Source organism: Bubalus bubalis, chromosome 22 (genome assembly GCF_019923935.1).
Source record: "Bubalus bubalis isolate 160015118507 breed Murrah chromosome 22, NDDB_SH_1, whole genome shotgun sequence".
NCBI lineage: Eukaryota > Metazoa > Chordata > Mammalia > Artiodactyla > Bovidae > Bubalus > Bubalus bubalis.
The window spans coordinates 35,293,844-35,365,932 of record NC_059178.1 but is presented as its reverse complement, the minus strand read 5'-3'; positions in this window follow the sequence as shown (position 1 = coordinate 35,365,932).

Here is a 72,089-nt window from a genome sequence, read left to right as displayed (position 1 = left end):
TATTTTTTCAAATGCTATATTGACATTTTAATTTACTGAAGCTAAAATTCTGGCTAACTTACAGCCACAATAGTAAATTTTGCTATTATCAGAAACTCAACCGTTTCATTATATTATGTAATTACTTTTCTGACATTTCTTATATTCTCACAATAAAAAAAATATGCCTTTTAAAAAAAGAACATCTTACATTATTATGAACATGCCAAAGATTTAGATTCACCAAGATGTAGACAAATAACAAGATGTTTGACAAATAACAAAAGAAGATTTGTATTAAAGTGTTTATTAGAGGAATCTTAGAAAAATCAGAATCCTTCAATTAATATTAAATAGTTGAATATTATATAGTTGAGGTATTTTGTTACCTATATATTCTACTTATATAAAGGAGTTTAAAAGATTCATGTTGGTATTACCTGGGATGAAACCATTTAAAATATCTGATTATTTGGTTTAACCTAAATCTATCATACTTTAAGAGAGTTGTTCGTACATTTACAATTGAGCTATTGATACATTTTAGGGCAAATTTGTAAGTCTTCTTAAGCCTGTATGTGTAATTTATGTGACTAATTTCAATTTTATTGCCCTATTATTAATTGTAACTACACCTTCTATTTTAGTAAACATGAAGCATATCTACACAGTTCATGCTAGGTTTGATTAGATCATTTATATAAGTCTTCTTAGCGACATTAGGCCAGAAACAAATTATTGACATCAACATCACATCCAGAATATGTTGGGTTTGGTTTCTGGTAGAAGAATGTGTGTCATACTCCTAATTTTTATCATCTGGTTAAGAGAATCTTATAATGGCTTGAAAGAGTAAGGTAGGCCAAATTTCTGGGTTGGTAGAAGGAAATTATTTGCATCCTATTTGGAAATAACTAGCACATTCTGACATTATGAATATGACCAGGAGACAGAGAGCAGAGTTATGTCAGTGTGTGTGCCTAAATTCAAATTCAGTAGTCGGTGTTGGGGGGGATGGTCTCCCTACCATCCTTGGACTGATGCTCTCCATGGAACCACCATGCAGATCAATAAAGTGTAAAAGAGGAGAGGCAGAAAAATAGCCAGTAGCTTTTTACATATACTCACTATTGGTTTTGTATAATGAGATAAAGAAAGTAGTTGATATAAAGCAGGGATAGAAGAAGCATGTCTGGGTCTGTGATTTTTTACATCACAGATAAGATTTTCAGTGTTATGTCCAAGTCCCTTAAATGGCCCACTCTAAATGGCCCACTGACAGAAAATGGAACTTTTCATCCATTTAAAACATATTATACCTTGTTTAAAAGAAAGATGTCAATTTTTGTCACCAGAAAGACCAGTTTAGTGTCAATGAGAATCCCCTTGGACATTCTGCATTCAAGAACAGAGAATCCCCTTTCAAACCGTTTACCTTAGACTGAAGCTGGGAAGAGTATAAAGCAAGAGTGGAATAAAGAGTCAACCATTCAGAAGACATGAATTCTGAAAAACATTAATTATTCAGAAAAGGGAACTGACATGGAATAGAAATGGTTTAAGCCTCTCAGTGTGTACTCTCTCCTTGAAAGGGAAACAGAATTTTAAGTTTCTTATTGAAACATTAATGGAATGGGGGGTCCAAGAAATTTTATACAAGGAGTTTTATTTATTTAAAAGACATATTTAAAATCTTCCAACAACCCCCATTTTACTCAGAGCAAAAGCCAAAGTATTTAAACACAAAGGCCTTCAGAGCACTGAAAGTTCCTATCATTTGGTTCCTACCACCTTTAAAATGTCATCTCCTAGTATTTGCTCTTTTGACTCCTTTGATTTCAAACACATATGACCCTCTTGTTATTTGCTGAATACACTCAGCATGCTATTATATAGGTCCTTCATTTTTTTTTTAATTCTTTTTGTTCCCTCTCCCAGAAATGCTCTTTATAGAGCTATTCCCTTGGGTCATTCCCTGTATCTTTCAAGTCTTTGTTCTAATCACTGTGGCTTATTGTGATCAAACTTAACCTTGACCATAGTCTATATTTTTCAACATGTGCTCTTTTAACATACAGTATGCTTTTCTTATCATTGTGTTTTTGCTTTCTAATTTTCTTTTTATATATATTTTTATTGTCTGACTTTTTCAACTAAAGTGAAAGTTCTATGAAGGTAGGGCTTTTTTCCCTTTTAATTTTTCAACTGATGCATCTCCAGCATTTATAACAGTGTCCAGCAGATACTAGGCACTCCATAAATAAATATTGAATGAAATAATTGTAACACAAATTATATTTTTAAAAGAAAGCCCTGCAAAGATTGCAAATGAAGGTTTAACAATCGTATGATTAAAATGGAGCTGGTTTCTCTTTTCATTGGAGAACTGAGTGTTCTGTCCTCCTTCATGCTTTGGCACAATCTAGGAGAAAGCAGTGGGCAGTCCTTTCCACAAACTTTCATGACTATCCTTACTCCTAACTCTGTCAGTTGCTCATCAACCCCAGGAAAGTTCATTGAAAAACCTGTCTTAATTCTCACAATTGAGATCCCTTTGGTCTTTTCTTACTGGCCTCATTCATGTATGGGCTCCTTGTATCAACACTTTAGACCAAGCTGACATTTTCAACACTTTTCCCTTAGAATGATGGCCTATCTCTTATGGAGAAAGTAGCTCCCCTCTTACCTTCTCTGTTTGATAAAATACCTAAGCAAAAAAAAAAAAAAGGTAAGTACACACATAAATAAAATTTGATGTCAGGATACACTGTCATGTCCTATCTGTTCTTTCCCCTCCTTTACTCTTTGAAAAGCCATAAAAACCACACATTTCTGGGGGACAGTTTTTTCACTGCACAGTAAATGTGAGTTTCAAGAGTCTCTAGGAAGAAAAATTCTATCTTCTCCATAAAAACACACCGTAATTGACCTAAGTAGATTTAAGGTGCCTACTATACAGATACCTGCTTAATACTTCTGTGTGTGAATGTTTTCTTATGTACAGACATTCAGTGGAAAAACAAGTTTGAAGAAGCCTGCAAGCACTATTAAAGACCAACAAAGCTGTTTCACTTTGCACTTGTATTTTACAACACAACATTTCCAGGTGAATTTGTGATTTTGGATCAAACAGGTGGGAACTTACCTTTTTCTCCAGAGGTAGAAAGATGAAGGAAGGAATGATCCTCCCTGGCACCAGTTACTTCCAGTCTGTGATATTTCCCCTTCACCACGTAGTTCCCATACAGAGGCTCTAATCTTCTTTTACGATTCCCATTCTGTCTTATTACATTAGAAGAATGCATGGAAATAAGATGAAAATTCCCCGCTCCTGTGAAGCTTCAGAGGGTAGATAGCAGTTAGGACGGTGTATCGCTATTCATTCAGGACTACGCCAATTGTCTCACTGTATCTTACTGTTCGCTGAACCCAGGGTAGACAAGCAGGGAAGCTGGAAGAAGATGCGAGGAACCCTAGGAACCGCAAACATTCTTCATTCATTGTGGCAAGGCAGACTAGCTTTACTCTGTAATGACTGACACAGCAGCAGCGACGACTACGCAACTCAACACAAAGCAATTGGACTGGAATTGAGTGGACTGCAAGCGCGGGTCAGGTGGCACTTATATAGGGCATTGTGCGAGAACAGTGCTATAAAGATCTCAGCTGTTACATAACCATTATTTACAAAACGTGGGGCAAGAGCGAGAAGCGGTGGGGTGAGAGAGCCTGACCATCGCGGCCTGGCCAGTTCCTCTTTTCCCTACAGATGGTGATATGAGTTGATATTGCAGAGTATTCCTGATGTGTCCTATTTTAGGCAGAAGAAATCTTTTAGAAATTTAATCACATTTAAAATAAATGCTTTGATCCTGCAACTCCATATGTAGGTGGTAGTCTATCCTAAGTATAGGAACACACACACACACACACTATATCAGAAACTTTTTCTATATTAGTTTTTCTATTTAGGTGCCCAGTTGCTGATATAAATGTCATTATAAAGAAGAGAGATGGCTTTCCTATGCAGCCCATACAAATGTAAGCATGCTCCAGTGGGTAGGAATATTTAAAATGTCCCTGGCTTTATGAGAATTAAAAGTCTTCTGTGTTAGTCACTCAGTCCTGTCTGACTCTTTGCAACCTTATGGACTGCTGCCCTGGAGAAGGCAATGGCACCCCACTCCAGTACTTTTGCCTGGAAAATCCCATGGATGGAGGAGCCTGGTAGGCTGCAGTCCATGGGGTGGCTAAGAGTTGGACACGACTGAGCGACTTCACTTTCACTTTTCACTTTTATGCATTGGAGAAGGAAATGGCAACCCACTCCAGTGTTCTTGCCTGGGGAATCCCAGGGACGGGGAAGCCTGGTGGGCTGCCATCTATGGGGTTACACAGAGTCGGACACAACTGAAGCGACTTAGCAGCAGCAGGACTGCTGCCCACCAGGCTCCTCTGTCCATGGAATTCTCCAGGTAATACTGGAGTGGGTTGCCATTACCTTCTGTAAGGGATCTTCCTGACCCAGGGATTGAACCCTGGTCTCCCCATTGGAGGCAGATTCTTTACCATCTGAGCCATCAGAGACACCTCTAGAAGTTTTCTGAGATGCATATTATACATGAAGAAATGCTTATATTCTATATGGCTTATCTTTTGGTGAGGAAGAAAGAGATATAATTGTTAAAACTTAAGTATAATTTACTAGAATAATTGAAATAGAAAGTTCCTGGGTAAAAGAAAGTAATAAAATAGAGAAAAATTAATCAGTCAAAAACAAGTCAGAAAAGAAAAATAAGTAAAATACTGTAAATTAAATTTCAGCATAAAATGGCAATGTGTGCATACTCAGTGATTTCAGTCATGTCCAGCTCTTTGTGACCCCATGGAAAGTAGCCCATCAGGCTGCTCTGTCCATGGGATTCTCCAGGCAAGAATCCTGGAGTGTGTAGCCATGCCCACCTCCAGGGGATCTTCCTGACTCAGGGATCGAAACAGTCTCTCCTTTCTTCTGCATTGCAGGCAGATTCTTTACCCACTGAACCACCTCAGAAGTCCCAAAATATCTCAGCAATTATATTCAATTTTTTAAGCAGGATATTCTTTTCCTTTAATTCATATATTAATTCTTGGAGTGTTTTTGGTATATTCTTTGTGGTTGTTTACATATACACTTGATTACTGTAGATAAAAACATTATGTCTCAAGTCAGTATGTTTACTTACTTTTCTTGCTCTATTATACTGCCGAGACTTCCACCCAGCAGGGTAAATCTGAAGTCCTTGACCTAATTTAAAAGGCCCAGCCTAAGGTTTTCCATTTCATTGAACTCTCTCTCTCTTATACCAAATGAATCTTTCAGTCCCTCAAATTCCTAGGCTCTTCTCTCCTTCAAACTGTCTTCAATCATTTTGTTTTTCTTGAAACTTCCCTTTCACCCCCTAACTTTGTCAATTAGTTAACTGCAACTCATTCTTGGGCTTTAGCTCCTTTGGGATGTCATTTCCTGAGTTTCTCACTGCTGGACAGACCTCCTTGTTATTGCCATTCAATTACCATGTTCATAGCACTTTTTAAATTGTAGTTACTTGTATAATACCATTTGCTCAGTAGACTATTTTCATTTAGGTAGAGACTAAAGTGAAAGAGGAGAGTGAAAAAGTTGGCTTAAAGCTCAATATTCAGAAAACAAAGATCATGGCATCTGGTTCCCATCACTTCATGGGAAATAGATGGGGAAACAGTGGAAACAGTGTCAGACTTTATTTTTGGGGGCTCCAAAATCACTGCAGATGGTGATTGCAGCCATGAAATTAAAAGATGCTGACTCCTTGGAAGGAAAGTTATGACCAACCTAGATAGCATATTCAAAAGCAGAGACATTACTTTGCCAACAAAGGTCCGTCTAGTCAAGGCTATGGTTTTACCTGTGGTCATGTATGGATGTGAGAGTTGGACTGTGAAGAAGGCTGAGCACTGAAGAATTGATGCTTTTGAACTGTGGTGTTGGAGAAGACCCTTGAGAGTCCCTTGGACTGCAAGGAGATCCAACCAGTCCATTCTAAAGGAGATCAGCCCTGGGATTTCTTTGGAAGGAATGATGCTGAAGCTGAAACTCCAGTACTTTGGCCACTTCATGCGAAGAGTTGACTCATTGGAAAAAACTCTGATGCTGGGAGGGATTGGGGTCAGGAGGAGAAGGGGACGACAGAGGATGAGATGGCTGGATGGCATCACTGACTCAATGGATGTGAGTCTGAGTGAACTCCAGAGGTTGGTGATGGACAGGGAGGCCTGGCATGCTGCAATTCACGGGGTCGCAAAGAGTTGGACATGACTGAGCGACTGAACTGAACTGAACATCTATTTGCTTTACTCCTGCATTCCTAGAGCATTCCTAACAGAGTGATAAAATACAAAGTAGATGCTCTTTAAATATTTTTTTAATATATCTGTTATATTTAATATGTAAGTTAATAATATATAAAGAAATTGATTACTGCAATAGTTAATTAAATCCTGAGATATAAAAAATACATATTTCTTCTCTCTAAATTGATATAAGTGAGAAGTCAGATTAATGAAATTCAAATATAACAGCCTGACTATGCCTTGTCATTACCAGTTGTACAGCAAGCACAACTTTTCCAACTACTATCTCATATAATTGGCATAATAATAGGTGCTTTACAAACACTTTATTTTTTGTAAATTATAACAATCAATGTTTAGCTATTATAATCTCCTGTTGCCATTAAACATAGCAAAGATATCCACATAGCAGGAATTCTGAAGTGATTCTCTGAATTTCACAAGTGAGATAAAATCTACCTCACTAGTGAGATAGTTGCTTCATTCTGAACACACAAATCATACATCTATAGCCATTCAGAATTTAAGACAATTCTACTCTATTCAAGAATTATTTATGTTGACCTGCTGGTCACTAACAGTTGTAGATGTTATAATAGTTACAAATGAATAAAACACAACACCTCCTTTCCCAGTTGAAGAACTGTGCCAATAAATATATTGATGAAATTGTGCTAAATCAAACAATTATCTATAAAGAACAATGTCTGTACACTGTGTGGTCTTGAAGAGGGAAAAGTTAGTTCTGAAGACTTTTAGGATGGGACCAGATTCAGGTATTTCCTTAACTAATTGTGAAAGGATAATATTTGCTAAGCATAACGTAAAATGAAGAAATAAAATAATGATATTAGCAAGTTTCGCAGGCTCTCCTCTCCTCTTTAATAATTAAATAATATGAACTAAGATTCTCCTTTGTGCTTAAAAAAAAAAAAAAAACCTAGCCTTAGCAAATTTTCCTTATTTTAAATTAGTACTCATTACATATGGACTTCCCTTGTGGCTCAGCTGGTAAAGAATTCACCTGCAATTTAGGAGACCTGGGTTCAATCCCTGGGTTGGGAAGATCCCCTGAAGAAGGGAAAGCCTACCTACTCCAGTATTCTGCCCTGGAGAATTCCATGGACTGTAGAGTCAGACATAGAGTTGGACACGACTGAGTAACTTTCACTTTCACTCACTATATTAATAACATCCAAACATTGCCTTTATATTTCCCAGAAAATGCAGGCAGTCAGAAGGATGTTCCTACTAATTTTGAAATATTTCCCTATATACTCATCTTTTTTAAAAATATAGTTTAAATGTTACCATTTCACCATTGGATGGCAATATTGCTTATTATTTTCCTTTTAGTATTCTGATAAACTAGTGAGGAAATAAATGTGCTTAAGAATTAGGACTCATTATTCAATTTTATTTATTTATTTATTTGAGTTATTTTATTTCATACTGACATATCATAATGAAAATATATGCGAAACGCTGTTCACCTCCAGGCTGTTGATGTAATCTTAATTAAGAAGTCAATAGGTCCAACATTTCTTTCTTTTGGCTGGAAAAGAGGTTATCTGTCTTTTACTAAGACTGACTCTAGTCTTAATTTGCTGTTACGGCTAAATATTCTGTGCTCTAGACCTTTCAGAGTTCAAAATCGTAATAATTAAGAATCCTATGAAAAGATGGTCAATGATTATTTGCTTTGAATCATTAGAATCTTAACTTCCTGAAAACTGCCATTGCCCCATAAGTTTTATTAAAATGGTTTGAGGGATTCCCCTGGTGGTCCACTGGCTGACTTCATGCTCTCAATTCAGGGGACCTGGGTTTGATCCCTGGTCTCGGAATTAGAACCCACATGTCACAACCAAAGATCCTGCATGTTGTATTGAAGATCAAAGATCCCCCGTACTGCCACTAAGACCCAGTACAGCCAAATAAATAAATACTTAAAAGAAATAAAATGGTGTTAATCAGTAGACATAAATTTCAAAGAAAAAAAAACATAATGTGTTACTTCAATAACTGTAATTTATGTTCTATTTGCTGAATCAGCTAGGACAGTTCAAAGTGGTCCAGGTCTAGTTGATAATGCCAATGTTCAAGTATTTCTCAAAGGAAAAGGTGTTTTTTGTTTCTTTGTTTTTTTTTATAAAATATTATGGTAGCCTAGCATGTATAAGAAAGGGGAGAATAGAATTTTTACAAAGTATTATCCCAGAAATAGAATGCTAATAGGACAATTTTCAATCAATTAAACAATCATTTATACTACAAGCAAGTTAGAAACTGATTATCTTGTCCACAGTCAATGACAAAAATATAGTCCTACTATGCATTTCCATTTATGGGCTATAGTTATTTGTATTCATATGTATAAATAAATAAAATATTTATATTTATAATTGAGACTTCCCTGGTGGCTCAGATGGTAAAGCGTCTGCCTACAATGAAGGAGAACTGAGTTCTGTCCCTGGGTCAGGAAGATCCTCTGGAGAAGGAAATGGCAACCCACTCCAGTACTCTTGCCTGGAAAATCCCATGGATGGAGTAGCCTAGTAGGCTACAGGAGTTGCAAAGATTACTGAATTATAAATAATATTCACTGTGCCTTCCAGCCACTCCAGTACTCTTGCCTGGAAAATCCCATGGATGGAGTAGCCTAGTAGGCTACAGGAGTTGCAAAGATTACTGAATTATAAATAATATTCACTGTGCCTTCCAGTTTATGGCTACTTATAATCTGCATAGAGGTATTTGTCTGGGTAAGGATTATTTTAATCAAAATAATATCTACTAGTCATATTAATGTAGTAATGTAGTCCTGCAGGTTCAATATATCTAATAATAATATTTAGATATTTATTATTTCTAAATATTATATTATATATAATATATTATATATATTTATTTTCTGTTTAGAATATTTATGTTCTATTTAGAATATATATTCTAAATATATAAGTATATATAAAATATATATTATATATAATCTATTTTATAAATAGATATGTATCTATTTATACATATAAATAGATATTTAATATATATTTAATATCTGTAACTAGATATAAATAAATATATATAGAGAGATATTTAATCCTTCTAAATAAATTGGGTACATTTGGCCAAATTGCATCTTTTAAAATTAAACATTGATACTTCTCAATGTTTACCAAGATCACTTCCTAAATTGATAAATCACCTGACCTCCTGATATGTTCATAATTTAGTTTTATTTATAGTAGTTTCATAGAGTCATCATATATTATAATATTTTAATAACTATAAGATTAGCTCAGTATTATCCTCACTGTGTTTACTAAAATTTGTTTCACTATGTTAGGAGTATGTGTCAGTGTTTATAGAGAAATACCACTGGATTGGTTCAGATCAGATAAGTCCCAATCTAGAACTTGGACTGTCTTTGATTGTTACATGCCAAAAAAGTCCACATACTATAACCACCATAGTAACATTAATGGACTATCTGATGTCCTGATGCTATGTTATATAAAAATTCACCATCTTATTATATCTAAGAATATACTGTTCACTATCATCAAGGCTATGGTTTTTCCTGTGGTCATGTATGGATGTGAGAGTTGGACTGTGAGGAAGGCTGAGCGCTGAAGAATTAATGCTTTTGAACTGTGGTGTTGAAGAAGACTCTTGAGAGTCCCTTGGACTGCAAGGAGATCCAACCAGTCCATTCTGAAGGAGATCAGCCCTGGGATTTCTTTGGAAGGAATGATGCTAAAGCTGAAACTCCAGTACTTTGGCCACCTCATGCGAAGAGTTGACTCGTTGGAAAAGACTCTGATGCTGGGAGTGATTAGGGGCAGGAGGAGAAGGGGACGACAGAGGATGAGATGGCTGGATGGCATCACTGACTCGATGGACGTGAGTCTGGGTGAACTCCGGGAGTTGGTGATGGAAAGGGAGGCCTGGCATGCTGCGATTCATGGGGTCGCAAAGAGTCGGACACGACTGAGCGACTGATTTGATCTGATCTGATCTGATTCATAAATCATATTTTAAGTATCTTCATACATGGTAGCACTATTTATATTTCTGCAAAATATTTACATGAAATAAAGTTACTAACTATTTATGCTTTGGAACATTAACACTTCTAGAACTTTGTCAGTACTCTAAATATATATTGAGGACAAATGAGAATCCATACTGTTTCAAAGGTCCCAGAGTCATACATTATGTAATAATCATTGTTTAGGGTTTGTCCTTAGATGGTAAAACAGCTTATAAGTTGAGTACATTTTCCAGGATACAGCTTTCATAAAATTAGAAGTAATCATATTCTATAATATTGCTGCACTTGTTGTATTTTAGAAACACAGGCTTCAGCTTTCAATAAACACATAAAGTTTTTTAAAGCTTTTCAATTTTTTATACTAGAAATTCAAGAGAAGACAGTCTTAACTTTACCACTGCCTGTATATTATCACCAGATTCTTCCAACTGAAATATATTTTTAAATTCTTTTTCTTTTCAAATTATGAGGTTGAAAAATGAGACCTTGCTATAATCATCTGATAATGTATTACCTCCACATAACTTTCATATAATCATTTCTATTTTTATTTTGATGAGCAATACACTCATCTCAGTAAAAGTGTTAGGAGTTTAAATATGAAAACACAATCATTTTCAAATATATAGGTTGGTCATTCTGCTGAAATTATAGGCAGATTTCTATGAAGACTGTGACTTATGCTATAATGATTAAAATGAAAATGTTATATATTTTATAAACCACATCTCATTCAATAAATGGCAAATAACTTTCTTGAATAAATAAAATGAGTACAGTGGACTTGTAAATAAAAAGAAAACCATTATTCTAGGATATATTTGACAAGTGCCATTGAAGTTACTTAAGTCCTATTTTTATGTCCATGACCTGAAAATGACAATAGAAACAGCAAGAGCAGCCCACTCTTACAAGTAGGAAGAATAATTAGATTTGTATGCTAGAGATCAGTGTAGTCTTTTGAATTGAAGTTAGAGATCAGTGTAGTCTTTTGAATTGAAACAGATTCTAAGGAAAATAATTATTGGATACATTGGCATGGTAAGGCTATATGCAAAGTTTCTGTTTGCCCTTGTGACTTGTGGTGATCTGAAATATCCTCATGTTCTTTTGGATCTGCAATGGTTTTGCTGGCACCATGTTCCCTGTATCTCATTTCATAGAAAATGCACAAGTTGATTACCTAGTGTCAATGATAATGAAAGAGGATTTTGAGAGTTAGCTATTAATAGCTCGGGAAACTATCTGCAAACACAATTAAACACTTCATTTAAAACTTTATATCAATTATTAAAAACCAACAGAATAATATGGTAGCAATATACCACTCAATCAAGTGACTTTATTAGGATTAATTTCTTAAATCATAAATAAGTGAATAGAAAAAAAATGACAGGGCTATTTGAAATGCCTAAATTTTCTAAAACTAAATAAAATCTTTTTTACCTGCTTAATGATTAGATATAAATAAACCAACTTACAGCACTGATCAAATGTCTTCGTTTAGAAGCCATTCACATTCAGTTGCTGAACTTTACCATAGAAACTTCAGAGGAAAGTAATTACAGAGGCAATTTCAATTTAAAGCCACATAGGGAAGTAATTAAGGGTAATAATACCCATAGCCTCTAAACAAAGATATAGAAAATAGACTTTGTATCTTATTTAAATGAAAGAGGTTAAAAAGAAAATTGCAGCGAATGTGGCTTTGGGTTAAGAAAAACCACAGTGTTAACAAAACATCTATTTCCAGATATACATCACTCAAACAATTATGTGTGGCAAGACTGTGCTCGGGTATTTCCTAGCAATATTTTAAAAATATGATATAGATACACATAAACAGATTTCATTTGCTGTTTTCTGTAGGGTTATAAATATTAGTTTTGGCCTTGATAGCTCCAGTCTTCTGGTAATCACATTTCAAGGATTTCCCTTTAGCTCTCAAGGGAAGCTCTCTTAAGTTGGCAGTCCTTAGTCTAGTGTTCAGAGAAGAGAAAGCATGGGAGTAGAAAGAAAATAAGGAAGAAGAAATAGTAAAAATGATAGTAAAAGATAATAGTAAGATGCATGTTTATATGGATCAAGAGATACAGCATATTAGAATGCTCAGAAGTCATCATAGCAACCAGAGAGTTGTTTCAGATCACAGCTTCACAATTGTAGGAAGAATGACTTTGATGAAGTATTTAAATCCCTTTTTCATTTTTAATTTGGAATAATAATATCAATTGGCTATTTTCACTCCTAATTTGAAATAATAAAACCAAATTTCATGTTTAATTGATTATCATCATACTAGAGATACTATATTTAGAATACTTTGGGCTGGGCTTGATACGTACTTCATATGCTTAATTATTATTATTATTATTATTCAAAGTTCTTTAACAACCTTTTGTTAACAAATCTTCCTTTCCATTCTCACATTCTATTTTCCCCATTTCAATTCATTATGATCCAATTATTCTGCGCAAGTGAGAGGTTCAGGAGTCTACATGCCCTACTTTGCTTCTGTCTACCTATCTATCATTTCTCTCTCTCTCTAGCTGTCATCTATCTTTATTTCTATCTTTATCTCTCTAGCTATCCAGCTTTATTTCTATCTCTATCTCTGCTGCTTCTTACTCGTAAAATCCCTTTTATTTCATTTTTACACATTGAAATCTATGGATATTTCAAGATGTTGTGTTTTCATGTTTGCATATGTCTTCATGCACCAGGAATTATGACACAGACTTGCCCAGGAGTGTCCAGGAGTCTCCAGCAGAGGCATGGGTTGGTGATGGCCTGCTGCAGGGTTTGGGGCACTGAGAACATCAGTGTGTGCATGGGACCTTTTGAAAGAGGTCACCATCATCTTCATTACCTCCACTATAGCTTCAGTTAGTTCAGTCAGTTCAGTTGCTCAGTCGTGTCCGACTCTGTGAGACCCCATAGACGGCAGCCCACCAGGCTCCCCCGTCCCTAGGATTCTCCAGGCAAGAACTATGGAGTGTGTTGCCATTTCCTTCTCCAATGCATGAAAGTGAAAAGTGAAAGTGAAGTCGCTCAGTCATGTCCGACTCTTAGCGACCCCAAGGACTGCAGCCTACCAGGCTGCTCCATCCATGGGATTTTCCAGGCAAGAGTGCTGGAGTGGAGTGCCAGCCCCAGGTAAATAGGAGGGAGGGAACACAGCTCCACCCATCAACAGAAAATGGGATTAAAAGTTTACTGAGCATGGTCCAGTAAGAAGAGGTGGCAAAAATACACAGAAGAACTGTACAAAAAAGATCTTCACAACCCAGATAATCACAATGGTGTGATCACTCAGCTAGAGCCAGACATCCTGGAATGTGAATTCAAGTGGGCCTTAGAAAGCATCACTACAAGCAAAACTAGTGGAGGTGATGGAATTCCAGTTGAGCTATTCCAAATCCTAAAAGATGATGCTGTTAAAGTGCTGCACTCAGTATGCCAACAAATTTGGAAAACTCAGCAGTGGCCACAGGACTGGAAAATGTCAGTTTTCATTCCAATCCCAAAGAAAGGCAATGACAAATAATGTTCAAACTACCGCACAATTGCACTCATCTCACATGCTACTAAAGTAATGCTCAAAATTCTCCAAGCCAGGCTTCAACAATACATGAACCATGAACTTCCAAATGTTCAACCTGGTTTTACAACAGGAAGAGGAACCAGAGATCAAATTGCCAACATCTCCTGGATCATCAAAAAGCAAGAGAGTTCCAGGAAAACATCTATTTCTTCTTTATTGACTATGTCAAAGCCTTTGACTGTGTGGATCACAATAAACTGTGGAAAATTCTGAAAGAAATGGGAATATCAGACCACCTGACCTGCCTCTTGAGAAACCTGTATGCAGGTCAGGAAGCAACAGTTAGAACTGGACATGGAACAACAGACTGGTTCCAAATAGGAAAAGGAGTATGTCAAGGCTGTATATTGTCACCCTGCTTATTTAACTTATATGCAGAGTACACCATGAGAAACGCTGGGCTGGAGGAAGCACAAGCTGGAATCAAGATTGCCAGGAGAAATATCAATAACTTCAAATATGCAGATAACACCACCCTTATGGCAGAAAGTGAAGAAGAATCAAAGAACCTCTTGATGAAAGTGAAAGTGGAGAGTGAAAAAGTTGACTTAAAGCTCAACCTTCAGAAAACTAAGGTCATGGCATCCAGTCCCATCACTTCATGGCCAATAGATGGAGAAACAGTGGAAACAGTGGCAGACTTTATTTTTTGGGCTTCAAAATCACTGCAGATAGTACTGCAGTTATGAAATTAAAAGACACTTTCTCCTTGGAAGAAAAGTTATGGCCAACCTGGACAGCATATTAAAAAGCAGAGACATTACTTTGCCAACAAAGGTCCGTCTAGTCAAGGCTATGGTTTTTCTACTAGTCATGTGTGGATGTGAGAGCTGAACTATAAAGAAAGCTGAGCACCAAAGAATTGATGCCTTTGAACTGTGGGGTTGGAGAAGACTCTTGAGTCCCTTGGACTGCGAGGAGATCCAAACAGTCCATCCTAAAGGAGATCAGTCCTGGTTGTTCCTTGAAAGGGCTGATGTTGAATCTGAAACTCCAATACTTTGGCCACCTCATGCAAATAACTGACTCATTGGAAAAGACCCTGCTGCTGGGAAAGATTGATTGAAGGCGGGAGGAGCAGGAGATGACAGAGGATGAGATGGATGGATGGCATCACTGACTCAATGGACATGAGTTTGAGTAAGTTCTGGGAGTTGGTGATGGACAGGGAGGCCTGGCATGCTGCAGTCCTGTGGTCGCAAAGAGTCAGATACGACTGAATGACTGAACTGAACTGAGCATGGCCCTGCCCATCATAACAAAACCCAGTTTCCCCCTCAGTCAGTCTCTCCCTTCAGGAAGCTTCCACAAGCCTCTTATCCTTCTTCATCAGAGGGCAGATAGACTGAAAACCACAATCACAGAAAACTAACCAATCGGATCACATGGACCACAGCCCGTCTGACTCAATGGAACTGTGAGCCATGTCATGTAGGGCCACCCAAGATGGATGAGTCATGGTGGAGAGTTCTGACAAAATGTGTCCCACTGGAAAAGGGAATGGCAAACTACTTCTGTATTTTTGCCTTAAGATCCCCATGAACATTAGTCATTAAGGAAATGTAAATCAAAACTGCAATGAGATGTACTTCACACTCAGAAAGATGGCTACTATTAGAAAAAAAGAAAAAACAAATAACAACAAGTGTTGGCAAAGATGTGGAGAAATTGGAACCCTCGTCCAATGCTGATAAGAATGTAAATTGGTGAGACCACTGTGGAAAACAGTTTGGCAGTTCCTCAGAAAGTTAAGCATAAAATTACCATAGGATATAGTATCCTAGATCTGATAACAGGTACTCCAACAAATATGTGTACATGAGCATTCATGACTGCATTGTTCACAATAGCCAAATGATGGAAACCCCCACCATATCCCTCAGAGATGAATGGACAAACAAAATGTGGTATATCCATACAGGGTATAGTGAAATGAAGTTGCTCAGTTGTGTCCTACTCTTTGCGACCCCATGGACTGTAACCTACAAGGCTCCTCCATTCATGGGATTCTCCAGGCAAGAGTACTGGAGTGGGTTGCCATTTCCTTCTCCAGGGGATCTTCCCAACCCAGGGATTGAACCCGGGTCTCCCGCCTTGCAGGCAGACGCTTTAACCTCTGAGCCACCAGGGAGATCTACAGGGTATAATTCACCAAAATACTACAGTGGTATCTGCTGCATAGTTCAGTTGGTAAAGAATCCGCCTGCAATGCAGGAGACCCTGACTCAATTCCTAGGTCGGGAAGATCCACCGGAGAAGGGATAGGCTACCCACTCCAATATTCTTGGCTTCTGTTGTGGTTCAGCTGGTAAAGAATCCGCCTTTAATGCAGGAGACCTGGGTTCGATCCCTGGGTTGGGAAGATCTTTTGGAAAAGGGAAAGACTACTTACTCCAGTATTCTGGCCTGGACAATTCCATGGACTATATGGTCCATGGGGTCACAAATAATTAGACATGACTGAGTGACTTTCACTTTCACAATCATGCACCAGGAGTCCTATGGAAATATATGATCACAATCAAGTATCCTTCACTCTCACTGGGGAAAGTACAGAAAAGACAATTTAGAGAAGTTCATGGGACTCCTTTTAGCTAGGTTATGGGAAATATGAAGCATTACAGGCTATATAAGGAAGATTTCATGTATGTGTGCTCAACTGTGTCCAACTCTTTGCAACCCCATGGACAGTAGCCCTCCAGGCTCCTTTTGTCCATGGAATTTCCCAGCAAGAATACTGGAGTAGGTTGCCATTTCCTTCTCTAGAGGATCTTCTCGACCCAGGGATCTAACCTGCATCTCCTGTCTCCTGTACTAGCAGGCAGACTCATTACCTTTGAACCACTTGGAAAGCCCACAAAGATTAGCTGAAGGTTAACACTATCTTCAGATATTCAAAGGGATTTCATATTAGAAGAGACATGGTCTATGTTATACCCGAGAACAATGAGTCATCTGTTAAATTCGTTGAGGCTGGGCTGAGGGACCATCAGAAGAAACATTTTAGCTTGGTGTAGAGAAGAATATGCTAATAAGTACAGCGAGGTAGTACTAGAAAACCCTCTTTAGTTATCTAGAGATCCATTCATACCTGAACAGGTCAAGGGAATACTGGGCATCCATTTGTCAAGTAAACCTCTACCCTGAAGAGATGTGACATTGAAATAGATGGTGTGTGAGACTCATGTAGCTGGTGTAACATATTCCCATGAACTTGATTCTCATAGTTTTGAAGGACAGAAATATGATATCAAGGAGACAGCTGGGTTACACTCTTTCCATAGGCTCTTCGAGAGGATTCATGCCTCTCTTTCAGCTTCTGGAGGCTACTGGCATCCCTTGGTGTACTATGACTCAGTCACATCATTCTAATCCTGGCCTCCATTTTCACATGGCATTCTCTATGTATCGTTCTCAAAACTTCTTTTGTTTTTCTCTTATAAGGATACATATGATTATATTTAGGGCCCATCCTATGGACCTAACAGAAGCAGAAGATATTAAGAAGAGGTGTCAAGAATACACAGAAGAACTGTACAAAACAGATTTTCACAACCCAGATATCACGATGGTGTGATCACTCACCTAGAGCCAGACATCTTGGAATGTGAAGTCAAGTGGGCCTTAGAAAGCATCACTATGAACAAAGCTAGTGGAGGTGATGGAATTTCAGTGGAGCTATTTCAAATCCTGAAAGATGATGCTGTGAAAGTGCTGCACTCAATATGCCAGCAAATTTGAAAAACTCAGTAGTGGCCACAGGAGTGGAAAGGTGTTTTCATTCCAATCCCAAAGAAAGGCAATGCCAAACAATGCTCAAACTACCACACAATTGCATTTATTTCACATGCTAGTAAAGTAATGCTCAAAATTCCCCAAGCTAGGTTTCAGCAATACATGAACTGTGAACTTCCAGATGTTCATGCTGGTTTTAGAAAAGGCAAAACTAATACAATTATGTAAAGTTTAAAAATAAAATAAAATTAAAAAAAAAATAGAAAAGGCAGAGGAACCAGAGATCAAATTGCCAACATCTGCTGGATCATGGAAAAAGCAAGAGAGTTCCAGGAAAACATCTATTTCTGCTTTATGGACTATGCCAAAGCCTTTGACTGTGTGGATCACAATAAACTGTGGAAAATTCTGAAAGAGATGGGAATACCAGACCATCTGACCTGCCTCTTGAGAAACCTGTATGCAGGTCAGGAAGCAACAGTTAGAACTGGACATGGAACAACAGACTGGTTCCAAATAGGAAAAGGAGTACGTCAAGGCTGTATATTGTCACCCTGCTTATTTAACTTCTGTGCAGAGTACATCATAAGAAATGCTGGGCTGGAAGAAGCACAAGCTGGAATCAAGATTGTCGGGAGAAATATCAATAACCTCAGATATGCAGATGACACCACCCTTATGGCAGAAAGTGAAGAGGAACTAAAAGTCTCTTGATGAAAGTGAAAGAGGAGAGTGAAAAAGTTGGCTTAAAGCTCAACATTCAGAAAATGAAGATCATGGCATCCGGTCCCATCACTTAATGGCAAATAGATGGGGAAACAGTGGAAACAGTGTCAGACTTTATTTTTTTTTTTGGCTCCAAAATCACTGCAGATGGTGATTGCAGCCATGAAATTAAAAGACGCTTACTCCTTGGAAGGAAAGTTATGACCAACCTAGATAGCATATTCAAAATCAGAGACATTACTTTGCCAACAAAGATTTGTCTAGTCAAGTCTATGGTTTTTCCTGTGGTCATGTATGGATGTGAGAGTTGGACTGTGAAGAGAGCTGAGCGCCAAAGAATTGATGCTTTTGAACTGTGGTGTTGGAGAAGACCCTTGAGAGTCCCTTGGACTGCAAGGAGATCCAACCAGTCCATCATCAAGGAGATCAGTCCTGGGTGTTCACTGGAAGGACTGATGCTGAAGCTGAAACTCCAATACTTTGGCCACCTCGTGCGAAGAGTTGACTCATTGGAAAAGACTCTGATGCTGGGAGGGTTTAGGGGCAAGAGGAGAAGGGGACGACTGTCGAGGTCCAGCCCAGGCTGATCCAGGGTATTCAAAGGGGAGACGGCGTAGACGACCTATTTATTTATTTATTTATTTATTCAGAGATATAAAGAGTAATAGAATGAGGATAGCTCAGTAGGAAAATTCAGTGGAGAAAAGAAGCTGAGTAGCTTGGTTTACACGGAAAATCAATATAACCTGTGACACCAGGTTAGCTCCGACCACGGAGGCCGCAGGCGCCCTCTCGAATAATGGAAGGTGCCCCACATTAGACACCTTCTCTAGTGGGTCTTAGAAGCCCAGGCAAATAAATGGTCGTAGAGGATATCCGCGCTCCAGATGGACACTCAGCTGGAGGTTGAGGGGAAGAATGACATGGGGAGACCAAGCGTTGTTGAGCAAGGCCCGTAGCTTTATTTTCAACAGGGGCTTATATACCCTAAGTTACACATAGAGGATAATAGGGGATGCAAAGTCAGCAGTCTTTGATGCTTATCAAAAACCAGGGTTTCTTTCTTGCAAATTTATCATATACAAATGGTTTAGGTGATTTACATCATCTTCTGGCCAGAAGGCCTATTAACATTTTATGACTCTTGACAAGGACTTATCAACAAAGACTTATTTTCTCTAAGTGTAATTATTTTAAGGTTTGGCACCATCTTTCGAAGATAAAATTGCATTTCTATAGGGCGGATGTGTAATGGGTTTACAACAAAGGAAAGAATTTATTACCTTAAGGGTCTAAAGTTACTAACACCAAGGCCACTACTTATTTTTTCTACATACCAACTATATTAATTAATACACATTCAAGGATACAATTCAGGGGATGTGAAAACTTGGCAACAAGCATTGGCTCATCAATGAAATCTTTTACTAGTTTTATTCTGACAGTTTCTAACTCTCTGAGAGGCTCTAAGCTATTTGAATATCTTAAGCTTCCAGTGCCTCTCGAGGCTGGCAGACTGTAAACAATCGTATGCCTAGCTAGCTGTAGGTGTCCGGGTAAACTTGTCAGGCGAGTTAGGGAGCCATCTGAGGGGTTTGGATTTAAACACTCCTAATTGCCCAGGAACTTTATTAATCGGAGCTGTAAGTTAGCTCTTTGACAGAGAGAGAGAGATGGTGGTGGGGGACAGCCCCAGTAAAGTCAGAGGTGAGAGCACAAAGCAATAAAGTAGGCAGACTCTGGTTTTTTGGGGGTAGATGCTCGAGAATATCCGGGGGGACTCCCGAGGCTCGATCCCGCCTTTGCGTATGCCGAGCCTCCTTCCTCATGACCTTTGTCACGAGTGGAATGTCTCTCGCGGGCTCCCGGCAGACGACAGAGGATGAGATGGCTGGATGGCATCACCGACTCGATGGACATGAGTTTGGGTGAACTCCAGGAGTTGGTGATGGACAGGGAGGCCTGGCATGCAGCGATTCATGGGGTCGCAAAGAGTCGGACATGATTGAGCGACTGAACTGAGCTGAGGGCCCATCCTTATCTCTCTGATATTTAATTCAGTTCAGTTCAGTCACTCAGTCCTGACTCTCTTAGGGTCCCCATGGACTGCAGCATGCCAGGCCTCCCTGTCCATCATCAACTCCCGGAGTTTGCTCAAACTCATGTCCATTCAGTCGGTGACACCATCCAACCACCTGATCCACTGTCGTCCCCTTTTCCTCTTGCCTTCAATCTTTCCCAGCATCAGGGTCTTTTCCCATGAGTCAGTGTTGTCAATATAGGCCTTTCAGTATATGAACAAGGGCTTCATGTGGCTCAGATGGTAAAGAATCCACCCGCAATTCAGGAGACCTGGATCAGGAAGATCCTCTGGAGAAGAAAATAGCTACCCACTCCAGAATTCTTGCCTGGGAAATTCCTTGGACAGAGGAGCTTGGGAGCCTTTAGTCCATGAGGTCACGAGGAGTTGGACTGAGTGACTAACACTTTTTCAGTATATGAATAAAGATATATTACTAAGTCTACAAATACGTGTCAATAAGATGGAGCCAGAGAAAAATGGTCCTGCTCTGAGAGATAATGTGCAAATATATAAGCATTTAAAAAAATATATAAAAGTATTAAACTATTTCAAGCCTTGAGTATATTCATAAAAATTAACTTGTGAGAAAATATATGTGCTTATTTCATAAAGACTGTTATATAGATAAAGAGTAAGGAAAAGTGATTTCACTAGTTCTCCTTTCAATATTTGTTATACATAAAACATCTTTTTTCCATATTCACTTAGGTTTATAAGAAATACTGAACCAAATATATTGGATCTTGCATTTCACTTCTTTAGAATGTTAAAGGTCCTAATAGCTATTTTAAAATGATTTATACCCTTATGTAATTTAGTATCATTGTATTCAATAATTCACTTGCATTTTTACAGAAAATTTAAGCAAGATAGATAAAAGCACTTTTATATGACTGTTCATTTTTCAAAACTGAGTTTGATAGTTCATCTCATGATTTTATCTTTTATTTTTATTCCCTAGTAAAACAAACACACAGTAAGTTCTTGGGTAATGGAGCAAATTTAATATGGAAAATTTCAAACAAGTAACTATTATTTTTATTTCACACCAAATAAATATTACTTTTGTATGCATGTAAATGTATGCATATAAACTATTTTGCATGTAATAATTGTTTCAATGTCTTTTAAAGAAAAAGATGACTTTTTTTTTCCCATTTCTATGACAGAAACTGCCAAGTACAAGTTGGATATGAGAATATTTAATTTAAAATTATATTAAAATATTTGAATGCTTAGAAAAGACATGGACTTATAAAATAGATTATTACATACAGACTATAACAGCATGTTTATTATATTATTAATTTCATAGACTATTTTCATTCACTGATTATTTACCACATAAGGGAGCATTTTGTGATTCATAGAGTTCTTTTGATCCACCTCAAGATCCTAAATAGAGTTAAGATATTAAGTAGTTTCCTGAAAGTATTCATTTTGCAAACAGATTGTGGTATCATCCATAAACATGTGTTCTTTTAGGTCAAATTCATAAATTTTTTGGATCATTTTAATTCAATTTCAGTCACGCCTTAGCTAATTAATATGGTGGTTTATATAGGGTAAATAAAAGAAAATACCAGACTTTAGAATACGTTCTGCCTTACAAAAATTTTCTAACAAAAAAATGCAAAAGGATTTTTAGATATGCTAAATGCAATTGACACATATTCATGCATAACTCTAATAAGCTTTACCTTTTTTTTCCCAAAGATGATGCTAATCTACTATCTGTAAAATTGATACCTTACTTTATTTTTCCTTTCAGAGATAAAAACTTGCTTTGATATAGTTTCAGACTCCTCCTGGCTCCTTTTTACCATTTACACTTTTATCTTGAGTAGAATCTATATAAAATAAAGAAAGGCAACTGTTTCACAAAACTATATCATTTTCTTCTCACTTACCAGTCTTTTCATAGCACCAGCTATGATACAGCTATGACACCATCTCATTGATACTTGTTTTACATTTTACTGATTTCTAATATTTAATTTATTGTTCTTCTTTATATGGGTTGTAAAATAACAATAGAGAGAGAATAACTTGTTCACTCTTTTATTGCTAGTTCTTAGAATTGTGCCTGACACATAGAGAAAGTGAAAGTGAAGTCGCTCAGTCGTGTCCGACTCTTCGCGACTCCATGGACTGCAGCCTACCAGGCTCCTCCATCCGTGGGATTTTCCAGGCAAGAGTACTGGAGCGGGGTGCCATTGCCTGCTCCATAGTAGGCTCCCAAATAATATTTGTGTAACCAATGCATGGGCTTCCCTGGTAGCTCAACTGATAAAGAATCCGGCAGCAATGCAGAAGACCCCAGTTGCATTCCTGGGCTGGGAAGATCCCCTGGAAAAGGGATAGGCTACCCACTCCAGTATTCTTGGACTTCCCTGGTGGCTCAGACAGTACGGAATCTGCATACAATACAGAAAAGCCCAGTTTGATTCCTGGGTTGGGAAGATCCTCCTGGGTTGGTAGGAGGGCATGGCAACCCACTCCAGGATTCTTGCCTGGAGAATCCCCATGGACAGAGGAGCCTGGTGGGCTACAGTCCATGGGGTTGCAAAGAATTGGACATGACTGAGCAACTGAGCACAGCAAGTACAGGGTTAACCTTAGATATCACTTCTTCATGATATTTTTATTATTATCGTCACACATCCAAGGTTGGATTCTGTGCCCATTTTACATTTCCTGAGTGCCAACTGTGTTACTGAAAACACATTATGAGTTGTTTACCCAGTAGATACTAAGAAACTAAAGAAAAATATTGTGTTTTCTTCAGTATATTTGTGCCAGCACTTATCACAGTATCTAGCATTTAATCAGAAATCTAATAGATGGTGGTTGGATAAATAAATAAATTTTCATGAATTCTCAATGCAAAGTGGATCTCTTTAAACTATAATTTTAGGGTCATCAAATTTCTTTATTACGATGATAATGTTTGGCAATCCTTCACACGCATATGACGTTCTATCTCTGAAAGATAATAAAATCTGTCTTCGAAGAATAAAATGTATTGTATTTTTATGTCATCCTTAAAAAGTCAGGAGACAAGCCCTGTAAATAACTGGTTCCCAATATTTTGTTTAATCATGTCTCTAATATAGTTACATAGCATATCAGGAGTCATAGTTCACCCAAAATTATCTAATATTAAATATATATATTTTGTATTTAAAAAATGTGCCTCTATCAGGAACCAATGACTTGGTGATTTTATGTTTATATTATCCACGACTTTGAAGATTTATAACATTGTGTTGCCACTTCAAGATTTAATTTTAATTTTTATTTATTTATTTATTTTGGAGTTTGGAACAGGGAAAAGTTTATTACAGGGCCATGCAAGGAGATGGGTGGCTTACACTCTAAGAGCCCCAAAGTTACTGAAAGCTTTCAGCAAGCTCCTTTAAGGCGAAATATGAAGGAGGGACATGGTTAGTTGTTGCAGACTTCTTGGCGTCAGATCCTTTGTTTTTAAAGTCAGGTCATGGTCAGGTAATGATGTTCCTATAAATTTCTGCCAAATGAGTGTTATTATTCTCTGTCCTGACAAGAAAGGCTAAGGTGCCAAAACATAACTTTTACCCTCTAGGTCCCCATCCTGGTTAAGAGGGGGCAGATTCCAGTTGGCAGCTTCCTCAGGGCCAGGTTCCCAGACCCTGCCCAGCTGTCATCACCGAAGGAGCCAGGTGCCCAACTCAACTGGTCCTCAGGCTCCTCAGGCCTCCCAAAGTAGGGGAGACCAAGTGCCGCAGACTGCGACGCAGGCAGATTGCCCCTGCTGTTAGGTCGCAGAGATAAGGATGGGGGAGAGGCTCACCGCTGCCTCAAGGCCTGGGCCAAGGCCAGTGGGTGACCTTGGTGAGGGCTCTGGAGTCCTACAGGCCACAGCCCCACTCTGTTCTCTGGGGCCCCCAGATCACACACTGTCCCAGTGGGTCCTACTCAGCCACTGGCCAGTGCCTCAGTGGGTCTCTCCCACAAGCAGCCAATTGTCAATGTGCAGACTTAGCAGTTCTGTCAGTCCTGTAGTGGGGCTTGCCCACAAGCAACCGGTGGTCAAGAAATGACAGTTAGAGAGGGAATTCAGACAACTGTTGAAGTGGTGGTCCTGAGGTGCAGAGTGGGGCAAGAGGTGAATCCTAGCACTTTTCCTGAGGCCCTCCAGCTCATGTTTTAATTTTTAAGAACTTTTTCTGCTGACTGCATAACCAAAGAAGGACAATATAGAGTCAGTCAAGTCTAGATTTTTATGCATCTTATCTCACATAGTTTTCAGTAATTTACTTCTCTGAGCCTCAGTTTCCTTACCCTTAAAATAGCAATGATAATAAAATTGATACTTACCTGATAGGTTTGCCATGGAGATTAAATGATATAATGCAAGTAATATTCCTAGTACATGTTATGAGTTCCTCTGTTTCTCTAGTGAGGTGTCATATTCAAAATTGTATCCAGTTTTAAGTGCAAACCACTGATACTTTATTAAGCTAAAATAACAGGTCTTGTTGTTCTTTATAGTTTTCCCAGCTATTGTTCATCATGTAAATGGTTTCTTTTGCAACAGTATAGTGTTAGGCTACTATCTTCAGAAAGCAATCTGGCTTGATTGCCTTGCAGTTGACTGAGGGTTCAGAGCACCAGTACTATGAAGTGGCATTTCATTTACACTAGATCACTGATTTTCTCCTCAAGAGACCTGTACTGAGCATTTCATGAATCTTTAAAACTCCCAATACTATTATAGAATGTAATTTCTCTCATAAAATTCAGTAAAACATGAAACTTCTAAGTGACCCCTTTGGATTTTTAATGATTCTATAAATGCATTACTAAAATAATTTATAAGGCTAAGTGACTTGTTCAACACATCAGTGTGGGTAATTCAAATAGGTGCTTCAGCAAAATTCCAAACTGTTACAAGTCACGGACCTTACTGCTTTACTCCATTTACTGTTAAATGCCTCTCCTCAACGACACCACGAGCCTGACTTCTTAAATTTTGTAAACCTGATGATTCCACATCGACTGTCTCAGATTATTAAATTATATTAAAATTACTCCCTGAATGCAGACAACTTTTGCATTTCTTTACTAGGTGAATTTATTGGTCTTTTTTAGAATTTTATTTCTGTTTATAAGCACTTTGATTGATATTGGTTTTATTAATTAATGAAAATAAAGATTTCAAATACATGTAGTTATTGCACTTAGTGAACTAATAGTCTTTAATTATTTTTGTAAAAAAATACTCAGTTTTGCTTTCATAGACTTCATGGTAAAGGGGAACTTTTAAAATAAATGAATATCCAGATTTTAATCCAGGTACAATTTTTTTTAAAGCATTGTGACTATACAAGTTACATAGACTCACTTTCCTTGTCCAGTAAATATTGATACAGTATGCGATTGTCAGGAGGATTAAAAAGAGTAAAATACGTCAACATTTATTACATGTGGCGCTAGTGGTAAAAAACCCTCCTGCCAGTGCAGGTAGATGTAACAGATGCAGGGTTTGATCCCTGGGTCGGTCGGGAAGATCCCCTGGAGAAAGAAATGGCAACCCACTCCAGTATTCTTGCCTGAAGAATCCCACGGGATGACAGCCTGGTGGGCTACAGTCCGTGGGGTCGCAGAAGTCGGATGGGTCAGATACGACTTAGCAACTAAACCATTACAGGAAAGGTGCCAAATAAATATTAGTTCTCTTCTCATTTCCTTCTAATCATAGAAGTTTCTTTTACACTTTCTCACTTGATGAACATAATATTTTTAAACAGAGAAGATGAGAAATCTATCTTCAGTTACTTATCTTTTGCTTATTTATATATCAAAAATAGTAAACATTTTCTTATTATCCTCTTTTTAAAAGCTTAGAATCATATTTTCTTCACACATGATTTTACTTGCTGACTATCCTTTAAAAAATTCTTATATTATTTCCTATCAGCATTGCCATTTCTTTGATTCCAATTTAATAACAGGCATGTTGTCTATTTTTGGAAATTTTACTGTTTGGCTTTGTATGAAGCTTCCTTTCTTTATAATTTTATTAACTTTCAACATTGCTGGGTTAATTCATTAAAGAAGGCATTTTATTACCAGTCTCTTCAGAGATATATTATGCTAAGGATCATCTAATAGCCAGAATGACAGGGAAGACCTAGACATGAGCAAAAAGTCTATTGCCATTAATTAGCCACACTCAGGTATGAAACACATTGTTTTAGTATCAAGATATTGAAAAAAAAGCATAATTGATTTACAGTTAGTCACCACTTAAATATTTGTGAATTTTCAGGGTCCCTTTCAGTATTCAAATCTCAGGGTAAGCAAATATCATGATGCTTTTTCTGAAAGGTAAACAGAATCAACACTTTTTTTGAACTTCTCCCATACTCTTTTCTTTCCTCTCTACATATATTCCATAATATGTATGCAAAAGAAGGACAGATTTTCATATTCCCATTATTTCTTCTTCTTTAATTATTTTCATTATCATTTTTAGTTGTGTCAGTACAGAAGTTATTTTTACACAGCAATCTGGTTTTAAGATGCACATTCCCGTCTTTTGTTGAATAAGCAAGTAAATGGATTAATGATGTGTGTAGGGAAGATGAAATGACCCCATATTCTTCTATGAGTAAAAAGAGATTCTGATAGGTTATAGCTTTGCCCAAGATTCCAGAGCTGGGGCTCCAACCTTGATTTCCTATGTCCTTTATTCCTTCAACTGGATTCTACGTTTAAACTTTGCATTGCTTCTTCAAATATTCCTAATATCAAGATCAGTTCTCATCCTAAAGATTTTAGTTGATTTATCAAGCCTTGTTTTTACCTTCCTCTTTATGAAAAAATAACAACCATAATTTATAAATGTAGGAAAAGTATTAGTCTCTAGAAAAACAAAATCATTGAGACATATAAATACATACATGTTTTGACTCATGTGATTATGGAGACTGAGAAGCACCAAGGTCTGCAGTTTGCATCTGGAAATTCAGGAGAGCCTGTGGTATAAGTTACTATCTGAAAACCATCAACTCAAGATTCAAGAGCTGATGCATCAGTGTGAGTCCAAAGGCAGGAAAAAATAAAAAGACCCAAGTCCCAGCTCAAAGCAGTCAGACAGGAGTCCCCCTCTACTCACAGGATGGTTAGTCTTTGTTTTATTCTTTCTTTCAACTGATTGGATGAGAACCACCCATATTAGGGATGGCAATCTGCCTTACTTAGTCCACTGATTCAAATATTAATCTCATTTAAAAATATCCTCACAGACACATCCAGAATATTTGATGAAATAGCTGAGCACCCAGTGGTCGAACCAAGTTGACACATAAAATTAACCATCACATCATCTCTTTTTTTCAGGTTGTGTAAAGCACATCATTTATGTGGAAAGCAAAACAAATTATTAAGGCAACATGCATCACTTGGGCATTGAATAACCAATAAATCAGAAAATGACAAGCTTTCTTGAAGAGGTAGTTAATTCTTTTAGGCTTTAATACTTTCTAAACATTTTCTTAATGTGATTGCAGAATCAATTGAAAATTATTTTGGGAGAAAATTTAATTACTTTCTAGGATTAAAATTTTAATTATGAGCATTCAATTAAGTGCTAAGATTGAGAATTACCCAAGATTTGTATGCAAATATGTAATTTCTAATGCACAAACTGAAGACAAAGAAATTTCATAGCAAAAGCTTTTTTTGCAATTCACTAAATCAGTGACAATTTACTTTGAGAAACATTTTGTGCTTGTGATATTAAAAGTGATAAGTCCACTATTACCTGCTCTACTGGGAAAAGAAAAAAAATGGTTGGTAGATACAGAATGCAGTTACAGAGAAAATTTAGGAGATGGGCTATTGTTATGCAAAATTGGAAGTAATTTAACAGTTTAGTGAAGAAATAAATGAAAATGAATAAAATGGATTTTCATATTTTTATTTTGTCACCAACTCTAACATAGAAATATATTTACAGTTTCACTTAATTTTAAAGTTGAAAGGGCATTATATTTTATCTAATTTAACTTTCTTAAGATTGTAGATAAAAAATGTGAGGCTAGAAGAGTTATATGACTTTGGTGAAAAACTTATTCCTAGAAAAATGCTTTTCTGTCAGAATACTGTGCCGATATAATATTCAACATCATCCACGGAGGAAGGAACACTAATTCACAGATCTAGTGACTCATTTTACTTCCAAACCTAGCAAACTAGTATGAGATGTTGATCAAGTGAGTCTCTGTGCTTTTGAATCTTCCTCTCTAAAATGAGGTTTTAAAATATATGATTTCTATGATATTTTCCAACTAAAGGAGGGGACGGAATAGGTACCTGTAAAAAAAAAAAAGAAAAAAGAAAATATGATGGTCTTTATACTGATTAATGATGATGGAATGCAATAAAGAACTTACTTATTTCCCTGGAGATTCCTCCTCTAATGAAAAGATAATTTTTAAGCACATTGCATACCCATATGATACTACACTAACTTCTATTATGTGATAAGATTAATATTAATCTTTTAAATAATCTTGATTGAAACTTCAAATTATTAATATATTTCTTATTCAAATTATGAAATAAAAATTTTAATTTAGCTTAATTTTATAAAGTCTGGGGTTTTTATTGACTACATTTAGTTTCTCTGAAATCTAAAAGGCACTGAATTATTTGGCTAATATGTAATATCATATCTTATTGGGGATTTTGAAGAAAAAAGAACAAAATAAGTCATCGGTAGTAAAATTTTCTGTAAGTTTTATTTTATTTGTTAGGAAATTGACACTACAATGATTCAATCTAAAACTCAAACTGAAAATAAGAATTGATAACAATATGTGATAAGGAGTTTATGACATGGTATGGTGTCATCTTTGTGGATTATAGTATAGACAAAGAGCAAATATTTTGTGATAAAATTTGAAGGAATTCATTGTCAGAGAATCTGAGAATGTCAACATTTAGCAGGTATTTTTCTCACTTAAGCATACATCTAAAATATCATGAAATTTGTATTCTGGTTGGTGCAAAGTGTGTAACATAGGAAATCCTTTAAAATTGAATCTATTTTAACAACTGAAAGCAGTTTATTCCACTAATTTCTTTGTTGCTTGTAAAATATGTTTTATATTCTCTGTCTCTATGAAATATATCATGACATTAATATACATTTATATCATGTGTAAATATGAAGAATTAATAACATATATTTGTATGTATATTTACACACAATATTTCAATTTCCTTGAATACTTTTGACATTATTAATTTAGATAACTTTATTATATATGTTGAACTAGTAAGTCTAATTGGAAATGAAAACAAAACGTGCATTTTTTATCATATTTCTAGAAAAAAAAATCTCATACTAATACAGCATCATTGAGTAAAGTGAGGGTTAGGGACGCTGGCCTCTACACAAACATTTGCATATAGCTTTACAACTGTTTTCCATTTCACTGTTTCTCATCTGTGGATTTAACCAACCATGGATTATGTAGTATGTGAATCACAAGCTGGAATAGAGATTGCCAGGAGAAACAGCTTGGATATGCAGATGATAACACTCTAATGGCAGAAAGTAAAGAGGAACTAAAGAGCCTCTTGATGAGGGTGAAAGAAGAGAGTGAAAAAGCTGGCTTAAAACTCAACCTTAGTTATTTCGTAATTTTCTTAGTTCAAAAAACTAAGATCATGGCATCTGATCCCCTGACTTCATGGTAAATAGAAAGGGGAAACATGGGAATTTAGTGACAAATTTTATTTTCTTGGGCTCCAACATCATGGCAGACAGTGACTGCAGCCATGAAATTAAAAGATTCTTGCTCCTTGGAAGGAAGCTATGACTGACTTTGACAGCATGATGAAAAGCAGAGACATCACTTTGTTGACAAATGTCCATATAGTAAAAGCTATGACTTTTCCAGTGATCATGTATGGATGTAAGAACTGGACCATAAAGAAGGCTGAACACCGAAAAACAGTTGTTTTCAAATTATGGTGCTGGAAAAAATTCTTGAGAGCCCCTTGGATAGCAAGAAGATCAAATTATTCAATCCTAAAGGAAATCACGGAGAAGGCAATGGCACCCCACTCCGGTACTGTTGCCCAGAAAATCCCATGGATGGAGGAGCCTGGTAGGCTGCAGTCCATGGGGTCACAAAGAGTCAGACATGACTGAGCGACTTCACTTTCACTTTCCACTTTCATGTATTGGAGAAGGAAATGGCAACCCACTCCAGTGTTCTTGCCTGGAGAATCCCAGGGACGGGGGAGCCTGGTAGGCTGCAGTCCATGGGGTCGCACAGAGTCAGACACGACTAAAGCAACTTAGCAGCAGCAGCAGCAAAGGAAATCAACCCTAGATATTCATTGGAAGGACTAACACTGAAGCTGAAATTCCAATACTTTGGCCACATTATGCAAAGATCAAAGTCACCGGAAAAGATTTGATGCTGGGAAAGACTGAAGGCAAAATAAGAAGCAAGAGGCAGAGAATGGATCACTGACTCAATGGACATGAATTTGAGCAAATTCCCAGAGATGCTGGAGGACAGAGGAGCCTGGCATTTTTGTATCCATGGAGTTGCAAAGAATGGAACATGACTTAGTGACTGAATAACAACATTTACTGAAAACATTAATATATAAGTGGAACCATGTAGCCCATACATGTGTTGTTCAAGGGGAAATTGTACATTATTTAATATGGTTAGTTTAACATGATCTTTACCAACAGAAGGCTAGGCTTCAACAGTATGTAAACTAAGAACTATCAGAAGTTCAAGCTGGATTTAGAAAAGACAGAGAATCCAGAGATCAAATTGCCATCTCTTTGGAAAGAATTTCAAAGAATAGCAAGGAGAGTTAAGACAGCCTTCCTCAGTGATCAAAGTAAAGAAATAGAGGAAAACAATAGAATGGGAAAGACGAGATCTCTTCAAGAAAATTAGAGATACCAAGGGAACATTTCATGCAAAAATGGGCACAAAAAAGGACAGAAACAGTATGGACTTAACAGAAGCAGAAGGTATCAAGAAGAGGTGGCAAGAATATACAGATGGTGCTTTGTCAGTTCAGTCTGTCCAACTCTTTGTGACCCCATGGACTGTAGCCCATTAGGCTCCTCTGTCCTTGGGATTCTCCAGAAAAGAATACTGGAGTGGGTTGCCATTTCCTCCTTTAAGAATACACAGAAGAACTATACAAAAAAGATCTTAATGACCCAGATAGCCATGATGGTGTGATCACTCACCTGGAGCCAGACATCCTGGAGTGTGAGGTCAGGTGGGCCTTGGGAAACATCACTATTAACAAAGCTAGTGGAGGTGATGGAATTCCAGTTGAGCTATTTCAAATCCTGAAAGATGATGCTGTGAAAGTGCTGCACTCAATATGCCAGCAAATTTGGAAAACTCAGCAGTGGCCACAGGACTGGAAAAGGTCAATTTTCATTCCAATCCCAAAGAAAGGCAATGCCAAAGAATGTCAAACTACCGCACAATTTCACTCATCTCACATGCTAGCAAGATAATGCTCATAATCCTTCAAGCTAGACTACAGAAGTATGTGAACAGAGAACTTCTAGATGTTCAAGCTGGATTTAGAAAAGGCAGAGGAACCAGAGATCAAAATGCCAGCATTTCTTGGATCATAGAAAAAGCAAGAGAATTTCAGAAAAACATCTACTTCTGATTCAAAGCCTTTACCTGTATGGATCACAACAAACTGTTGAAAATTCAAGAGATGGGAATACCAGACCACCTGACCTGCCTCCTGAGAAATCTGTGTATGTTAGTTGCTCAGTCGTGACTAACTCCTTGTAACTGCATGGACTGCAATCCACTAGTCCCCTCCGTCCATGGGATTTTCCAGGCAAGGATACTGGAGTGGGTTGCCATTACCTTCTCCGGAGAAATCTCTTTGCAGCTCAAGAAGCAACAGTTAGAACCAGACATGGAACAATGGTAGCTCCAATTTGGGAATGGAGCATGTCAAGGCTGTATATTGTTACCCTGCTTATTTAGGTTATATGCAGAGTACATCATGAGAAATACCAGGCTCGATGAAGCATAACCTGGAATCAAGATTGCTGGGAAAATTACCAATAATCTTAGATATACAGATGACACCACCCTTATGGCAGAAAGAAGAACTAAAGAGCCTCTTGATGAAAGTGAAAGAGGAGAGTGAAAAAGTTGGCTTAAAACTCAACATTCAAAAAACTTAAGATCATGGCATCAGATCCAGTTACTTCATGGCAAATAGATGGGGAAACAGTGGAAATCATGAAAGACTATTTTGGGGGGCTCCAAAATCATTGCAGATGATGACTGCAGCCATAAAACTAAAAGATGCTTGCTCCTTGGAAGAAAAGTTATGACAAATCTAGACAGCATATTAAAAAGCAGAGATATTACTTTGCCAACAGAGGCTCATCTAGTCAAAGCTGTGGTTTTTCCAGTAGTCGTGTATGGATGTGAGAGTTGGACTATAAAGAAAGCTGAGCACCAAAGAATTTATGCTTTTGAGCTATGGTGCTGGGGAAGACGTTTGAGAGTCCTTTGGACTGCAAGGAGATCCAACAAGTCAATCCTAAAGGAAATTAGTCCTGAATATTCATTGGAAGAACTGATGTTGAACCTGAAGCTCCAATACTTTGGCCACCTGATGTGAAGAGCTGACTCATTAAAAAAGACCCTGATGCTGGGAAAGACTGATGGCAGGAGGAGAAGAGGATAACAGAAGATTTGATGATTCAGTGGCATCACTGACTAGATGGACCTGAGTTTGAGCAAGCTCTGGGAGTTGGTGATGAACAGGCGTGCTGCAGTCTGTGGGGTTGCAAAGAGTCAGACACGACTGAGCAACTGAACTGAACTGAACTGAACTAACAGAGATAGTCCAGGTAACTACCTAGATATTCTAAAATCTTATTCTACACTCCCTTAAAAGAGAGTTTGAGGCAAGTGTTAAGTATTCAGCACTAACCTGTCATTTAGTAGATGAAATTCCACACCTGTAGTAGAGAAGGGGAAAGGAAGAGGGCAGAATGGAAAACAAAGGAAAGCGATGTGTTACCCCACTGTTCATCATTGTGCATCAAATTATAGAACAAGTGCAGTCACTTGGCTAGAGACCACTGGACATTATCAGACAGGTATTTGAGAGATGATGTCAGAGAATAGTCTATTAAAAAAACATTTTATTGCTCCACTGCTCTTTCTTGTTGGTCAAAGTACATCCTATGCAGAATTAGTTTTTGTCTTCAGAGATTTTTTTTTTTTGTACCTTTTCCCCTTTGCCAGCTTCTGCAGAAGCACCACCCATGTCCCAAGGTGTTGGGTTCTTCCATACCTAGAAATGATCATAAATGCCAGAAAGTCAAGAAATGTGACAAGTGTGATTTCCAGAGCGCAGTAACCAAGGGTGAGCTCCCAAGCTTCTTGAGCAAGTAAATGCCCTATTTGCCAAACTGTTAAAGTTGAGAGCATGACTTTATAAGTAGCTACAGATGCAGCTGAATCAAAATATGTTGTTAATGATCTGGAATACATGGTATTTCATGAATCATGGGAGCTACATGGTATTTGGTTAAGAAATTTGTAGTAGCTCCTTGAAGATTTTAGATTTTTTTTAAGTCATATGTATTTTTGATAACTGACTGGTATTTAACTTTGGAATACACATAACTTTAATATACATAAGCAGCAGAACTATAGAAACCTAATGACATAGCAGATTCTGATTTTTTCCTTTTAACTGAAAATTAGCAGATATAAGAATTCTGAATAATTGGTATCACATTTAAAATCACATCCACTGCATTTTAGGCTAATCAGTTCAACTACTGTTACTATTTTCTCTTTAAGATGGCAAAGTGTGTAACATGAAAAGATTTAAAAAATTCCCCAGACTACCAGAAAAGCATCACTTAATTTGTAAAATTGTCTTCTAAAATGTCAAGGTGCAATAAATAATTTTATAAAATGTAAAATTCTTAATTCTTCACCAATTTCTACAGCTAAGTTTTAGTTATGTTTCAAAAGTATACCTTTGGCAAATAATTATATTTTTCATAGTTTATCCCCTTTGATTTTTCCTTAAGTGTAATATATGCTAATTATTTGGTGTAAGTTTACTGAGTGAAACTATTATTTGCTGCTATCATTTTGAATGAGGTGGTCACCCCAAAACAGATGAAGACAAACTTTATTCCAGAGATTTATGAAGACAGAATTATGAATTGTTCACAGTCTGCAAGTGAAACCACTCTCATAAATTGCCTCAGGAAAATCTTGATCAAATGGGTTTTGAACAAGCCTGAATCAGTGAGACATCTGTGTTGCTTTTGAAGGAATCAATGCAATGATATACAATGTTACATACTTTACTGCATTAAGTAGATTCTATATGGCATTTTCTTAAGTGGACACCAATTTTTAAGATTTCTTTCAATTATACAGTTAAATGAAATCAGTAAAAATATATCTTCAAACTATAATATATACTTAGCTTAAAATTTATAATATGTCAAAACATCCTAAAACTATGAACTATACTGTCACAGTAAGAAATTCAGAGTATATTGTGGAAAGTATATTTTTGTGTGAACATTAGAATTACATTTTTAGTAACTGTGATGCCTACTGGTTTCAGCAAATGTATTTCATGTAGGAAAAGATTAAAAAAAACTTGGTGTGCCTAAGAAGTTATTAGATTTTTATTGCAATATCCCTTGTAATATATTAGTTTTATGCAGTTTTACATTTTTAAATGTTTGTCAATAAAATATGTACTGCATATTGAATTTTGGACTCAATTTTCATTATTGAGTGTATTACTATTCATGGCCTTAAAAAAAACCTTACTTGAAATTAGTTGTTAAAAATATAGCGTATCAGTTGTATTGTTAACTCTTTTATCTTTAAAAATATATATTTTGCACTATTGATAAAACTGCCTCCAATATAAGTTTTGGAAATGCCAAAGCTGTGTATATAAAACTAGTTTAATATGGGCATCGATATTGTGACTTTTCCATAAGTAAAGATTTCTCGGCCAAATCAATAAGCTTTGACTTATTTTCTAGGCATGATTTATACACTTGTGTTAAGTGAATGTATGGCTAATATTTTATTTCTTCACCTATCATAAACAAGTGCTTGTCTGTGACAGATATTGTATTGCACATGGAGGAATAAGAATGTGAGAGCCCTTGCTTTTAAAGGGCTTTCAGTCTTGTATTTTTTTCCTTTATGACTGCGTCATACAATTGTGTATTGGATTAATCATAAGATTTCAGTGTATGGCCACAGAATACAGAAAACAAATCATATATGTCACTGAAGCTATAGTTTTTAACTCACGATTGCTGTTTAGTTGCTAGGTCATGTCTGACTCTTTGCCACCCCACTGACAGTAGCCTGCCAGGCTACTCTGTCCGTGGGGTTTCCCAGGCAAGAATACTGGAGTAGGTTGCCGTTTCCTTCTCCAGGGGATCTGATTAGTAGCTTCAACACACCACGCAGCTAAAAGTTAAGAGGTATAAGTTTAATATACATTTTCAAAATTTCAGTAATTCTTTGAATATTTTTATTAAAAGTGAAGTTTTATACATCTAAGATCAATACCCATATCAATGTGATTTTATAATTAATACTGTTTGATGGATAGCTGTGCTTTGGTAAAATATCCGCACTTAAGCAGAACCAAGTGACCGAATTCACTGATTTTTGTATCTTTGTGTATATGTTAGTGATAGTATACAGGTGTACTATATATAGGTAATTTCAATAACAATTTAATCTGTAGAATTTTGCACTTTATATTTTTTCAATTTTAATATGCGCTATGTTATTTAATAATACCATGCATTCATTTATTTTTAAGATTTGTATATTATGAAATACTCTCAGTTCAGTTCTTTGGAGAAGGCAATGGCACCCCACTCCAGTACTCTTGCCTGGAAAATCCATGGACAGAGGAGCCAGGTAGGCTGCGGTTCATGGGGTCGCTAAGAGTCGGACACGACTGAGTGACTTCACTTTCACTTTTTACTTTCATGCACTGGAGAAGGAAATGGCAATCCACTCCAGTGTTCTTGCCTGGAGAATCCCAGGGCCGGCGAAGCCTGGTGGGCTGCCGTCTATGGGGTTGCACAGAGTTGGACACTGAAGCGACTTAGCAGCAGCAGTTCAGTTCAGTCGCTCAGTCGTGTCTGACTGTTTGTGACCCCATGAATTGCTGCACGCCAGGCCTCCCTGTCCATCACCAACTCCTGGAGTTCACTCAGACTCACGTCCATCGAGTCGGTGATGCCATCCAGCCATCTCATCTTCTGTTGTCCCCTTTTCCTCCTGCCCCCAATCCCTCCCAGCATCAGTCTTTTCCAGTGAGTCAACTCTTCGCATGAGGTGGCCAAAGTACTTCGTTTCTTCCAAAGAACACCTAGGGCTGATCTCCTTCAGAATGGACTGGTTGTTTCTCCTTGCAGGCCAAGGGACTCTCAAGAGTCTTCTCCAACACCACAGTTTAAAAGCGTCAATTCTTCCGTGCTCAGCTTTCTTCACAGTCCAACTCTCACATCCATACTTCTGCTGCTGCTGCTGCTAAGTCACTTCAGTCGTGTCCGACTCTGTGCGACCCCATAGACAGCAGCCCACCAGGCTCCACCGTCCCTGGGATTCTCCAGGCAAGAACACTGGAGTGGGTTGCCATTTCCTTCTCCAATGCAGGAAAGTGAAAAGTGAAAGTGAAGTCACTCAGTCATGTCCTACTCTTAATGACCCCATGGACTGCAGCCTACCAGGCTCCTCCATCCATGGGATTGTCCAGTCAATAGTACTGGAGTGGGGTGCCATTGCCTTCTCCCATCCATACATCTAGCATTACATAATTTAATGACTGCTTTTTCTGATCATTTGGTTTTCAATGAAATTATCTCCATGCCAATCTAGTTTAGTTTCAATAATCTGTCAAAATAACATTTAGGCTTTTTTTCTTTTTCTTAAAAAGCTCCAAGTCTACTATGAAAAATATTGTGCATAGATTAATCCTATTTTACTGAAATAGAATTATGCACAATTTAGTTTAAATTTTAGATAAGCTAATATCCAAAGAGAATTATTTATTAATGTGACTAGATGCAAATTTACTAGCAGGACTAGAGATGGACAAAACAAATAGGGTAACAATGAGGGCAAGAAATTTGGCTAAATTTCTGGAAAATGTGATTAAGATTTCTTGGAGCAAATACTGCAGAGTTTTAAAAGTATGATGGACCAAAGTTTAGGAGATAACTCTCAGGATCAAGGATAGAAGATTTCAAGATAAGAATGAGAACTAAATCAAGAGTTTCTGTGAATTTTGACAAGTGAAGATGGGTTTTAAAAAAGGATATTTTGATCTAGAATCAAAGGATTTCCAAGCTGTTGTTCAAACTGAAGATCTTTCTTTCTCTATAACAGGCAGTGTGTTGACCCTGATTCTCACTCCAATCTTCAGTCAGATTACTTTTAATTAACAAGTAACTAAAGTTCCTCAAATTTCTAGCTTGCCATGGCTTTTCGTTAGTATTTTGATCATTTTTTTTTTTTTTCTCAGTACTTGAGAAAATGTCAAACTTTGACCTAGGAATTCTGAGGATCTGAGGGGGTCCTTCATTGCTGTCTGTGTTGCTGGTTTTCTCTACAGATAACCTTTGCCCTTCTCTTTACCATCTCTTCTTTCTTTTCAGCTTTATCTGTGCCCTTTGTTTCTCTTGTATCTTGTTATCTGCAACATTAATCTTTGATACAATGCTTTATGTACATATTATGTTAACAAATACAGAAGAACATCTCAGAATTTTTAAAGATAATTCAGTAGCTTGTAAGAGAATATTTTCATTTATGTCTGAGCTCAATATTTAAGACCAGCTGATGTACTGACAGGTATTTCCAGGCCATGACTCTGAGAAAGGTATCTACAAAGTATACTGTTATTTCACTTTTAATTTTTTTCTTTCCAGGATTTGCAGCATGATAACTTTTAGGTCTGCCTTTTCCTTCATAGGTTCATGGACAAATATCTTAGATAAATTTCAATTAGAGTTATTTATTCTAAATGTTTATACTACTTAAAGAATGTGACCATGTCTAGTATGAATACAGAGTAAAATGTGTGAAAAGAAGAAAAATGTGAATTTCAATGAAGCATCTGGTTCAGAAAAGGAATCAAATTGGAAAACAAATAAAGGTAAGAAAATTTCCTGTGTTCTTTTTCACAAGTTAATTTTGACCTTACTTACATATGCCAACTGCTAAGATGGTGGTGTAGAAGGACATGCACTCCTCTCCTGCAAGAAATCCAAAATTGCAACTAACTGCTGTTAGTTGACAGGAGAATGTTGGATTCCACCAAAAAAGATACCCCATGTCCAAAGGCAAATGTGAAGCCCCAACAAGACAGTAAAAAGGGTGAAATGCATTTAGAATAAAACCGCATTCCTGTCAGAGAAGCTTGGAGGGCTCAAACAAAATCTTGTTTGCACCAGGATCCAGAGGCCCCACAGAGACTGAGCCAGACCTTCTTTTGAGTGTCTGAGTGTCTCCTGTGGAGGTACAGGCCAACAGTGGCCTGTGGTGGGGACACAGGCTCTGGCTGCAGCAGACCTGGGATACACAGTATGTGGCATAGACCCTCTTGGAGGAGGTTGCCTTTAGCCCAACCATAGAGCCACTGAGCAGACAACCCACAAACTGGAGAACAATTATACCAAAGAAGTTCTCACACTGTTTTGAACGTTCTAGGACCCACAGCATATTTCCCAACCTGGGTATCTGGCAAAGGGACTGAGAACCCCAAGGAAATTTGACTTTGGAGGCCAGCAGGATTTGATTACAGAACTTCCACAGGACTGGGGAAACAGACTCTTGGAGGACACAAATAAAACCTTGTGTGCAGCAGGACCCAGGAGAAAGGAGAAGTGTCCCCACAAGAGATTGAGCGAGACTTGCCTGTGAGTGTCCAGGAGTCTCCGGCGGAGGTGTGGGCTGACAGTGGCCTGCTGTGGGGTCAGGAGCACTGAATACAACAGTGTTGGCATAAGTCATTTTGAAGGACTTATTACTGCCATTACCCCTACCACAGTTTGGCCTCAGGCCAAACTACAGGGAAGGAACACATCCCCAACCGTCAACAGAAAATTGGATTAAAGATTTACTGAGCATGGCCATACTCATCAGAACAAGGTCCAGATTCCTCTATCTATAGTCAGTTCCTCCCCTCAGGAAGCTTCCACAAGCCTCTTATCCTTAACCATCAGAGGGCAGACAGAATGAAAACCACAATCACAGAAAACTAACAAATGGATCACATAGATGAAAGCCTTATCTAACTCAATGAAACTATGAGCCTATAGTAGGAGGAAACTAATACTAAATAAGATGCTTAGTTTGTTTTAGGAGTTGAACTACAGAATGTCAGTAATGGCTTTAGTACACTGAGGAAACTTTATCAATAGAGTAACAGGCACTTTCAATCACTAACAATAGCAGGTAGGTTTTACCTCTGGGTATTGCTGCTCTTGTTTGTTGGGAAAACTTAGAAATTTATCATTTTAAATAATTATAAAATTAAGATTCAATAGCTGCCCATTTAGTTTACCATTACAATATCAAGATTACTATATTTATCTTTAGGAATAATGAAAATAAGGACTTAAACTACCAAAAGTCATCTCAGAAAAATATTAATATTTCAAGAGAAAACATATAATGTCACAGATACCACAGTCTTGGTTAGCCTATAAGAGAGAGAGAGAGAGAAAAAAAAAAAAAAGGAAGGAAACAAATATGCAAAGATTGGAGAGATCAGATTACTAAGAAAAGTTTATGGGTGATTTTCCCCCATATATGAGGTGGTAGAATTAAACATCAGCATGCTATTTCTGAATGGGAAATCTCCTAGGAAACTGACAAAAACTGATAAGAAGAAATGACAAGAAGATTTTTATATGGTACATCCTTTCTTATGCATGGGAATAAAGTAATAGCTTAGCATAATTCAAGTAAGCAGTAAACACTTAGGGGGCCTTTTTCTTAAAAAAAAAAAACAAAAAAAAACTTGCCTAAGAAGTCTTTGATTTCTAGAACACATTCTGTAAAGGAAATTCTAATCAAGATATTCTATGGCCTTTAGAAAATGCTAGGCTTAAACTTAAGTATGAATTCAAAATATAGTGGGCAGATTTTTCTTTTTCTTTTTTCTTTTTTTTTTTAATTTTATTTTATTTTTAAACTTTACATAACTGTATTAGTTTTGCCAAATATCAAAATGAATCCACCACAGGTATTTCTTTTTTCAGATTTTTCTTTTTCATAAACTCTTCTGTTCATCATTATTTACTTATTTAAAACAAATATTTTCTCAATTGGAGGATAATTGCTTTATAATGTGTTGGTTTCTGCCATATATCAACATGGCCCATCTTTTCCTCTTTTCTTTAGTGGGCTCTTTGAAAAAAAAATTGTCTTTTTGTGTCCATACACAGAGGGATTTTTTTCACAAGAATGAGGTAATTTCTTGGTTCTTACAACTTGCTTTTATTTTCTTCCAAGACACATGTTTTAGTAATACATTGTTTAAAAATAACAGAATGTTTGAAAACTATCATATTTGGTTTTGAATAATGTTTTTATAGAGAACAATAAATGCATGCATTGATTATACATACATTTAAATAAACAAGTACTTTTCATTTTGCAATAGTAAAACCTGTTTTTCTCCTAGGAAACACAGAAGATGTAAAATATAGCTTTGGGGAATTCTAAACATGATGTATAGAGGCTTCTATGGAGACTCTACAGGTTATAGTCTATAATATTGATATATACAGAGAGGAAGGTGGCTTTGGAAACAAGAGTGGGGTCAAATTTCTTGAGTGAGGAAAAATACTGATGTACTCTAGCTCTCCATTTTAGCAAATGTGTTTTTAAGATAATATAAGGCCTTTTGTAAGGTCTTGCTTTATTTGGTTAAAAGTCCCTATGTAGATTTTTAAAAACTCCTAAAAACGTGTCTTTAGTATGTGAGAATAAAAATATATAAATATGTGAAGGAATATGGATTTTCACTCTGTGGTTCATAATTATGTCTTATCTGAAATAACATTTAGATATTTCCTGCTGATTCCAAATGGAGACACAGATCATTAGACATGCAGTAGAGAGTGATGTTTACTAGCATGGTTTGAAAGACAAATTGCCTGGGTTTGGTTACAGATTCTGCCTCCTATTTGTCTTATGAACTTATACAAGTCACCTCTTTCTGTTTCCGTTTTATCATCTGAGAAGTATAGATAATAATGGGATAGATACTCTTAAGCACTCAAAAAATAACCTGATGCATAATGAAGGCAAAATAATATTACATTTACAGACAACAATGAGCTTGTAGTCAGTGGTTGATGAATTTAGTAGGACCTGAAAAAGAAATGCTTTATGTTTTTTTTCATGATTTTAGTGAATCAGAATTTAAAAAGTGTCTTTATTTTTAATATCTTATCTATCTGGAAGGGAAAGTCTAATTGAATAGGAAGTTTGTTAATGAAAGAAAATGATCCTGAATTAAGGAAAATCAGACCAAAATTGGGCTTCGCAGGTGACATTAGTGGTAAAGAATCTGCTGCTAATGCAGGAGATGCAGATCCCTGGGATGGGAAGATTCCCTTGGAAGACGAAGTGGCAACCCATTCCAATATTCTTGCCTGGAAATTCCCATGGAAAGAGGAGCTTTGCGGGCTACAGTCCATGCGGTCACAGATATTTGGATACAACTGAGTGACTAAACACAGCACACAGATCAGGATTGAAAATAGAATTCATACACCTGTTTGAGTGCAGTCCACAGGGTAGCAAAGAGTTCGACAGGACTGAAGTGACTTAGCACACACGCATGTGACCAGATACAGAGTACTTCTTCCTCTAACAATTGTTTCTTTCTGACCTGGAAGAGGGAGAAGGGAAGCAGTGATACGTGGTACAGGGAGACGGGATCATAAACAGAGCCTTTAAATCAATTTTCACGTTTAGAAAAAGAAATGGCTCCTTGAGAGGTGTGTGATTGATGTTTCATTCAAAGGTTTTAATTGACATATGGGGAAATTTCTTCATATTTATTCATATTATATTTATGAATATAAATCTTCATATATACTTTCAGTATCTATACCACAACAATACTCAAAAGAAGTTACAAAATTTATCAACATTCCATTTTACAGATGAGGAAAATAGAGCTCACAGAGTTCAAGCAATAAAAAAAAAGATAAATGGTAATTATCACCACTTAGTAGATGAGAAGATTGAAGTAGAAACAAATTCAAGAATTACCATTGAAGAAAATAATAAAAATCACTAGCCAACACTTTCAGAAGCTTAGAATCATAGACTTGAATAATATAATCATTTACAAGGCCTTTTCCTCTTTTCTTCACTGGCTATAACGTTTATATCCTATCATACTGAGAATTTAAATCTTTCCTAACAATTACCTTGGAATTGTTCATTAAAAACAATAATTTCAAGTTTGTAAGTCATTTTGTCTTTAACACATTCAAAGTTTCAAATAAACCTACCAGTTACCATTCTAACTGAAATCATTTATAGAAAACTGAAAAACTTATACCTTTGAAAATGATACTTTTAGTATTTTAGATATAATTTAGAATGACAGAAAAAAGGTGCTATTCCTAATTCATATTTTTAAAGAGAAAAGTATGATACAGAACTAGAAGGCCCTTGTCCTAAATTTAGAACGCATACTTTTCTACTGTGTTCAAAAATTATTTAACTGCAGTTAATAATGTATTATTTATTCTAGCATTATGTCTAAAGAATTGCAACCATTTGGAATATTATCTCTATTCCATCTTAAAACAACTTTTTGAAGCCATGCTGTCTACTGTATTTTTCTGCAGCTGTTAACATCAATTTAGTCTGCAAAATGCTAAAAGATGATTTCCTTTGCTCTGGTACCTCTCTGCTCATGTCAGAGAATAAATGCCGCAGGTTTATGTGAATGGCTCTGTCTACATGTTGATCAGGCCTAATGATAGATAAATCTAGATTTTTGAATGTTTGACCAAGCCAGAGTATTTCTAAATATCAGAGTATAGTGATTTAGGGGAAGGGGGGAATGTGGCCTCTGCTTCTACTTCTAAGGGATTTACATAATCCCTTTCTGAAGATATGTGATGGTTTTTCATTTAGCAAAGTGCATTAAAAGGAAATATTGGATATAAAATATGTGCAGCTAGGGTAGAGTTTGGATGTAAACAAATGAGTGGCTGTAGTTTCCTCGGTAAGAAAGTAAGTGAATATTGAGAATGAGGGAGCTATGAGAAGGAAAAAGGGATTTTGTTGGCTGCTCTGCAACATACACTTACTCTATAGTTTAATGCATTAAAATACAGATTCAGAACTTAAGACTTTCGGGGTTTAAATCTGGTTATATTATTTCCTTGCTCTGTGGTCTTAGGTAATTATTAATAACAAACACTGGGGAGATATATATATGCTGTGCCAGTTGCTCAGTCATGTTCAACTCTTTGCGACCACATGGACTCGAGCTTATCAGGCTCATCTGTCCATGAGGATTCTCCTTGCAAGAATACTCAGTGGGTTGCCATGCCCTCCACCTAGGGAATCTTCCTGACCCAGGGATCAAACTTGCATCACCTACATTGGTTGACAGGTGGATTCTTTACTGCTGAGCCACCTGGGAAGTATATATATATATATATATATATATATATATATATATATACACACACACACACACATATATTTCAAGAACAGCAAAAAATACACTTCCCCTACTTGACCCCAAAAATCACAATTTCTAGATGTTTGTGAGATACTTAATGCATGATAATTTGTAGAATATTTAGATCTTTCTAATAAAATTATCCTTTTTATATTCACTATTTTAAGTTACATTAATGTATTTACTAGAGGAATTGTCTGAATTTTTTGTGAACCATTAATTTTTTTACATTGATATCATCATGAATATAAATATTATGAAACACTTACAATCCACAAAACTGTAGATTTTAAGAAAATGATTTAGAAATTCCTGTACAATCTTTTGTAAAATCACACATGGTAGGTTAGTATTAAGTTGCACTTTTAAACTAGCATATAAAAAGATGTCTGATCTACATTCATGTCAAAAGTATTTGGTTTGGGGTGAGGCTTCCCTCAACACAACTCAGTGATTAACACTTGCTCACTGAAAGTCCTTAGGTCATTTGTTTACTTAATTTAAAGCTTAGACACTGGGCATTTACCATTATTTTGAAATTATTCAACTGAGCTTTTAAAAATTGTATTCCTTGGATTAAAAACATACAGTTTGTTTTAAGCTCTTGTGCATGTATGTTTGAGCTCAGTCATGTCTGACTCTTTCTGACCCTGTGGACTGTAGCCCACCAGGCTCCTCTATCCATGGGATTCTCCAGGCAAGAATCCTGGAGTGGGTTTCCATGCTCTCCTCCAAGGGATCTTCCCAACCCTGGGACTGAACTCATGTCTGTTGTGTCTCCTGAATTGGCAGGTGGGTTCTTTACCATAGCATTGACTGGGAAGCTCAAAGCTCTTAAAGGTGTATAAGTAGTACTCACCCTATTTCTGAAATCAGAGAAAATATACATATTTATTTCTAATGAAAGAATATTTTATTTATCAATTCTGCATAACTTTTTTCTATTCAACACAGAAATGTGTGATTTGGGAAGAAAAACAATTTATAGCCTGCATTATAACAATGCCATCATTTCAGCACCAAACTTTGTATTATCACATTTTCACTACTTGGATTTTGTATTCTTGTATTTCATAACCCTAGAAGTGAACTAATTCAAAGAATGTCTTTGTCATGCTGGTCGGATGGACATTCAGAGGAGAGTCATTAGTAGTAGTCAATAATTAGCTACATTTATTATTTCACTTACCAGTGAAGGCAGGAGGAAAAGGGATGACAGAGGATGAGATGGTTGGATGGCCTCACAGACTCAATAGACATGAATCTGAGGAAGCTCCAGAAGTTGGTGATGGACAGGGAAGCCTGGCATGCTGCAGTCCATGGGGTCAGAAAGAGTCAGACACAACTGAGCGTCTGAACTAACTACCAGTCACTCTAAAATCCACAGTAGGCATGTTTACAATATGTGCTGAACATTTGAGTTCGTCAAGGCTGTATATTGTCACCCTGTTTATTTAACTTATATGCAGAGTACATCATGAGAAACGCTGGACTGGAAGAAACACAAGCTGGAATCAAGATTGAAGGGAGAAATATCAATAGCCTCAGATATGCAGATGACACCACCCTTATGGCAGAAAGTGAAGAGGAACTCAAAAGCCTCTTGATGAAAGTGAAAGTGGAGAGTGAAAAAGTTGGCTTAAAGCTCAACATTCAGAAAACGAAGATCATGGCATCTGGTCCCATCACTTCATGGGAAATAGATGGGGAAACAGTGGAAACAGTGTCAGATTTTATTTTTCTGGGCTCCAAAATCACTACAGATGGTGACTGCAGCCATGAAATTAAAAGACGCTTACTCCTTGGAAGGAAAGTTATGACCAACCTAGATAGCATATTCAAAAGCAGAGACATTACTTTGCCAACAAAAGTTCGTCTAGTCAAGGCTATGGTTTTTCCTGTGGTCATGTATGGATGTGAGAGTTGGACTGTGAAGAAGGCTGTGCGCCGAAGAATTGATGCTTTTGAACTGTGGTGTTGGAGAAGACTCTTGAGAGTCCCTTGAACTGCAAGGAGATCCAACCAGTCCATTCTGAAGGAAATCAGCCCTGGGATTTCTTTGGAAGGAATGATGCTAAAGCTGAAACTCCAGTCCTTTGGCCACCTCATGTGAAGAGTTGACTCATTGGAAAAGACTCTGATGCTGGGAGGGATTGGGGGCAGGAGGAGAAGGGGACGACAGAGGATGAGATGGCTGGATGGCATCGCTGACTGGATGGATGTGAGTCTGGGTGAACTCCCAGTGTTGGTGATGGACAGGGAGGTCTGGCGTGCTGCGATTCATGGGGTCACAAAGAGTCGGACATGACTGAGCTACTGATCTGATCTGATCTGATTAAAACATTTTATTCCAATTTTGCCCCAAATGTACAAAAATAAAATCTACCTGTAAAAATAATTTACCAGCAAAATTTTCGCAATGGGATATATATGTAAAACCATTCTAATCTATGAAAACATCTTAATATGACTTTCTCACCTTATAAAAATAAAAATTGCTATCTTGAACATAATTTGAACATTTTATTTGTATGAATGCATTAATGTTTTATAATTTTCTCCCTGGCGGTTTTGTTTTGTAAAGTATCATGAGAGCAGCACTGCAGGAAAGGCCCTTAAATAAAATAGTTTAAAAACTTCTTTTTCAATCTTAATGTACACTTTTTGGTTTCAAAGGAAGATTATATTAATATGCCTGGGGAAAAGATGAAGTGTGTACTCTAGACTGGCAGATATGCTTAGCAGATACCTGACATTGCAGAAAGCATCCAAGGGATCAAACAATATACATTTTTTTTTTCTTTTTTTGTATTTCAAGTAAGTGGAAAACTTAAAAATCTGGTAGAGAAGTTATTTTTAGGAATGACTAGTTAACTGGTCCCTGCTAAAACTTTCAAAAAATGTAGTCAGAGTCATCAACATGTGGTAAAATATATTGTTACTCCTCCACTCATGAAACACACTGGGAAACACACATCCTACCAAAAAGGATGAATAGTAAAAAAATTTCTTTCAAACCAATGCATATCTAAATGAGAACGGGCATACTCTTAGTTAACTTTAACTGATCAGATGTACAAAGTAACACAAAATTTAATATGACTACACAATTTCAGACACCACCAGAATGTCCAAGAGACAACACCTTTCAGGCTTTCAGGTCTTTCGTAACTCTTCCTTCTCTTCCTTTACCTCTCCCTCCCATGAAAGTGAATTTGAAGGTCACTCAGTCATGCCTGCCTCTTTGCGACCCCATGAACTGTACAGTCCATGGAATTTTCCAGGCCAGAATACAAGCGTGTGTAGCCTTTCCTTCCTCCAGGGGATCTTCCCAACTCAGGAATTGAACTGGAGTCTCCTGCATTGGCAGGCGGATTTTTACCAACTGAGCTATGGGGGAAGCCCTGCTTGAAGTTTGTTACACATTTTTCTAATCATGAGAGGAACATTTCCAAGATTGAGAAGAGAGGGAAGAAGGAGATGGGAGGCACAAAACCCAACTGTTTCTTAGAAAAAGAAACATAGAACAAGCAGGCAGCCAGTTCTAGAAAGGTGCTGGCCTGACATCACATGGTCAGTGTAAATACTGTCAATGAGCTGTCCGTATTTATGCATGCTGCTCTCATATTTGCTGCCATCGGACCACCATCAACTCAAGCAAAGAGTCAGCTGTCAAGAAGTGGCATTAGTTCCCTGAAGCTGTTGATGATTGCTGTGAAAAAAATTAAAATGTTTCTGCTCCTAGAAACTTACTGGGAAAGCATATTGTGAAATTATGAAGAGAATCCCTAGGGAAGATTTGAATACTTTAAACAATGTGTCTACGGAAAAACATTTTCATTCAACTCAAATATGTTGTGAAAATCAGGGAGAGTTAAGGAACTAGTCAAACTAGAAGAGAAATAAGAATTTCCTAAGTGCTGCACTGGGATCTTCTGTTATAGGGAGCTTTGACCTCTGGTTTCAATAGAACTCTGTGGTAGAACTGAATCTACTCCATGTACTTGGCTGTGTGGTAAATGTGATTTAATCATGTTGCTGTAGTTTAATTATTCTGAGACGTTAGCTTTGACTTTTTGAATCAGGAGGGAAAAAACATTATTCAATGCTAGAATTTTTGAAAAAGTTAATCAGTATTTAAACTATGCACAAGAACTCAAGAACTTGCTATATTAATGGTGATTTAAAGAAAAATAAATTAAAAAATTAAAACACCTACTACAAAAAAAATAGCATACCGAAATTTAAAAATGTATTAGTTTTGAAAACAGCATACATCATTACCAATTATATTCTAGTTTCTTAAAGGAAATGACATCTGTTAGCCTCAGAACCTATTTTTCAATGAATAGATAAATGATTCATTAATTTTTCTCTGTAAAGATTTATAAAGTAAAAAAAAAACCTTTTAATTAATGACATTCAATGCAATTATTGAATGAATAAATAAAAGATTAAATATCAAGTTTGATCTGGAACACAGTAGATACTTCTCATGCGCTGGTTTAGGTAAACTCTGATCTCTTATTTCAGTTGTCTTTATTCCAGCTACAACTGGGCGACTATTTGTGTAAGGCCTTCACAGGTTCATGCAGGTGCAACCCGACAGGTGCTTCATATCATGTTTATATCACGTACTCTCACCTCCCACTGAAGACCTTTCCTGTAATGAGGTTTGGGGCATAAGAGGATACAATTTGGTATCCATGAACACAATATCCAGAAGAATAAGGGATTTAACAGTTAATAAGATGAACTTTTGTCCAATGGGACTCAGGACTCAAAGAATTCATCATTCTTTGTTTATAACACTGAATGGATTGTCTGAAAATGAGGTTTCTTGGTTATTTAACATATACTCCAACATGACCAAATCACACTGGCACTTAGCAGCAGCTTTCTCAATAACATCTTTCTAATTCTTCTTTTCACCTTTCTTCTCACACCTTCTCCCAAGGTTTGTACTTTTTCATATAATAACATTTGTTGTTACTTCACCCACTGCATTTTCAGATATCCAGAATGAAGCATGGGTGATGTTATTTGAAAATTCCAGTGCTGAATTTGAGATTCTTGAGATATGTGTGTGTGTGTCTGTGTGTATATGTGTATGTGTCTGTGTGCAGTACTTTAGGTATAGTTTAGACCCCAATAAATACATACAAGGCTTCCCTCGTGGTTCAGATGATAAAGAATCCACCTGCAATGCAGGAAATCTGGGTTCAATCCTGGGTTGGGAAGATCCCCTGGAGGAGGGCATGGCAACCCACTCCAGTATTCTTGCCTAGAGAATCCCCATGGACAAGAGGAGCCTGGTGGGCTACAGTTCATGGGGTTGCATAGAGTCGGACATGATTGAGCAACTAAACACAGCAGCAAATACATACAAAAGCAGTACCCAATCCTCTCAGCAAATTTCGTACAGTTTTTAAGAAATCTGACTACATATATGCCCATTATGAAATACTAATCTAACTCTGAGTTCCTTTGACTAAAACAGACTTAGAAAAGTTTGCTTTGGCCTTGACAATATCCTTTTTATTCCTTAATTTAAATAATATATGTTTAAATTATAATTAAAATATAATATCAATTCTGTTCAGTTGCTCAGTCATGTCTGACTCTTTGAGACCCCCATGCACTGCAGCACGCCAGGCTTCCCTGTCCATCATCAGCTCCCAGAGCTTGCTCAAACTCATGTCCATCGAGTTGGTGATGCCATCCAATCATCTCATCCTCTGTCATCCCCTTCTCCTCCTGTCTTCAATTTTCCCAGCATCAGGGTCTTTCCCAATGAGTCAGTTCTTTGCATTAGGAGCCCAAAATATTGGAGTTTCAGCATCAGCATCAGTCCTTCTAATGAATATTCAGGACTGATTTCCTTTAGGATTGACTGGATGGATCTCCTTGCAGTCCAAGGGACTCTCAAGGGTCTTCTCCAACAACACAGTTTAAAAGCATATAGTCTTAGTTATTATAGTCAATACAATTAAAATATTATACTACGAAATATAATTTTATATAAAATATACTTTATATATTTATAGAACATTAACATTAAATTATAATTATATAACCAATTATAATTTAATTACAATATTTTTAATTTCTGAACTAAATTATGCAGTCCAGAAATTAAAAATAAATGTATTACAAGGTTTATTAATATAAAGTTTAAAGGTAACAATAGGCTATGTCTTCACGTAGGTGCTTCTCCTCCAACTCTGACATGTATCAATACTTCCATGTGAAAGAAGCCCCCATGAGTATCTCACTCCTGCCTTCTCTCTGCCCCTTTACTCAGTCAGTCCTTTTGAATGGTCCTAAAAATGCCTTTGGGCTTCCCTGGTGGCTCAGTGGTAGAGAATCTGCCTGAAGTGCAGGGTCAAGAAGATCCCTTGGAGGAGGAAGTAGTAACACACTCCAGTACTCTTGCATGGGAAATCCCATGGACAGAGGAGCCTGGTGGGCTACAGTCCATAGTGTTGCAAAAGAGTTGGCCATGAGACTTAGCGACTAAACAACAAGCTTTCACCAAGTATAGAATAAAAAACAAATGCATCATGTTTTTTTCTCTTCTTTCCTTGGAGATTAAATAGTTCTGGGGGCAAGATTTCCTCCAGGCTCCCAGTCAGTTCAGTGTGAGTGTGAGCTGAATACTACAGGCCTGTCTCATTCCCATATTGTCAATGACTGGAATTGGCAAAGGGTTTTCCTGGTGGCCCAGATGGTAAATAATCCACCTGCAACTCAATAGACCCTGGTTCGACCTGATCCTTAGGTCAGGAAGATCCCCTGGAGAAAGGAATGTTTACCCACTCTAGTATTCTTGCCTGGAGAATTTCATGGACAGAGGAGCCTGACGGATTACAGTCTATGTGGTTGCAAAGAGTGGGACACGACTGAGCGACTAACACACATACATAGGGCAAAAATGGATAAACAGTTTTTACGGGCATTAATTATGACTGATAACACAATTATGATTGCATTAATGATACTCATGTATTCTTGTAGGTTCTATTTAGCAATGATAAAAGCTAATTAATATGAACATATTCACTCTATAGAAAAAATTAAAAGCTTAAAAACTGTACATTGCTCAAAGTCCCAATGCTTGAAAAGAAGTCAACATTCCAGTTTATAATTCTTCTGCATAAAATAGTATACTACATTACACTTTAAATTGATAAAGACATTTATCTAGAGAGTCAAGTTTTTGTGGTCCAGGTATATTACTTTTACTAACATTATTATACATGCACTGCTATGCTCAGTCACATTCAACTCTTTGCAACCCCATGGACTGTAGCCCACTGCTTCCTCTGTCCATGGAATTCTCCAGGCAAGAATGCTGAGTGGGTTGCCATTTCCTTCTCTACAGGATCTTCCTGACCCAGGGGTTGAACCTGTGTCTCCTGCTTGGCAAGCAGTTTCCTTACCACTGCATCACCTGAGAAGCCATAAGCTTAGATAATTTAGATTAATCAACAGTTGACACATGCATTAAACTGTGTCACACAAATCTAAGGTGTCTCAAACAACCCTTGAGAATGTAAAATTATAAATATTTGATGGCTTTCTGGGATGGCAACCACATGACATACACCTCAGTTTTTAAATGAATTTACCTGGTGGACTTACTGAAAATTGTTATTTTATATCTTAGAGAATAGCTATAACATTCAATTATTTTCACCTTAAATATAATTAATGCAATGTTGCTATTTTCCCAGCAATACTTAGCCAATATAATTGTTTCTAGATAGAATAAGAATCAAAAATTATTGTTCATTATGACTGAGGTCATGCATGCAAATCACTAAAGAGTCTTACCATTAAACATCAGTTCAGATATATAACTGTGAATATAGCAATATATGGAAATTCTCAAAGTTTACTATTCATAAAGGTATTAAACAGAAATATTATTCTGTTACATCTTATAATTAAAAAAATATTTTCCTAAATGCATAGTTCTTTTACTTTATTATTTAATGGATCATTTCAAAGCTATCTAATTTTTAGTGTTTTATAATACAAAATTTAAAAAATCTATGATCTTTTGGATTGTATATCATAATTATATATTTCAGTTTTTAATGTTTTATTATAGTCTATTAATCTAGAGATCAATGTGAATTTTTATGTGTGCTACTTTTGTGATTAAAATAAAACAGTATATTAGAGCAATTATATTGCAACAATAAATATTTTTGACTGCTAAAATAACACAGTTGATAAAGAACATTTCTTCCAAAATTTGTTGTCTAGTGGTAGATGCATAAATAATCAAAACATTACAATGCATTCAATGCATTTACATAATGCTATGATAAATAACTTCTAATATGGACATGCTGAGACCTGGTGGTGGAGGATGGTGGTTAATTTTTTGAATAAAACGCTATTTAAGCTAAGATTATATATATATATCATTAGGGTGTCTCATGTTTTCTGTGTTCTCTTCTTCTGGTCACTTTTTACAGACATTCTAGTTGTTCTCCTCTGTGTACTTGGTTATAGAATACTTCCTCACTCCAGTCCCTACTCCTTTGGATTTAGGAACAGCTGCAGGATATATGTGAACCACTGAAAGGGAATGGCAGTGATGTCTTGAAGCACTTCTGTGCAATTCACCTAAATAAACTTTGGTTCTTATAAACCGCTAAGATTTGGAGAGCTGATTATTACTGTAACATTATCTTACTCATCCTAACTGATAAACATAAGAATGATAAATGGGTGTCAAAAACTAGGAACAAAGGTAGAGTAATATAGACTAAGAGGAAAGCTTATTCAAAACCCTAGAGGTAAATAAAATAATGTCAAAAGTAAATGAAAAATTAAATAACAATTGGAACCCAGTAATATGTAAGGGAAAACTACAGAGTGTGTGTGTGTGTGTGTGTGTGTGTGGAGAAGGGGCTTCTGAGCTCTGAGTTTGGAGAGATAAGAAGGGCCTTTGTTCTTTGTCTTAAGAGCAAGTAGAAGTTGTTGAAAGGTTTAGGATTTGCTAATCGGGTAGATAGATTTGTGTTCTATAAAGATCACTCATTAAAATGTGGCAGATGGCTTGGAAGCAGGCAAGATTAGAGAAAAAACTGTCACTAAGCAGATTGTTGTCATAGGGAAAAAATGTATACTTGGATAATAGTGGTAACTATGGGCATGGAGACAAGTAAATGAAGTTATACCATGTGTAGAATTAGATTACATAGGACTCTTAACTAATTTGATGTGCTGAAGTCAAGAGCAATTTCTGGGATGAAATGGAAAGTGGACTTTCCTGGCAATTCAGGGGTTAAGATTCCATGCTGCCACTTTACAGGGCATGAGTTCAATTCCTTGTCAGGGAACTAAGATCCCACATGCTGTGTGATGCAGCCAAAAAAAGAAAAAACAAAGCACAGAATGTATAGGTTTTGTGAAAAGATAGTGAATCCAATTATAAGTAAACTGAATTTGAGGAGCTTCTGAGACAACCAGCTCCTGGATATTCTAATGGAGAAGCACCATTCCCTGGGATGATGGTGGACATTGACTGGTCATTAACATATCTCCCAGGGACAAAGAATATAGAAGAAAAACAGAAGGTCTGGCTTTGGAAGATAATATTAAGTAAGGAGATGTCAACATGAGAAATAGTGAATACAGAGACAGAAGGGCTATCAAGATTTTTCAGAATCATGGAGGACAAGCGAATGATTCAGGAAGAAATGAATGTCCAACTGCACCAGGAAGTCAAGCAAACTAAGGATGAAGAAGTGATTAGAGTCCTCAGTAGGAAAGTCACTGCACAACTTAAGGACATTGCAGTGGAACAGCAGAGGAAGAAGTCAGATTACTTTGAGTTGAGGAATCAGTGAAAGATAGAGATGGAGGCAGTGAAATTGTTTGGAGACAGAGATGAAGCAGTGGGCAACAGAAATGTGGCAATGAAGCCATGCTTTTTGTTTGTTTGTTTTTAAACAAATTTGGAGTGTTTAAAGTTCATGAAAAATACAAAAGCCTAAAGAAATGGAGCGATGGGGTATAATAGCATGCATCTGTAAGACAACAGGAATGAAGGAGATCTCCACGCAAACTGAGTCAACATTTTCCATTGTGATAAAAACCAAAACAAGGAGAAATGAAAGGACTTCCTTCTTCTATGTGAGGGTCTTAGGTTTTATATACAAACACAAAAGTTAATTCTGTTTTTTTCTCTCTAAATTTGGAAGTCAGGTTATCTTGCAAGGGCAAGAGGAAAGGAGATGGAATCTAAGGTTTGAAGAAAGTAAACAATGAAATATAATTCTCTGGAGAATGAGATGAAAGAATGTGGAGGACAATGAAGATGAATTGCTGAGCAGAACTAAGGTCTCAGTAAGAACAGAGATCTGAATATTTAGTAGCATTGGCCTATAAATACCAAGAGAACATGATCCAGTGGAGCAGATGACAGTCAAGTGGCATTTGATACTGAATAGGACGTTCATCCCAACTCCCAACACAGAGGACATGCAGATTTTTATCGAGAACCCTTCAAAGTTACAGTGCCTCAGGGGAGAACCACCTCCACTTTACAACTTCTGTCTACAGTCAAAAGATGCCACAGCTTGTATTTATTTGTTTCAGAGAACACAATGTTGTTATTGTTGTTGTCCAGCCAGTCAGTCATGCCTGATTCTTTGGGATCCCATGGACTGCAGCACACCAGGCTTCCCTGTCATTCACCATCTCCTGGAGTTTGCTCAATGGAAATAATGATTTTGAAGGAATTAGAGCATTTAAGGGTAGCATCGTGGAAGAAAAAGAAAAAAGAACTAAGAAGAGGATATCATGGGGAAAGAGAGTTTAATAGACTTCCTTAGACATTGGACAAGAATTCAAATATCGAGGGTTTGTTTCAAATTTTCAATTGTTTCCTGATAAATAAGGGTTTAGTGGTGCAATTTTTATAGTAATCAGAGGCCTTGGACAGAGGTCCTTGGTAGATTTACAGCATTTGAATATGTCTTTTTACCCTTTGCACAATGGAGTATCAACAATGAGAACAAAAAAGCAAAAATATTCCTTCTCACTGATCATCTTTTTGTAAAAGGAATAAATTATTCCAAAATGATAGGATTTATCTCTGGCAAGTGGAATTATGGGATTATTTAATTTTCTTTCAAATGATTTTCTAACTTTTAAATGTTTATCAGATCAGATCAGATCATTCGCTCAGTCGTGTACGACTCTTTGCGACCCTGTGAATCGCAGCACGCCAGGCCTCCCTGTCCATCACCAACTCCCGGAGTTCACTCAGACTCATAATCACCATTTTAAAACACCTCTCCTGTTTATTTTCGGAGAAGGCAATGGCACTCTAGTCCAGTACTCTTGCCCGGAAAATCCCATGGACAGAGGAGCCTGTTAGGCTGCAGTCTGTAGGGTCGCGAAGAGTCGGATACGACTGAGCGACTTCACTTTCACTTTTCACTTTCATGCATTGGAGAAGGAAATGGCAACCCACTCCGGTGTTCTTGCCTAGAGAATCCCAGGGACTGGGAAGCCTGGTGGGCTGCCGTACATTGGGTCGCACAGAGTAGGACAGGACTGAAACGACTTAGCAGCAGCCTGTTTATTTAACTATGCCTATAATTCTGCCATTAGAGTCATTATTTGTGGCAAACTGTTACATTGGTCTCAACTTTTCAAATGCAAATCCCCTTAACACCATCATTATTTAAACTCTCAGATATTAAAAAAATAGCTTATTAGTTTGTTAGATTACTTTTTCTCTAGTAGGAATAATAAGAAATAATAAGGCAATACTTTGGGGAGTTTCTGAGGACTGTGAAATATAAGATAGAGGCACTATTGATTAAAAATTGTGTATTATTAATTTAACAAAAATCATTTGTGCATTATAATTTTTAAGACACTTTTGCAATTGTGTATCACCAAGTTAGTTTTTTCTGCTGCTGCTGCTGCTAAGTCGCTTCAGTCGTGTCTAACTCTGTGCGACCCCATAGACAGCAGCCCACCAGGCCCTGCCGTCCCTGGGATTCTCCAGGCAAGAACACTGGAGTGGGTTGCCATTTCCTCCTCCAATGCATGAAAGTGAAAAGGGAAAGTGAAGTCACTCAGTCGTGTCCGACTCTTAGCGACCCCATGGACTGCAGCCTACCAGGCTCCTCCATCCATGGGATTTTCCAGGCAAGAGTACTGGAGTGGGTTGCCATTGCCTTCTCCGAGTTTTTTCTAGCGAAATACAAAAGATGTCCTTTGCCTGTACAGAAAGGGGGGAAAAAAAAAACAAGAGAAGCAAATAAGATCTTCCCATGACATTCTTATTTATACCAATTCTATAATCCTCAATCTCCCTGTTTTCCTTTGTTTTTATTAGAGTTCAGCTTTTGCCATTAATGCTATGACATCTTTGGTGTTAATGCTATGATAAGTATCTAGATGTAACCTATCAAAGGAAAAGTTACGTTTTAATCAGATATTCTTGATTCATGGCAAAGTCATTGACTTCACTGGAATTATTCCTTCCAGTTTTGTGTTAAATATTATAGTATCTTCATAATGCTCTCCTGGTGTCTCAGTGATAAAGAATTGCCCTGCAATGCAGGAGACACAAGAGACACAGGTTCTTTCCCTGGGTTGGGAAGATACCCTAAAGTAGGAAATGGCAACCCATTCCAGTATTCTTGGAAAATTCTATGGACAGAGGAACCTGGTGGGCTACAGCCCATGGGGTTGTAAAAGAATCGAACACATGACTGAGCTAACAACAACAAATCTTCATACCAAATGCCTCTAAAATTAAGTTGTAGTTTTTCAGTTAAATTTTATGTCATTGACCATTGATGCCTGTATTACATACATCATGGCATTCCTTTTTTACTATAAACAAGGTAATTCAAAGAGAAAACAGAAATATTTGCATATGAGAAAGAACATTTTGAAATTTTAAAATACGATCATTTAAAGTTTACCCTAGCACATTGATTTTAAGAACATGTAAGAGCCAAAAGGAAGCTTAGCAATTCATTTATCTAAAACTAAGGATCATAATTAGTTTAAGTTATGCAATGCCCTCGATAAAATAAATGGCAGTTTTAAGCTGAAGCACATTTTTGTTACTATTTTGCTAAATCTTTGTAGAAAAAAATGATTTGAATCATTTACAAGTTATATGAGCCATTAATGATTTTGGCCCAAGGTATTAACTGATAGTTATTTAAGTGATTTCCAAAGCCTGTTTCACAGTAGTCCAGGCATTAATCATCTGTTATATCTTTTATAAACATGGAAGTAATTAAGTGAACATTTCCAGGTTTACATATAAGACACTATTTCTGGCAATTATAGTATTAGAGAATAACTAGTGATTTAAATTTTGAAGAAAAAAATGTTAACCACATTATAATGGACCTTTTTAAAATTATAAAATGAAATTAAGAAATTACAAACATAAGAGATTTATAGCAATATTCACAGAACTAGAAAGAAAATAATTGCAATACAATACTAAATAAAATACAATGTCCTTTTGTAAAAGCAAAATAAAATACATAAATAACTTTGCAAATAGTTTGAAAGAGAGTGATTTTATAGTGTTTCAGGCTTTTGATTCTGAATAAAGGTAACAGTGACTGATTACTATTTAAAAGGACCAACTTTGGGGGTGTAAAATTATATGTATATTAGGTAGATGAAGGATTTTAAATAATTTGAAATAAAATACATTTATAATATTTACATATTTTTGTTGTTTGCTTGTGAGTGCTCAGTCACATTGGACTCTTTGTACCACATGCAGTAGACCTCCAGGCTTCTCTGTCCATGGGATTTCCCAGGCAAGAATACCGGAGTCGGTTGCCATTTTCTTCTCCAGGGGATCTTCTTGACCCAGGGATCTGCCCAGCGTCTCTTGGGTCTCCTCCATTGTCAGGTGGATTCTTTATCATTGTGCCACCTGGGAAACCCTCAATAGTTACATAAAGTTTTAGACATATTTTATATGTTTATATTATCTTTTAATGGCAGAGTAAACAAATCCATGCCATCAAAATTATGTATCTAACTTGAACCCATTTGGTTTATTCATAATTTAAAAGAAAAAGTTATTGTTAGGTTCACTTGTGAAAACAGGTAGACAATTTGTGCCTGTATACACTGAATTAGAGAAAATAGAAAACTAAATAGCAAGTTGATTTGTATGTCAGCAGGATGCAGGTTGGTCCAAGAAATGTTTCCGTAATCAGTATGGATAGAAACTATCTGAATGGTACCGACTAAATTATCACGGCTTAAACTGTCACATCTTTTTTGAACCGCTGATTGATCACTGTATCCAGAAAACTGACCCAAGTATTTCACACATATCTACTTGTGTCTTTTAACTTCAGACAGCATTTAAAAGAATGAAAAATTCATCTTTTTTATTCTTTTACACTTGCCTGAAATATATTTTTCATGGTTTAAAGGCTCACAAAAAGAAAGAGAACAAGCCTTCTTATTAAATGGCTACTTCAGTGGCAACCCACTCCAGTATTCTTGCCTGCAGAGTCCCACAGACAGAGGAGCCTGGCGGGTTACAGTCCATGGGATCGCAAAGAGTCGTACATGACTGAGGGACTAATACTTTCACTTTTCATGCAAACAAAACAACTGTCAAAAAATAGCTAGTTTTTGGGATATGCCAACAGTTCTTTTTTAATATTGTACAGGCTATAAAATTTTTAATTCTTTTTTCCCACTCCTTTTGCAAAAACCTATGAGCACACGAATGAAGTAAACAAAGCACTGGACTATGATACAACAGTTAGACATAATGAAGGGTCGATGATTATTTTTTATTTTGTGCCATAACAATTAAGCTTGGCTAGAAAAACAACTTGTTCTGTTTTGGAATGGATCAGGATGCTTAGCAATAAAAGTGGGTTTGAGTTTATTCACACTCTATTATGCCTTGATGATGGTCATTCCAAGACTGATAAATACATAAAAATTGTTAATTGACAACTACTTTCAGTAGAGAAATTCTCTCCTTAGTTTTTCTGTTTATTCCTTTTTTTTTTTTCTGGCTTATTTAATCATCTTTTTTGTTTTTCTTTCCAAATATTTGTTGACTGCCTGCTGTGTTCAAGGCACTCTTAAGGACACTGGGAATACAGCAATAAAAAATAATGGAGCTTCACCTCCTACTCACCTTCATGGAGCATAAAGTATGATTGGGCAGTACACGAAAAGAAGAAAGACAAGTGTGATAAGTGCTATAAATTATGAAAATACAGAGTACTATAAGAGCCTGTGGCACAGCTCATCAACATAATTTTGGGCCTTATACTCAGAAAACTATTATCTTGTAGGATGTAACATGATCAACTAACAAATTGTAACAGGAGATATAACTTTAACATATGTATCAGTGTAGGTGGGTGAGAAGATAGGTAAATGTACATAAAAAGGACATCAGTTTCTGATTGAATAATAAAATACCACAAGGGACTTAAAATCTTCAGTGAAAGCCTTGTGTTCATTGTGAAAATTCTATAAATTTTATATACAATGGGTTCATTTTTCTGTATGCACATTTTAATTTTTTTTGCTTTTGGTTTTAATTTTAAAATTGTTCTAATTTATTTTTTATTGAGGCAACTGGTTTATAACATTACATAAGTTTCAGCTGTATAAAATTCTACTTCTGTGTACAGAACAGTATGCTCATCATCAAATATTTAGTTTCCACTGGTCATATATGGTTGATCATCACCTCTTTGTCTTCCCTACCTGGTTCCTTCCCCTCTGCTGCTGCTGCTGCTAAGTTGCTTCAGTCGTGTCCGACTCTGTGCGACCCCATAGATGGCAGCCCACCAGGCTCCCCCATCCCTGGGATTCTCCAGGCAAGAACACTGGAGTGGGTTGCCATTTCCTTCTCCAATGCATGAAAGTGAAAAGTGAAAGCGAAGTCACTCAGTCCTGTCTGACTCTTAGGGACCTCATAGACTACAGCCCACCAGGCTCCTCCGCCCATGGGATTTTCCAGGCAAGAGTACTGAAGTGGGTTGCCATTGCCTTCTCCTCTACATGTTTGCTTGTTTAGTTTGTTTCATTCATTTATTTTGTTTTGGTTATTTTTTCTTTTTATAGTCCACATATAAATGAAATCATATAGTATTTCTTTTTTTCTACTTAGTTCATTTCATTTAGCATACACAGTTTCATCTTTTGTGTGGCTGATAGTATTTCATTATATATACATATATGTATATATATATTCCACATCTTCATTCACTCATCTGTTGAAGGACACTTTAGTTGTTTTCATTTTAGGGCTATTGTAAATAATATTTTTGCTCAGAAATAAATTCTAGTTGGGCAGACTTGGCAATATAGAACATAGACTGCTGATGTGGAAGATAAAATCTGAGAAAACAGCAAAATTGTATAAAACATAGAAAATGACAAAAAATGTATTATAAATATTTTAGAAGTCCAGTATATGGCAGCTATTTATTCCTGAAATGAGAATAAAAAAGGTACAGAAGCAAACATCACATCTATAAGAGAGACTGCCTGAAGCAGACCAATACCTTTACCTTTGGATCATATTTCAGAAATATTAATGACCAGATTAATGTCCAGATTAAGAAAAATTAAACCTGGTGGGGAAGAATTAAAAAAAATATGGAAACAACTATCAAAACAACAGCAAACACAAGACAAAAATAAATAAATAAATAAAGGTAGAAATCCTAGAGTAATAACAAGTTTGTCATTCAAAAATGTCATAACCATTGTATTTTATTTTTTGAGATAAACAAAGATTATTTTCAAATTTTCAAATTTTGAAAAAAATATATTACTCAGATATTTTTAAAACTCACAAAAAAATGCACCACAATCTTTAGGAAGTTAATATGGATATCTTAAAATTGAAAAAGTCATGATAAAAAAAATAGTAGCAATTAAGCCTGTAATATAAGATAAATACAGGAAAATAAATAAACTTATCTGACATTAGAATGATAATGATGCTAAATAGTTGTCATATATTAGTTACAGAATGAAAAGGAAATAAAAAATTTAAAATAAGCTAACTATAAAACAAAGCAAATTAAAACTTTTGAAAAGTCAAAAGTTGTTTTTGTATTTATGATTAGAACAATATGTCTCTAAAAACATTGCAAAACAAATTTTTAGCTAAAGGCTGTTTAGATTAAAAACAAGGATACATATATTCTAAATCTTTTCAGATTATTTATACAACAGAAAATTCATAAAAAATAAAAAATACACTAGGTATGGCAAAACATTATGGTTTAAATTCTGTTTATATAAAGCAAACATTTAAGACTGTATCAAAATAAGAAATTGGGAAAATATCTGCTTCTAAAAAATTAGATTAAAAGCTTAAAGCCAAAGATATACCTTACAAAATTCTACATGCAATTAAGGAATAGACAACAATATTAATATCAGGCAAAAATAATAGAAGAGAAGCACAGTCAGTGATGACTACCAAACAAACTTGAACTTCAATGTACCAAATTAAGAGGCATGCAGTTAAAAACAAGGTTGGCCACAAGAAAGAGAAATCAATCGATTTCTAATTTTATTGGCCTTCTTTAACACATTATCCTTATTTCACCCTAAACAAGAATGCTCATGCTCAGTCTCTCAGTCATATCCAACTCTTTGCAGTCCTTTGCACTGTAGCCCACCAGGCTCCTCTGTCCATGGGATTTTTCAGACAAGAAATAGAGTAGGTTGCCATATGTATGTGAATTTAAAACAGAGAATTAGGTTAATCCAATCAACATAATGGAACTAAACTGATATGGAAATCCTTCATGGTGGCTCAGTGGTAAGGAATCTGTTTGCAATGCAGACCTAGGTTTGATCCTTGGGTTGGGAAGATACCCTGGGGAAGGGAATGGCAACACCCTGCAGTATTTATTCTTGCCTGGGAAATCCCACAGACAGAGGAACCTGGCAGGCTACAGTCCATGGGGGCGCAGAGTCTGACAGGACTGAGCTACTAACACTTTCACTTGCACATGCTTTTCTAACTTTTTGCGCACATTTCACATCTCCACTTTTATGTTCAATGGGCTAATTAAATAAATGTTTTACCTAAAAATTATAATTTTTAAATAAATTTTTAAAATGTAAAATACTCATGTATGTTGAAAACCAAAACCACCATTTATTTATTTATTTTTTGACCATGAGGTTGCAGGATCTTAGTTTCCCCACCAGGGGTTCAACTTTGTCCTGACAGTGAAAGTGCCAAATCAGTCTTAGCACCATGCGACCTCCAGGGAATTCACCAAACGCACTTTTCAAAGTAAACTTTCTATTTGACACAGCGGACTTTTTGAATGAATAAAAATAATATTTTAAAAGATATTTATATAGAAAATATGAATAATGATGTTTAAAGGAAAAAACTGAGTAATGTAGACTGAAATGTCTCAGTTCAGCTCAGTCACTCAGTCGTGTCCGACTCTTTGCGACCCCATGAATCACAGCACGTCAGGCCTTCCTGTCTATCACCAACTCCCAGAGTTTACCCAAACTCATGTCCATTGAGTCGGTGATGCCATCCAGCCATCTCATCCTCTGTTGTCCCCTTCTCCTCCTGCCTTCAATCTTTCCCAGCATCAGAGTCTTTTCCAATGAGTCAGTTCTTCGCATCAGGTGGCCAAAGCATTGGAGTTTCAGCTTCAACATCAGTCCTTCCAATGAACACCCAGGACTGATCTCCTTTAGGATGGACTGGTTGGATCTCCTTGCAGTCCAAGGGACTCTCAAGGATCTTCTCCAGCACCACAGTTCAAAAGCATCAATTCTTTGACGCTCAGCTTTCTTTGTAGTCTAACTCTCACATCCATACATGACTACTGGAAAAACCATAGCCTTGACTAGACAGACCTTTGTCAACAAAGTAATGTCTCTGCTTTTTAATATGCTGTCTAGGTTGGTCATAACTTTCCTTTCAAGGAGTAAGCGTCTTTTAATTTCATGGCTGCAATCACTGAAATGTATGGAAAATGGCTAAATCATCATTTGCAAAATTTAGATTATTAATGTAGGCAAAGAAAGTCAAATTAGCTATTCAAGATAGAACATAGAAAGTTATAAATATCTCTCCATTAAAAATGAAAACAGTAATAAAAATGCAGGTTTTATAAACAGAAGTTTAAAAAGCTTCACTATATCTAAGACTTTATTTTTTAAGCCATAAATAGATAAAAATTAGTCCCTTGAAAATATGATTAAGAATAAAAGGACAAAATTGTTCCTAATTCACACACATCAGCAGCATTTTAGAAGATACACAAACATCAGATATAAGGGGAAAATAGTTAAGGGGAAAATTATTATCTCAGCTTTTTTATTTTATAAAAAAAATAGATACTTGTGAATGCAGATAATGCTTCCTTAGAAAGAAATGGGGTTAGTCCTGAATTTTAACAAACAGTGATGTTGCTGAAAAGCAGCAGAAAATGCTGTATACTTTCTGAGGGATGTGTTGTATTCAAACTTTGTATATCCTGTAAATGTATTCATTTATACTTAAAGAGATTCCAGTGTGCTTTCAAATTAGGTTTGCCTAATTCTAGAATGTTGCTTATTAAATTGTACAATGTAGTTTCAAAACAGGCTTAAAAAATGGAGAATAAACGGAATAGTTTCTCTCTGAATATGGTTTTGCTGTAACTAACATAACTATCATTCCAATGATTTGTTTTGCATTGTGATCTTCAAAATTCTATTCTTAATTTTCTTGTTGTACATATTTTTCTTAAGCCATTATATCCAGTTCATTATTTTAACACATACACTGGTAACTCCTGATCACTACTACCAGCTTAGACCTATAATACCTGTGATTTCAATGTTTCTATTTGGAAGTTCTCAAAATGTCTCAATTTTGATGTAGCTCAAATAGAACCTAACACTAACCCACCCACCAAATCTGTCTTTCCTTCAGTATTATACAAATTCAATAAATGTAATCACCATTCCTCTAAGACAGGAATCTGTCAACTATCTCAAATGCTCTTCTTTCTGTTATCAACCTAACAAAGCAAATTAAATTTAGGGTTATATTTTAAAACATAACCTTATTAAGATATTTTCTATTCCATATCCCTATTGCAATTGCCAAGAATCTCTAAGGTGGTTATCTTCACTCCAGAGTTTTAAATTCCTACTTCCAATTTATCCTCCAGACTGCTTTCACTATTATTATTACTGTCCTCTAAAGTCTACTTCTAAGCTTTATAACATTTCAGACAAGTTCTTCCAATAATCCTTTACCTTTATAAATATTTCACATCTGTTGCTTTCTTGACCCTCTACTCTAGACTTAACCAGATTGCTTTTTGTCCTGATACCATGTCTTTTTTATCTCCATGATATTGAACTTGTTCTTTCCTGAAAAATCTTCTTTATTCTTCCTTGTTATCTCTCTCTGCATTTTTGAAGCTGTGTAAGCATTCCCTATAAAGCTCCCTTTGATTTCTTATAAGCAGAATAAATTGCTCATTCTATCTCATAAACTGCCATACTTCCTCAATTACATTTTCTTCTTCTTCTTCTGCTTTCTTTCTTCTTCTGCTGTGTTTGACTATATATGAATGTGCTTCTGTATAATGTTTGGCAATCAGATTATTGAGACCTATATATGCATATATATACATATATAATGTTATAATTAGCCCTATATGATTATATATATATACACATATATGCAATCCAATAGGAATAATTTTAAACAGAATATTGCAATATTGGGTGTTGAGATTAGAAAAAGCTAAAATAGTCTAGGAGTGAGATCTTTTCAATTTAAACCTTGAGAGAAATAAACATAACTACAATTAAGGTAATCTTAACTTAGACCTAAAGTAAGCATAGTATTCAGAAACAATCGCTACAAATGTGTGCTTTAACATGAACTAAAAATGCACAAAGCTAAGGTTATTCAAATATATGTTTTTTTCCTCCAGATCTACACTTTCTGCACAGTATTTCTCACCATACAACAGCTGTAAAAATATACATTCTTGCCTGGAAAAGTCCATGGACAGAGGAGCCTGGCAGGCTGCAGTCCATGGGGTTACATGACTGAGCATGCATGCATGAGGGTAGAGGGAGAAGAGTTGGTAGCAATAAACCGGTAGAACTGAAAAAAAAAAAAATATATATATATATATATATACACACACATTGTTGTAATAGTGCCACATACATTATTTTCTCTGCTGAAATGTTATGCAGAGAGAAAATTCCTTGATGGTCTTGAATTCAGAGTGCTTTAAGATTGTATTGCAAGTCATTTAAAATTGCTCTTATTGTAAAAATCAGAAAATCTTTGCAAATATCTGTATATTTTTCCAATGAAATGCCTTTAGAGACAAAATTGTCTTCCCTTATTTAGTATGGTTTTTCTATTTTAGGTATCTTAAAACTGTGTTGTGTTTTGTGTTAAATTTGCTTCCTTGGTTTTATAATTAAAATATTAATTCCTTAGTATAATACTTTTACCACAAATAAAAATAACTGTACTCCTTAATACACAAACTGAAGGGAAATTTTCAGGTATAAAGATAATTTTATTTTATTTATTTTAAATTATTTATTTTGACATTTGTCAAAAATTCTTAAGTTGGCTGTGGTAGGTAATATAATGATCTTCAAGGGATGTCCATGTACAAATCTCCAAAAACTGTGATGTGATATCTCATGCACAAAATGGACCTTTGCTGATGTGATGAATGATCCTAAAATGGAGAAAATATCATGAATTATCTCACTGAGCCCAAGATAGTTACAAGGGTCATTATGATGGAACAAGGAAGGCAGAATAGTCAACCAGGAGAGGAGATGCAAAAACAGAAGAGGTCAGAGAGAGGGATCTGAAGATGCAAGTGGTCTCTAGAAGCTAGAAACAGATTCCTTCTAGCTTACTGCTCTGTCAGCATCTTTATTTTAGAACTTCTGGCCTCTAGAACTGTAAGATAATGATTTCTATTGTCCTAAGTCACTCAGCTTGTGGTAATTTGCTACAGTAGCAATAAAAAACTAGACCGTGGCCAAGAACAGAAATCCCTTAGATCATAGAAATAGTTTTGTAAAACATGGGGAAACGAACTAATATATATGGAATACATTGATGTATCAGGAATAACAGAGGCTATACACTTTGCAAATATTATCTCATTTTATTTCCAAAATTTTGTGAGACAGAAATCACAAACAATGGAACTGATATTCAAAAGGAGTATCCTTGGGTTTGAAATGTATTGTTCTAATGCATGTTTGACTAATTTTAAATCAAAGTCATTTCTGAATATGAAAACATCTCAAAGAAAATTATCATCCTTGGCTTATTTTCATTAAAATGACTATTTTTTTAAATTGACTTTAGTAGACCTTTATGTATTTTTGTGATTCATAAAGGATACTATCTAAAGTGCCATGATTTGACTTTGTCCCATTTCTATTTCTGATAGCATTACTTTGTAAGTTTATATTTAAAGAATTGAGATATTATCAATTCTATTTGCCATTTTATTTCAGATATGTGAAAATTAGTTTGTTCTAATTTATTCTACTTAATTGTGGCTTTTACCTGCTAACTGAATTCTTAGTTTTATAGAGTTGTTTTTGTTTAACTTTTACCTTTTCTTCTGATGCATTTGTTCATAAAATAGTGATCTATTGATATTTCCGGCATTATCAAAGATTCATCAATGGAAGTCTTAAGTTTTCTATTAGTTTGAGTCTTCTGCTGCTTTTCTGAATCATTATTTAACATTTCAAAGTTACAAAACATTCCGTGTTAGGTAAAGAGTGGTATAGACACTTTCAGGTACCATGCAATATACCACTCAGTACACAGAGAATATTGGAGCTACTGGGCACTCCTACAAACAGAGAAGAAGAGCAGTTAGCATCATCCCATGCAGATATATGTTTAGGATCTAGTCTACTTGGACTGAAAACACCATGGAAATTGCTCCCAAAAAGTCTTTCCATTTGCTGAAAACTCTATATGTTGAAGAATTTCCCAGGTGGCTCAGTGGTAAAGAATCAGTCTGCATTGCCAGAGATGCATGTTCAATCCCTGGGTTTGAAAGATCCCCTGGAGAAGGAAATGGTAGCTCACCCCACTGTTCTTGCCTGGGAAATCCACGGACAAAGGAGCCTAGCAGGCTATGGTTTACAGGGTCGCAAAGGGTCAAACATCACCAGGAGACTAAACAGCAACACCTTGTTTAAGGGGTTAGATCAGCAAAATTCTAAGCTCTCTAATCAAGGAAGGGCTTTGCTAGAAAGAAGTGTTTGAAACTCCGTGGCTCAAACCACTCAGATCTTCCATTGAACTGACTCCGAGCTCTAGGAAAATTTGCTAAGCTGCTGGGAAAAAAAAAAAGAAAAAAAGAGAGAGAGAATGTCCCAAGGCCAGATAAATTGCATCAGTGACGAGCAGAATCTGGGAACTTCTGGGAACTTGAGGCAGTTCTTCTTTTCATCAAAGTGGTGTTGGTCCAAACACTTGCAAAGTTTGCATTATAGATTCTAAAGTTTTTTGTATGCACAACAATCACCTGGCTGGCTTGTTAAATTAAAATACAGAGCTCTGGGCCCCTTCCTAATTGCTTCTCAGAAGTTCCCAGGAAATGCTGATGCTTCTGGTCCTCCAGGAGAGGCCCTGTCTTTGAGAAACCCTGAAGTGTGTTGCAGCCTATTTTCATCTCTTGAGTTTTTATGTGCACTGCTAGTGGATTTGGAAGGCTGTCTCTGCATTCTTCACATAAATTAACTTACTCATCTTTTCAAAATTCACCACTTTCAAGAAATCATTTTTGTCCCTGACTTTCTTCAGCCTATGTTAGTTAGCCCTTATAAATATTCTTGTCTTCTTGTTCCTGTATCTATTGTAACCAGCTTTTTGTCTCCCCTCTATCTTATAAGCATCTTCGAAACAGTTAAGGCTTTTTAAAATTTGCTTTGATTTTTGTTTTGTTTTGTCTTTGGTATTCTCACTCTGCTATCTACTATGATAGCCTAATGACTTGCACTTTTTAATTATTTTTGTGTAAGTAATGACTAATAATATGGATCCACTGATATTTAATAAAATGTGAAAAGGAAATTTTTGAAATTTGGAGCAGTTGCATTAATTAGGCAAAACATTTTTATATTCATGTCAATCTGTTTGAAGGTTTTGTGTTGAATGAATTTGACACGTGCTACAAAGTTCTTATGAATGCTGGTTAATTGTCTGTGTGTTTGATTCTAGAACATTGCTTGGAAATATCCCTTATGGAAGCAGTTGGTGAAGGGGGAAAATATTTTTATTGTTATTTCTCAGAAAGACTGAAGAAGAGAAACAGAAATGAGTTATCTATCAACAAGTCAATGACAGAAATAAATACATGGCCCAGGTAAGTTGGCAACATATACTTCTTTCTCCACTCATACATTTCTTCCTTAATTTCATGTATATGTGACTTTCAAGTCATTTCATTCAATATATTCCAGCCTGAAAAAGAGCTAAAGTTACCAGATATATACATATTGGCTCAGTCACGTCTGGATCTCAGTTCTACCACCCACTAATAAGCTGTTCCCTGTTGTGAAGTCAAAATGTAAAGTGTAAAACACATCAAAAAAGTGTTCTAACAGCAAATCTGAAATAAACAGAATCCTTTTTAAAAAGCAAGAATGTAGGAGTAGAGAGAGCATTTTGTATATGCTTTTAATACAAGAAATATTTGCCTGGTAAAACCGTATGTGGTTTACCAAATATATAAGAGACAACAGTGGAAAACTGTGAAGAGAGCTATGTACACATCTTGGGGCTCTGATTTAATCAGAATTGCGTGAGGTTTGGCTCCTAAGATTTTTCATCAGAATGTTGCTTTCTGAGATGAAGAATATGAATAAATTGGAGTGTATATTTTAGGATATGCCAGATATATTTGATATAACATTATCATGGAGTCAAAATTTCAGGTTAATCAATTAATCATTGAGCTGTCAAAAGGAAATTGTATTGGACATGCGTTAAAAATGGCAAAAAAGAATCCAGTAAAAATTATTGCAATAGCGGTCAAGGCTATTGAGAAGAGAGATTAAACTCAACTCCACTGAAATGAAATGTAGAAGGACTTTTAAACTCTAGGTGGATGAATGGAAAAGTACTGGAGATCTTTGTGGAAGAATGATCTATATCATTAGTCTATTGATGTTTGCTAATCAGTTCTTGGGAAGCTCCCCTGGAGAAGGGAAAGGCTACCCACTCCAGTATTCTGGCCTGGAGAATTCCATGGACTGTATAGTCCACGGGTTGCAAAGAGTCGGACACGACTGAGCGACTTTCACATTATGTCAGTGTTTCTCAAAGCGAGGCTCCTACTCTTCCACAGCGAGTGGGGAATGGGGGCCTTACCTTCCTAATTATTACGTTTCTAAAGGAGGGTCCCAGATCCTGTAGAAAGACATTCTTGCACTGTAGAATATTTATATCTATCTTAAAAAGGTCAGAGAAATAACTTACATTTGAAATTTTCTATAGTAAATGCTCTAAGAAAAGGGATGTCAAGCACTTATAGTTAGAAAGAAAAATCTAAGGTCTATTGAACCTGAAGAGAATAGTAAGGCCCTCTGGTTACTATATATGGTGCCTATTTTTAACAATATAGTTATAATAACAAACTTTAAAATTATCTTGAACAAACTTTAATGTTTTCGTTAGCACTTAGAATTTACTTTAGAAATTTTATATTTCAGGACCTTGCTTTTTTCCATCTTATAAATGTGTAAAAAAGCCAGTCAGTAAATAATTCTGTTAAGAAGATGTTGAGTTAAATTTTGTTTAGTTCCAGAACATCTTGCAGAAGAATGTTCTTCTGGTATTTTTAAAAACATGACAAAATTTTTTTTGTGATTTCTATCAAACTGAATTTCTAACAGTTTGGAGACTTAATTCATACCATATACAGGCTTTTGTGAGGAGTACAACTATTAAATCTATCTAGTTCAAACAATAATGGTAATGATTTGCATTTCCAATATTTTTTAAATGTATCAACACAATATTTGGTTAAATCAATTACATAGGTTTGTAACCCTGATGTAATTTTTCTGTATTCATAATCAAATCAGCAATATGTTGACATGAGTAGTGAAAAAAATTCTATCCAAGTTTAGTATTTTAACTTTTGCAGGTGAGACCATGTAAATTAAATATTTTTTTAAAAGTGACGCGAGTGAGTAGAGTTCACATATTTTACGTGTCTAATTGTGAAATTACTGAAACTGATAGAGACAACAAAACACTATTAAAAGAATCAATATAGTGAAAATGAGTATACTACCCAAAGCAATTTATAGATTCAATGCAATCCCTATCAAGCTACCAACGGTATTCTTCACAGAGCTAGAACAAATAATTTCACAATTTGTATGGAAATACAAAAAACCTCGAATAGCCAAAGCTATCTTGAGAAAGAAGAATGGAACTGGAGGAATCAACCTACCTGACTTCAGGCTCTACTACAAAGCCACAGTCATCAAGACAGTATGGTACTGACACAAAGACAGAAATATAGATCAATGGAACAAAATAGAAAGCCCAGAGATAAATCCACGCACATATGGACACCTTATCTTTGACAAAGGAGGCAAGAATATACAATGAATTAAAGACAATCTCTTTAACAAATGGTGCTGGGAAAACTGGTCAACCACTTGTAAAAGAATGAAACTAGAACACTTTCTAACACCATAAACAAAAATAAACTCAAAATGGATTAAAGATCTAAACGTAAGACCAGAAACTATAAAACTCCTAGAGGATAACATAGGCAAAACACTCTCTGACATACATCACAGCAGGATCCTCTATGACCCACCTCCCAGAATATTGGAAATAAAAGCAAAAATAAACAATTGGGACCTAATTAACCTTAAAAGCTTCTGCACATCAAAGGAAACTATTAGCAAGGTGAAAAGACAGCCTTCAGAATGGGAGAGAATAATAGCAAATGAAGCAACTGACAAACAACTAATCTCAAAAATATACAAGCAACTCCTACAGCTCAACTCCAGAAATATAAACGACCCAATCAAAAAATGGGCCAAAGAACTAAATAGACATTTCTCCAAAGAAGACATACAGATAGCTAATAAACACATGAAAAGATGCTCAACATCACTCATTATCAGAGAAATGCAAATCAAAACCACTATGAGGTACCATTTCACGCCAGTCACAATGACTGTGATCCAAAAGTCTACAAGCAATAAATGCTGGAGAGGGTGTGGAGAAAAGGGAACCCTCTTACACTGTTGGTGGGAATGCAAACTAGTACAGCCACTATGGAGAAGAGTGTGGAGATTCCTTAAAAAACTAGAAATAGAACTGCCTTATGATCCAGCAATCCCACTGCTGGGCATACACACTGAGGAAACCAGAAGGGAAAGAGACACGTGTACCCCAATGTTCATCACAGCACTGTTTATAATAGCCAGGACATGGAAGCAACCTAGATGTCCATCATCAGATGAATGGATAAGAAAGCAGTGGTACATATACACAATGGAGTATTACTCAGCCATTAAAAAGAATACATTTGAATCAGTTCTAATGAGGTGGATGAAACTGGAGCCTATTATACAGAATGAAGTAAGCCAGA